Source organism: Saccopteryx bilineata, chromosome 6, assembly GCF_036850765.1.
Source record: "Saccopteryx bilineata isolate mSacBil1 chromosome 6, mSacBil1_pri_phased_curated, whole genome shotgun sequence".
NCBI lineage: Eukaryota > Metazoa > Chordata > Mammalia > Chiroptera > Emballonuridae > Saccopteryx > Saccopteryx bilineata.
In genome coordinates this window covers 137,414,479-137,486,567 of record NC_089495.1, presented here as the reverse complement: position 1 = coordinate 137,486,567, position 72,089 = coordinate 137,414,479, and positions in this window count along the sequence as shown.

Sequence of the window (72,089 nt, the reverse complement as noted above, 5' to 3'; positions counted from 1 at the left end):
CCCTTCTAAGCAAGACTGAAAATTGACATAATCTTACATATTTGTAGACACACACACTTGTGACACTATTTCAGTGAAAGAGGTGAGAGTTAAGGAAGGTGCAAGACGAGTGTATGAAGCCATGTGCTTGAGCTGACTTGTACTAGCCTGTTGCTAAGTCTCCAGGAGTTTTGTAAGTTGGGTGTTAAACATGGTCATTAATAACATATTAAGTGTGCTGCTGCACACATCTGCCCAAACTGGCATTCAGTGACATCGCGTTGGTAGCTTCACATTGGCCATGGTTGAAGCATTTATGCCACAGAAATTGGCAAACACTGCACATCAAATTTAATGTATCACTTTGTTGAATGACTAGGCTTAAGAAAACGATGGAAAAAATGTAATGATGCAGGTTGAGCTTGAGTGTGCTGTGCTCACTACCTTGTGACCAGCACAACAGTTTTGAAGAAATATTCTCCAGTAATTTGTAAGCTGTTATCCAACGAGGGAAAGAATTCACTCAAGTCATGAAACGATGAGTGAAATTCTAATATACATAGTTATGAAATGGAAAAGAGTTTCAGTTTAATAAGTACCATTAGTGGGAGAGCAAAAAATAGTTTGACAATAGATTGTATGCCAGACAATGATAATTTAGTAGGAAAAGAGTATCAGAAAGGAATGCAACTCAACTGTCAAATCATGGTTGAATGGCAAGCATAGATTGATTACAGATACAAGAGTTTGGCAAGAGCTTGTGAGAGCATTCTGTAAGAATCAGTTGTGTAGAGTATACAATAAAAAGCACTGCGCGTTTTATTACTACTTATAAATTATGTGCTACACATCTGTTGTATGAGTGAATTTTTAGTCAAATTGTATCCATGTATATATGTACTACCATTTCTCATGATTATTGTGATTATTTGGTGAGCCTGTGAAACACCTCTCTGATACCACCACATGCAGTCTTCATTGTGAGACATACCCACAGTGAACCCTACCCAGGGAGTGGAGAGCCCTGGTCATACTCCTTACATCTCCTCCGACCCCACCCTCGAGACGCGTCCTCTTCCAGGACCTCAGGAGATATGTGGGCCATAGGTTATTTTTGGGAGCCCCAACCAGAAAGACCTCACCTCTGTTCTGCCTGTAAAATGCCTAAATGTGCTTTCTTATTTTTTTTTCTTTTTTCTTCTAAACATGAAAAGCACATAAATATTCTTTAAAAGGAACTTGGAAGAAAAGACTTGGGTTCCATCACTGTCACTGAGGCATCTTCAGTGTAGCCTCTTACAGGCAGCTCTCCAGGTCAGTACCCATGCCTCCGTTGTCACTCTGATGTTCCTTCCCCAACAGAGACCCCGTAGGGTGGAGCCCACCCTGGACAAGAGATACCTAAGGGAAACATTCACATTTAAAAATCCCAGGGCTGTGACAGAGTCCCTTAGATCTCACACACCCAGCACGTGCCCATGTGCCTGTACCTGTGCAGGCTATTCTGTCCCCTGGGAGATGGTTCTCTTCAGCATGAGCTCTTTGGCCTGTGTTTAGGATATTTCATATCAGTCTCTGGGGGTTAAATCATGGAGAGAGGCAAGCCTGCTGGGAAGACCGCACTGCCCGACCTCACCTTAGACACAACATCCCTGAGACGATGAACGGCCGAGGTCTTATCTGAATTACCTTCAATAAAAAAAAATGCTTGCTTCAGGTCTCCCCACCTTTCCCTACTCTTCTCCTATAAACCTGAAAAACATACCCGTGTTCGACTGTCCGTGGGTGTTCCACAGAGAGTACAGCAATTTGGCTCAATGAATGAAGGATGGCTGTGCAGGCTTATTTGCCAGCATCGAGTATGTTTAAAGACCAGGAAAGATCAAGGAAGTCATATTTGGTTACGATGTCTGTGAGAATTAGATAAGCAGGACTTAATGAAAACCCACAGGGATGAACTGATCAGTTCAGCTTGGCCACTCATGGGTCCGCTCCATCAGGACAAGAATAACTGACACTTGAGGGTATGGGAAGCACGGTAGTCAACCACCAAGGTGCCTTCGGAAGGGGTCCAAATGGCCATGTTTAATGGTCCTCTCTCTGTTGCCACGGCAACCCATGTTGGGTCACTCACATAGCCCCCTCCCCTGCAGTAAGAAAACAAGGGGCAGAGTGTTCTTAGGAAGGTGCAAACCCCCTTCCAGCAGATCTATCAGCATCGCAGATGAACAGAACTTCCAACATGCCGCCATGAATATTCATGAAGCAAGTTGGTTTTTTTGTTGCCTGCCTCGTCAGCAGTCACAAAACACATGGTGCGTGTTGGCAGCCTCTTGCCTAGGTAGAGGGCTATGGACTGAGGCAGTGGCGGGCGCCGGGACCTGCGAGGCTGACTGACATTTCCATCTGCAGCGAAGGCTGGTAATTAACGGGAAGGAGTGGTGCCCGCAGCCCCATGCCATCTGCTAGGGGACAGGCTCTGTAAGAAAGGAGCTGGAGAGCCTCTCGGCGGCGGCACGGTCTGGTTCCGACATGAGGCCGGGCATCTGTTCGCTGGGGAGGGAGACAACTAGAAAACTCGACTGGGAATGAACAAAACACGGAGGGAGCCCTCTGACCCAGCCCATAAAAGCCACGCTGTAGGAATGGTGTCTTTTCCATCTTCCTTTACCCAAGTCTTCTTCAGCAAATGGCTTGCTGGGGGGACCATTACGGCTCTGTTGGAAGGAACACAATGGTGGCAGAAACGCTGTTTCATTCCAACATGAGAGTCTCGAAATCAGGATACAGCTGTCATCTTTTGACAATAGAGCTAATTTCAGAGCGAGGATGTGAGGTTACATTCCTTCCTTTGTGACTGGGGGAGCCATGGAGAGGTGGGTGGGGGTCTGGGAGGAGTTGGAGAACAAAATGATCGTTTAAATGCCATGCTATTCAGAACTGAGGAGGCAAATCCACTCTGGGGTGCCCTGGCAGAGAGTAAGCAGGTCAGAAATCAGCCTCAAATTCTGGTGATGTCTTCATATGTCTGCTTTGCTTTTTTTTTCTCTACACCGTGATCTGTTTCCTGTTACAAATCTTCCTCATTGCAAGAAGACACCACACTTCTGGGCTCTAGGCATAGCCGTAAGGAATGGCCCTGACCTCGGGGTCGGTGAGCACCTTCATGTTCGGGTGCCACATCTAGAAACCGGAGTCTGCGGTAGAGTTAGTGTGGATTTGGGGTGAGATGAGTGGGGGAACTCCATTCTAACCCCCTCACCCCTGTATTCTTAGGAGGTACATAAACCTCCTTCTCAGTAAAACTCATCTTTGAGAGGAAGCCAGCAGACAGAAAGCACACATAGATTTAGTGCCCCCTTTAAAAAAAATAAATGTCTTATTAATCTTTCAACAGCCGGGGGAGACTACGGGCTCAGACGACACCCAGCAGGCTAGAGGCTAGTATCTGTGAACGCGGTTCACGAGTGGAGCGACTGACACATTTGCAAAGTCCGGCAGATGGCAGGTGACTTGAATCTATCTATGTGTGACTGTTACTAAATCAGAGCCATTGGATGATATTTACTGAGGCCTCATGGTGCCATATGGAATCGAAGAATATATAGACCTTGGAAGTTAAATTCATCTGAAGAAGGTGGACAGAGATGTCAGGTTTAGAGCAAGCTTCCTCCTCTCTCTTTTGCGAATACTGATTACTGTACTAACCCGCGGGACTGCTGGTATCTGAAGGGACTGGTACAAAACAAATAAAAGAGCTATCACCCTCCTCACTAGGAGAAAAATAACTTTCCATGTGATAAAACATTTTTATCCAGTTGTGTCCTGCTAGAAGCTTAGTAACTGTCTCTAGGGGTAGAGGAGATAAAATAAAAAATAAAGGCTCAGATTTGTAACTTCTGCCAAATCCCTTGGTGTCAATACTCCCACTGTGACCGATTTCAAACTAGGCACATTGAGATTTGAAAATAGAGGCGCAGGATCAGCCCCCTGACACCAGTGGGGTTTGTTTCTCACATATGCTACTGACTTGATCCCTGTGTGATTAATACACAAGAATTGTTTAACACTAGTTTTGGTTTATGTTGGCAGAAGCGGTCTCTTATATTTAATGCAGTCAGCCACCCTTTCCACATGCCAAGAGTGTTATAACTTATAATTGTAGAGTGTACTATAGCCTACACAATGTTTCCATATTCATTAATCCACTTAGTGTCCTCCATATCCCTGCTGTCTGGGTAGAACTTGAAGTTCAGGGACATGGCCTAGGCCACATAAGTTAGTCAGCGGGGGGACACGCACCAAGTTTCTGAGGAAGGTCTTTTTAACATGGGTCTAACAGATCCTTGTTTATCCTTGGACACTGAGCTGACCAGGGGCTGGACCAATGCATTTCTGCGTTTTTCCATCTCCGTTTTGTGCTCTGCGACTTTGCTGGCATCTTTGTCCCCTGTTATACTCACTGCAATCTGTGAGGTTCTCTGAGGAGACTCATAGCCGTGTCACAGTGGACATTGGCGCTGGTCCTGGCCAGACCGGAGCTGCTCAGAGTGGAGCTCCCACATCCTGTTCTCACGTCTCGTCCACGCGTCCAGCCCACCAAGCTTGGGTTGCATGGACAGTCATCACCAGGAACCCAGACACCAAGTGCCATCCATGAGCTCATCAGTAGTGCTTCGGTCTCGAAGGATGCACCAACAAATCAACTTTTAACATCATTAAAGGGACATCAGGACTCGTGGAAAGCATTGCAGCCTGTAGAAAGCTGGAGAGCATCACCATATTGCAGATTTAAGTGACAAATCCCATGGCTGCACCCTCGCTCAGTTATCTGATCATTCTTCAGAGTGGTCCTACGTGGCAAGCATTTAGCTAGCTACGCACAGGGATTACAGAGATCAAATGAAAGGGTCGGCATCCTCAAGGATGTCACCGTAAATACTGTGCTTCCAGAAGAAACAATTCTGACTGCATTCTGTGAGTTCTCTAAATGGCCATATACTGCTTCAAGTCACATAATAAATCATATTGCTTCTCCAGGAGAGAGTCCCAGACAGGTTACTTGTTGGTAACTGAGTGCCTCGGATTCAATGCAGAGAAGATCGGCCTTGTTTGGATGGTCTGCACCTCAACCCAGCATGTTTGGTGAAACAGAAGACTCGGGATTGGGAAGAGCTTTATCCAGGCCAGGGCTGGGGGACATCTAAAACACATTCTCCCATGTCATACACCCACCCCATGTGACGATGGTAACTCTAATCCAAGAAATATGAATTAAAATGATTTTGATGGTGTACTGAGATGTCTCTAGTTGACCACTCAAAGTCTCCCACATTGTCACAGTCCAATACATGGCCCTCCTGATAAACATCCCCAAATCTGATATGGGGGGTAGGGGTAGTCTTCACTGAGCTGATGATGATGAGAATGAAAGCACCCAAAAGTCAACACACCACGTGTGGAAGCCCTGGGGCTCATGTGCAAAATGCATCTGGACTTGTCTTTTATGCAACTGTGCCCAATAATAATTATATTCACAATAGTTTAGCAAACACCGTGGTCTGAGCTACCTAGTCCACTTCCTATTGAAGCCAAGTGATCCCACTGTCATCAGGGATAAGGTTCCAGCTCTTCATGGTTTTCTTCTCTTCAAGAATCAGCCAATGCCACAGATTCGAACCTAAAAATGACCTTGGGGTTAGGCTGTATCTGTCACTGTAGCTTTGGGGCATCAGAATCATTCATTGATTCACCAAAAGTTGATGTCGGTGTTGTAGATATCTGAGCTACAGCAAACACAAACACAGCCTCCACATACACACACACACACCACCACCACCACCACCATCACCACCACATCAGGTAATGTTAAACATTATGAAGAACAACAAAGTTATGAAGAGTGAGGGGTGTGTGAGGTGGGTCGCAGCTCATTTAGACAGTGACCAGGGTGACCAGGAGGGCCTCTCTGATACGAGATCATTTATCTAAGATCTGTTTGAGAGATGATGGGAGTCAGCAGTGGAACATCAGGAGGAGGAAGAATAGGAATGCTAGCCCAAGTGGAAGAGCCCGCACGCTAAGGCTCCGAAGTAGTGGTCGCGAGGACCTCAATGGATTATTGGAAGGAAGAACTGCCAGACCTGAAACTGTCAATATGCAAATGGCAGCTGGTGAATTTCTGCCTAGGTATATTCTAAAACAATTAAACGCAGGGAAATGGCACAAGGACTCAGGGACATCTCCACAGTGCCATCCTCAGAACACTGCTGCTCTCTGGGAGTTGGGGGTCTTGCCGTTTGCGTCCTGACTCCCTGTTCTGTTACCCAGAAGGAGGCATCCTCGGAGAGCAGATCTCAGATCGCTTCTCCCCCAGGGCTCACCCTTGTTTCCCCGTGCAGAGCCTGGGCAGCGGCAGCTATGTGGCTTTCTTTACTAAATCACATTTAACTTACGCAGGGTTTTTCTTTATTAAAATTTCTTTTGGGCCTGACCTGTGGTGGCGCAGTGGATAAAGCGTCGACCTGGAAATGCTGAGGTCGCCGGTTCAAAACCCTAGGCTTGCCTGGTCAAGGCACATATGGAAGTTGATGCTTCCAGCTCCTCCCCCCTTCTCTCTCTCTCTCTCTCTCTGTCTCTTTCTCTTTCTCTGTCTCTCTCTCTCCCCTCTCTAAAAATGAATAAATAAAATAAAAAAAAATAAAAAAAAAAACCAAAAAACTCAATGCGTTAATTTAAAAAAAAAATTTTCTTTTGTTTCTTTTTTGCATGAGCAATATGTGTTCAGTCTGAAAGAAGGTCAGAAGTTAAGTGAGAATAAATAAGACCATTCAAGAACCTTCTGTCTCACTCAAAAAATTGCTAATAATGCTTTAAATATTTATTGTACTTCCACAATATTTGTGCATGGTATATTTGAACTGCCAAAATGGATTATATAATTTAGAAATTTGTTTTACTTATTTTACCAAATAGTTTAAATGTTTTTGTATGGATACATATTTTTCTGCAACATCATATTTTATGTCGGCAGAGGGTTGTACTATAGAGTTGATCAAAATATATTTAACTTGGTCTTTGTAACTAAACATTCTGGTTAGTTATAAAGCAAGTATTTTTTTGTTATGAAAAATGCTGTCTTGAACATAATTTTTTGAAAGTCTCATGGCCACCTAAACATTTCCTTCTGACATATTCCTGACAGCTGAACAGATAGGGCTGCAGCCACTGACCCAGGAATATCTCTTCAGAAGATCAGTGTACCTCTATGAAGTTGTCGCTCCAGCCAATGGGTATTAGTGATATCATATGGCCCTATGTGTCTATCGTGGATAATGAGGGGCTTTATCATCAAGAGTTATTTGTGTAATTACTCAGCTTTCCCAACAAAGGGCTGCACAACCCCATCGCCCACACTTTTCTAATGAATTGGGCTGCACAAGAACTCTACTAGACATCAGCAAGGTGAAGCATTATACCTATGACTCTTTGTGTTAATTGTGTTGATTACTACTGTACTATAACAATGGCAACGCGCAATGGACCTACCTTTTGCCAGTTGAGACTCATCATGTCTAACCCTCTTTTGTTTGCCTCATCAACAATGTGGGAGATGACATATTTTAAGAATGACTTTAAAATATCCAGTCTTCAAGATCCTTGAATCAAGCAGCAGAATATATGTGAGCTGGCGTGAGGCTTCCTGAATTCTCCCCACACCTCCTGTGGTATAATAGTTTCTATGATCCCTTCCCAGTGGTACCTGCGTGGGACCCATGGGAGAGCCATCATTTTGGTCCGGGGTGTGGTTGACGCCCTGGTCTTCTCTTGCAGCTATGGTCTATGATTCTATGGAAATGAGGTTAGCTGTCAAGTTCACGTCCAGGGTTTCTGGGGACGTGTGCAATTGTGCTGGGTAGGGGTGTGGGTGTGAGTCATCTTAGGTGAAGGGTAGAAAAGAATCCAGAACAATTCTCAGAAGCATTGACATTGTAGGTAGCAATAACCGGTGAGTGACTGAACTTTGAAAAGGGGAATCCTCAGAACAGTCAATCTTTAAACCGTTGACCATACACCTTGTAGAAAGGAAGAGAAAGCTTCTTTTTTTGCTAAGGTCTTTAAGAAAGTTTCCAAATTACATCCCTGAAGGTCAATGGATGACAAAGCCCCAGATCCTGACTCCGAGACTGTAAATACTCTTCCTGCCCCACTGTCTGCCAACCTATCATACAGGCATTTTCAGAAGAGGTACGGACTGTTCTCAGCACCGGTTGGTCCTAACTCAAACCAAGGTGAGATTTCCCTCGCTTCTGAGGGCCAGCTTGCTAACAGACAACACGTACTCTTGCTTCCAATCGCCATTGTCTGCGGGCCGACCAGCAGACCTCTCTCTCCAGCTGGTGAAACGGACAGACCTATTGTTCCCAGTCCCTCTTCTCTTGTCCCCTCTCTCTTCTCCATTTCTATTTTCCTGCCAGTGGGTTTCCTTCAGCATTCAATCAAGGGCAATATGTCCTCAATCAACATTTTTTATTTTTTATGCAACTCTGTTCTTTAAGGCGTATTTTTTTTTCTTTTCTTTTTTTTGCAGCTGTTTGGCAGCTGGTCTGCTGCCAACATCCTGTGACAGCGTCCCCCGTTGCGTGCACATTGGTTGCCTTCTCGGGGCTCTCTGGCTCTGCAGACAGCCTGACTTGGAGCATGTCTGCTCTGCTGTCCAGGCTGTGGCCATGCTCACACCTTCTGGCTTCCCGGAGTCCAGACATCAGGTGGCATGGAGCACAAGTAATCAAAGGCAATTGTGAAATGGGGAGCACTTTGTACAAAAAAAAAAGAGAGAGATAAGTCTAGTATTCCATGTGGGGTCAGTAAGCATGTCATGAGAACCCCAGGGAAGCATTCTGCTGGAGGGGGAGAGCTGGGTGGGGGCCTCGGAGACCTCTGCGCCTCTTTGCGATGTTCTCATTCTTGGCAAATTTAGTTCAAGAGCTTTCGGAAAAGAGAAGCTATTAGACACCCGGTCTCCCCTGGCACTTTCAATCCTAATATTCCAAAAGTGTCTTCCTCTTTCCCTGAGGTTGCAGTGAAGTTATAAAGATTCCAGGAAGCAGCTGCTGTTCAAGGTGAGTAGACAGGGCCCTAAAGAATGAGCTGGTTGACCAGGCGGAGGTGCAGTGGATAAAGCGCTGGACTGGGACACGGAAGATCCAGGTTCAAAACCCCAAGGTCACTGGCTTGAGCATGAGCTCATCTGGTTTGAGCAAGGCTCACCAGCTTGGACCCAAGGTCGCTGGCTTGAGCAAGGGGTCACTCGGTCTGCTGTAGCCCCACAGTCAAGGCACATATGAGAAAGCAATCAATGAACAACTAAGGAGACTAAGGAACTGCAATGAAGACTTGATGCTTCTCATCTTTCTCCCTTCCTGTTTGTCTGACCCTGTCTGTCTCTCTGTCTGTCTGTCTCTCTCTCTCTCTCATACACACACACACACACACACACACACACGCACACACACAGACTGAGCTGTGTAACTTGTGTGCCTGGGAAGAGCTCTTTGGACACTCTCAACGGGAAGCCCTCTTAAAATCCTCTTTTTCTGCTTAGATTTTGAAAGAGCACTCCTCTGGGAAATCAGTGTGGATAGGAGCTGTCCCAGTGCACCTGTGTGTTTATCTGCAGAGTGATTGCTCTGTGGGAGGGTCATGAATCTTCCAATTGGGTGCTTTGTAAGTGACACCTCTGTGCCCGGTGACCACGCTGAACACAGCAGTTCCTCTGTACAACAGGCTCTGTGCCGGGGTGACTGCTTCACTGCCTGGATGTGTGGAGAGGGGGGAGGTGCATCAGGGTGACTCATGACCCTGTGGGTCCTCGGAGACACCCTCAGCTATACACTTACAGGTTTGGTGACCTTGGAAATTTCTACCTCCTCTCCTGGTCTCACTAAATTCCAAGAAAACAGAGATGAAGTGTTTTCTTTTTTGTGACAGAGACAGAGAGAGGGACAGATAGGGATAGACAGACAGAAAGGGAGAGAGATGAGAAGCATCAAGTCTTCATTGTGGCTCCTTAGTCTCCTTAGATGTTGACTGACTGTTTTCTCCTATGTGCCTTGACCGGGGGGCTACAGCAGAGCCAGTGACCCCTTGCTCAAGCCCGCAACCCCACGCTCAAGCTAGTGAGCCCACAATCAGGTGGATGAGCCCGCACTCATGCCAGCTATTTTAGGGTTTGAACCTGGGTCTTCCGCATTATAGTCCAACACTTTACCCACCGTGCCACCCCCTGGTCAGGTGAGATGAAGTGTTTTCTACTTCCAAGACTTGTTACCTGGGTTTCCACAAAGACTTGGCTGTGTCAGAGTGCCAAGGTATTCCATCGCTGATCCACCACATTTTAACAAGTAGAGCTCATCTGTAAAATGAAGATGGTGTGAATGCAGAGCTAGCAAGGCAAGCAAGTTTAGTGCAGGCAAAGCCCTTAACTGCTCAGGAGTGTTAACACTGTTCCCTTCTTTGCTTACACTGGTCATCGACAGTCACAGATTTAAAATTCTGCTCAAGAAGGAGGTCCAAAAACTTGAAGGTGCTGAAAGCAACAGATTGCATCCAAAACCATTGAGAATTCACTAAAAACAATCACATTTAGGGGACCTTTTCTGGCTTCATGCTGGTTGAGTAGGTAAATCACCAGGAAGCAGAAGACATACAACACTCTGTTTAAGAGAACATCATGCCAAGTCTGACGATATATAGGGGGTTTATCGATGTGCATTCCTTGTACACTTGAAATGCATTTTAGATCACTCTCATGTCAGCTTCTATCTTCAGTGTCTTGTACCTTGCTCTGTGGGATGTATAGAAATAACCTAAACTTGGTGTTGATGGAAATAAGGGCCAAATGGTCTAGCTTACTAGCTGTGAGAACTGGGATGTGTTTAGCCCTCTGATGTCCAGGTTCTTCTTCATCCATAAATGGGCCAAGGATACCAGTTGTGCTTTCTGTGCAGATTTTCTTTTTACTGAAGCTCAATTGCACAACAGTTAAAGAGTTTACAAAACTGGTGTATAATCAGAAAACTAAATAATAAGGCTAGCGGTTAGATTTATCTGTTTAAAGTCAGTATAATTAGGGCACTTAGAGAGTTGTCTAAAGAAGAATGTTGGTTCATTGTAAGGAAAAACTAAATACCAAAGTTGACTATAACTGGTTTTTTGTCACTGATGGCATTAAATAAAATTTAGATGTCTATTTTTAACAACAGTTGGATTCATTTTTCCATATATCTTTAAAACAAATAAAGGTATACTACATTATATGTCACCACAACAATGTCTGCACATTACAAAGTTGAGAAGTAAGATATACAGATAAGAACTGTTAATGAAATCTAAGTAAATGGAGATATACACTAGACTTAATATTGGAAAAAATACCATTGTATCCAAATTAAGTGATACAGTGAAATGTCAATCAAAATCCTCACAGCATTTGCAAACATGATTCTGTTTTACATGGAAGAGTGAAGGGTCAAGAGCAACAGGATATTCCCAGATGATTTAAGTGGCATTGGACTCATCCATTTGTCTCTTTGTAAACAACTATAACACTGGACAGCCATATGAAACTAACTACCTAATATTGTTTTCAAGCACTAACTAGTCAATATGTCAGCATGGTGAGCTCCATATTCATTGAACTCTTTTCTGATAAGAAAATCTGGGTGTTTTCTCCTTTGTCACCAGTGTGAGATTTGAACCACTAAAGGCCCTTCCCACACATAGGGACTCTTACTTGACTTCCATGGCTTAACCCTAATTAAAGATCAGGGCAGTTTCCTTTCTGCACTCTCTGTCAAGTCATTTCAGACCAACATTAGAGGTCTTCCCTACAGTCTTCAGAGTCTTCAACTATGTACAAAATAACTCTTTTGGTGTGTGTATGTTTGGAATCATCAGTATCGAGACCCAAATCTAGGTGGCAATAAAAATTACTTTACAAAACAAGATGTAAAGAACAATTACTTTCATGTATGTAGATATAATGCTTCAAGGAAATATTAGCAAATAAAATCTTGCAATATAAACTACAATATTCCATTTCTAAGTGAGGTTTATCCAAAGAATGCAAGGTTGGTTCAATATTTGATAATTAAACAATGCAATTCATCATAATATGAACAGAATAAGAGAATGAAAGCACATGATCAACTCAATAAATGTAAAAGAAAAAATGTATTTGACAAAATCTGACATCGATTTAGTATAAAGACTCTCAGGTGGTTTGAGAATTTGACACCAGTCTCATAACTGTGCTCATCTGTCACGGGGCTAGTAAAACTCTCCTCCAATCCCTGTTTAGTGAGAAGGGGAATTTTGGGTTACCATGGTTTATTCTTCTCCCTTTGTGCCCCAAAATGTTTGATAAGAGTTGAGAAATGAAAATTCACAAGAAAAACCATGCTTTTCATTCTTATGTAATAACATTATTTTTAAAGCTGGTATGTTGCAGTTACGTTTCAAACAACATTTTGAGTACAGTTCATCTATCTGTAGCTAGTATGCTCTGAATTGCAGGTTAATTTTTATTGCCAAAAATAAAAACAACTATTTGGGCACTATGAAAGTTTTTCTTGCCCTGGTCGGTTGGCTCAGTGGTAGAGCGTCGGCCTAGTGTGCAGGAGTCTCGGGTTTGATTCCTGGCCAGGGCACACAGGAGAAGCACCCATCTGCTTCTCCACCCCTCCCCCTCTCCTTCCTCTCTGTCTCTCTCTTCCCCTCCCACAGCAAAGGCTCCATTGGAGCAAAGTTGGCCTGGGCGCTGAGGATGGCTCCATGGCCTCCACCTCAGACATTAGAATGGCTCCGGATGCAATGCAGTAACGCCCCAGCCCCAGATGGGCAGAGCATCGCCCCCTGGTGGGCATGCCTGGTGGATCCCGGTTGGGCACATGCAGGAGTCTGTCTGACTGCCTCCCTGTTTCCAACTTCAGAAAAATACAAAAAAAAAAAAGAAAAGAAAGTTTTTCTTGCATTTAACAGGGCAGAGATCATATTTCTCCTTGTCTTGAAGAAGCAGGTGAAGTGCTATCTTTGTTCTTCAGGGGACCCAAGCAAACTTGGTTTTTTTAAGTAACTATTTATTCACCATCAACATGGGAATGACTTCTGTCTCATTTTGCACCCCTTATTGACCCACTATTTTCCTAATCTTGCCTGCATTCTATTGGTTTCCTTTTAGCAGGAGTTATGCAAATTCTGCTGCTCTGATTGCATTATTCTTTCTTGATAAAATATAATATATATAAATATTAATATCTCCAAGAATCTATCTGCTGACTTAGCTCATAGGTGGAGATTGTTAGATTCACATAAAGCTTTGATTTCCAAGAACTGAGTTCATTGTATAAAACTCTCCTCATCGGGAGTTATAAAGCTTACCGGGGGTGCTGACATATCACCAACAATTTGCCAGAGCCTGCCTGGCTGTTGTTGGAGATGTCTAAAATGTCTGACTAAGAATTAGAAATGCTTCCTGTCCCCCCCCCCCCCGAGAGAACAGAGGGCCATGTCGGAGGGCCGGCTACCCTCACGAAGGGGCCATGCAGCTTACTCAGCCTCGTATGGGTTTTGGATTCATGGGTGAGACACTGTAACCATGAAAGAATGGGGTTCCATCTGTGACCTACACCTCCATGCTTTTGTTTCCTTGGCAAAGGCATCAGTACTTCGCCTAAGTCCCTCCTCAGTATATGTTGCTGTGAGTTGCCATCTGAGGACTGTTACTGAGCGTTGCACTTGAGGTTGCGATTCTAAAAGTCACAAGCTCATTATAGATATATTTATTCTCTACAAGTGGGTTTCAGACCTCAACAGATGGTTTGGACATCACCCAGGCTAGTTTCATCCGATCTTTTTTATATCCCAGACAATATTTTATTATCATGACAAAACTGTAGAACACAACAAATAATGAAATGCTATTTGTTGGCACTTAGAAAATTTCCATCTCAAAAAGTCACCAGAATTAAACCCTTCCAAAGCATGTGACTATCAACTAATTTTTTTATTTGTCTCAGTAAATATAAAAATTAATAACTTGCTGAAATATATCAAAGTAATAGATTAGACCATTTTGTTCACTGATGACATTACTGATATTATTCATTTATTTCTTCAGTCTATAAATAATTACAGGATGTCCATTATATAAAAGGCACTGTTAGAAACACTGAGAGGTACATAAATATAAGTTAATCAGCATTTCTGCCATCCAAGATTACTAAATAGAGTAGAAAAGAGAAGACACAGTCACACATGGCGATCATACCAAGTAGAAAGTACACAGATATCTTCAGAGAACATGAAGAAACTGGTGTCTTATAACAGAAAGTGCCCTTGCCAGTTGGCTCAGCAGTAGTGCATAGGCGGGGCATGTGGAAGTCTTGGGTTTGATTCCTAGTCAGGACACACAAGAGAAGGGACCATCTGCTTATCCACCCCTTCTTCTCTCTTCCTCTCTTCCCCTCCAGTAGCCATGGTTTGAATGGTTCGAGCAAGTTTGCCCCGGGCACTGAGGATGGCTCCATGGTCTTGCCTCAGACACTGAAATATCTGGGTGGCTGAACAACAGAGCAACGGCCCCAGATGGCAGAGCACCACCCTGTAGGGGGCTTGCTGGGTGGATCTCGGTAGGGGCGCATACAGGAATCTGTCTCTCTGCCTCTGTGGTTCCCTGCTTCCCTGCCTCTCACTTAGTAAAACAAACAAACAAACAAACAAAAGAACAAAAAGTAATAAAGTCACTTCCAAGATCTGGATGCTTATTCAGCCATAATGAAAACACCCCTTAATCTCCATAAGCATTTGAAGACTCCTTAGATATCCATTAAATAAATCATACCATTTAAGGTTAATACTAATGAAAAGTTGTGAATAAGAAAATGTAGACAATATAACGGCATCTGTTTAAATACATAGCATTTTTCTCTCATCCAAATGTGACAGATCAACTCACTTCCAAGTCATAGTATCAGGCCATTTCCAAGGTGTATTTGGAAACATCATTTACAACTGAAGACTGTAAGTAAAACAATGATGTTTCATTTCCTCGCCTCAGACTCAAAATGAGGTTTGCAAGAGTGGATTGAATTTTTTTCCAAAGAAAAGGGCCCTGGCGGTAACCATGGTGACATGCCCCACCCCACCGTTGACCATCTGGGATGTCCACGGCTGCATCAAGAGAACTCAGCCCCTTGGGAAATGAGAGTGAACTCTGTACATGCCTCACATAAAGGAAGCCCCATTCCGACATTTTCCTATTCTTTAAAGCTGAACTGTTTCCACTAAGTTGCCTTGTGAATGTCACATGTCACCCTCTTCCCCTGGGGATCTTGTCAGGTTGCCCTCTCATGGCCCGTGTGTCCTGGACGCCTGGCAGTGTTCCCCAGGCTGGACCTCGTTAACCCTCCGTGTCAGTACGACCCTGTGATGAGACTAGCAGCTGCCTCGGTGTGCCGAGACAGTCTGTTTAAACATATGCCATTTCAGTTTCCACTCGGTTCCTGACTGGGTCACTGTCACAAGCTCTTCCCAGACCCAGTTCGAGTAATATTTCTTCCTGATGCATCATTGGGTATGTGCATTACTAGAAAGAGTTCTCTCTCTGACCTTACAAGAGAAAGACCTTCCTGGAAACCAAACAAAATAAAAAATTAATAAAAGCTTAATTTTACTACAGGCTTGCTTCTACTTTCCTGTATGCTGTATTCTCATTTAAAGTATTTGTGAACCTGGCTCGATGCTTATTTTCATAGCAAATACAGCTTGCAGGTAAAAGTAACAAGACAGTGTTTGAGCACTGTAATATTTCTTAGATTATCATACTCATTTGGAATAAAGCACAATTGAAATATTTCCTTTTCTTAGAAACCGTCTTTAAGATTGTTAGGTCTTTCTGGTGCTACATATCACTTTTATCTGGAAAAAAAATCACTATTCTTTCTGAAATGGAAATTCATTCTGAAATGACAACTTTAAAAAGCTAGAATTGAGGTGTCACCAACCCATGAAGGGCCCTACTTTGTGAAGAGAGAAAGGGATGCATGTTTCTATGACACATTTTCCTTTTTTAAACAAAGCACTGAAAAGGGAAAAAAGACTATGCACAAGAACGATGTGATTTTTCATTGATTTTAAGATCCATAGTACCTAAGAGAGAACTCTTCGTTCTGTGAAATTGGCAGCTTTTTGCAGCTGTCAAGAAAAACAAACAAACAAACAAAAAATTAGTAAGAGCATTTCAGTTTCCCAATTTATCTTCTGAACATGTGAACATTAATCTACTCCTGAGCAAATGTCCTTGATGAGATTGTGGTATTTGAAGGGCGCTAACAGTAAGAAAAAAATGATTTGACTTTGTTTCTCACTATGTGCTTTGACCACTACAGCAAGGATGGCCACTTATGCACTGGAGGAAACCCTTAGCATTTTCTTCTAGCTGTTCTATAGAATGCTTTTCTCCTCTCCTCTTAGGAGCACCATTATAAAGTCCTTAGTGTTAGCTGAGATTTGACCCTGCTGTTCACATGGAGGAAGGCAATGGCTGATGTACGTATGTCAGATTATTGCCTTTTTCCAAATAGCACCATGAGTTGCTATTGAACATGCCCAAGACTATCCTCGAATTTTCAGAACTCAAAAAGTATGCTATCCTCATGGTTATGGTTTATTACATTAAAAAAAGATTAAAATTGCCAGGGGAAAAAATAGATGCACATAGTGGAGTCCAGGAAGACCCAGCAGGCACCAGCTTCCAGTTGTCTCATCCCAGGGGCGTGGCATGGGCAGCTCTCATTCTCCCAGCAGCAAAGTGTGGGCACACCTGAGAACTGGTGCCAAAGCCTCAGTGTCCAGGGTTTCTATGGCGGGTGGCACAGGTCAGTCATGTAAGCATGTGATACCAGAGGACTGACCTCAGCAACTCAGACCTCAGCTTCCTCAGAGGGCATGCTGATCTAGCATGACCCTGGACCCCAGGCATAAAGAAACAGACAGCCACCATAAATTCCACTGTTAGAGTAAACCATGTGGCATGGCCCCAAACTGCAGTTATACAGGGCACTTCTCAGGCAGGGTAAGAGAGCTCAGAGGTGTTTCCCAGGAATGAATCAAAGTTCAGTCCTAAAGTTCTTTGAAATGTGCAGCATGAGACAGTTAATTCTTGTTATTTTTTTGTGTGTGTATTTTTTCGAAGTTAGAAGTGGGGAGGCATTCCAACTCCTGAATGCGCCCGACCAGGATCCACCCGGCATGCCCACCAGGGAGCGATGCCCTGCTCATCTGGGGTGTTGCTCCATTTCAACTGGAGCCATTCTAGCACCTGAGGAGGAAGCCATGGAGCCATCCTCAGTGCCCAGGCCAAATTTGCTCCAGTGGAGCCTTGGCTGCTGGAGGGGAAGAGAGAGATAGAGAGAAAGGAGAGGGAGACAGGTGGAGAAGTAGTTGAGTGCTTCTCATATGTGCCCTGGCTGGGAATCAAACCCAGGACCTCCACACGCCGGGCCGATGCTCTACCACTGAGCCAATTGGCCAGGGTGACATAGTTAATTCTTTAAATTCTCTTCTCTAGATACCAATGCTGGCTTTCAAGGGAAAACGATAGACCATAAAAATCAATCTCAAACCACAAGAACCCATAGCTCTTTTAAATCAAAGTTACTGCATAGCTGTATTGCTCTGTTTGGTTTGACCATGAAGGCAAAGGTCAAGGCAAGCTTGGAAGTGATGGGATAATTCAAAAACAAACCACCAAGCAACAATAAACAACTCTCAAGGACATTTCTACCTGAACTCATTGTGGATTTGGGGCAAATACTCAAGTTCTCTGATCTTCTCTCTTCTAATCTTTTATAAGTCCTACACAACTGCTTAGAGAATTAAATAAAATGTTGTAAGAAATAGGACAATTCTTAGTGTTTGAAAAGCTAGGTTCTCCTAAAAGTCTTTATATGAGGAAGGCAATGTTGTTAGAGGGAAGAAAAAGAGATTGAGAAAGAGAAATATTTAGAGCATTTTCAGTGTATTGTAAATATTTTCACATTATAGTACGTGTAGAAGGTGGTCATCTCTTTATCAGAGGAAAACAAGTCTGCTGGTACAATTGGACAGAGGGCCCCAAGTTGAGTCTGTGCCCGGGCCAGGCCCTGCCCTCTCTACCTGGTCTACACCTTATTGGTAATGTTCACAGGGTTGCTGGCCATGTCTGCATCTATTGTTGTGTGGAACCACAGGCCAATCAGAACCCAATGTCTGTTCTGAACCACAGCAGTGCGGATACAGCCTCTGCCACAAGACGCCAAGCAAGTGTGTGAGCAGCTGTCGCTGGGCTTGGATATGGTGACACAGAACCAGTGCATCCATGATTCATAAAAAAGTAAATCTCTATTCCAGGGAGAAGACAAGATGGCGATGGAATAGGAGAATGTACCAACTTCCACCTCCCAGAACCAAAGTGGATTACAAACTAATTTTAAGAACCACCATCCGGAAGAACCAACTTTGGACTAAACTAAGAGGACTCTTCAACCAAGGAACACTGAAGAAGCCACACTGAGACTGGTAGGAAAAGTGGAAATGCGGAGAGGGCTGCCCAGCTCCCTGGAGTGAACGGCAGCCAGGAGAGACTCGCGTGATGGGAAGTGAGTTTAGCAGAGAGGGGAGGGTCTTGAGTCTCAGGAACAAAGCCCCAGCCTGCAGTCCCAGAGCTTAGAAGAGGCATATGGACAGTATTTAGCTGGAAACAAGACAGGATACTGTTTGTGAGAAAGAGACTGATTTCTCAGACCCAGGATTCTTCTTAAAGGGATCGTGCAGAAAATGTTTCTCACAACCACTCACCCAGGGCTCCAGGGGACAGGGAGAGAGGAGAGGATCGAAGTAGCAGGAAGAGAGTGTAATCTAGGATGCACAGGGAGAAACATTTTAAGAGACAGCCACCCTAACCCCTGGAATGAGTCACTCCCCAAATCTGAAGTGAATATTTCCCCTGGAAACAGCAATACCAGCAAAGAGAAGCAGGACACCAGCCAAACAAGCTCTCCCACGGCACTCAGAGCAGAGGCACTTAGAAGGAGGGAGCTTTCGGGACTAAATATTGAGTGTCAGGATCTGAGCTGCAGTGCCCCCACCCACACGGCTAAGGACTTGCCTGCAGGCAGGCGGCGGCAGGATGCAGAAGCACAGTTCTGTTGGCAAGGGCAGAAGATGGCTGGCCACCACTGAGGCCCAGGTGTGAGCTCAGTTTTGCCCAGCTGGAGAGGACGGGACATGCAAAAGTGCTCAAGCCCAGCTGTGGGCCGCCTGCAATCCAGCCTGCAGGGGAAGGGTGGGAGCCCTGGAAGGGGCGGAGACCAACCCTTGAGCAAGGGTGCAGGAGCACAGCCTTGTCCTGCTTGTGGAACTGAGGCTTGTGGCCTGACTTGGGAGCAGGCTTCTCCCACGAGGGTGGAGCCAAAAGCCCAGAACAGGTGGAGTCCCGCTACTGAACGTGGGCATGCATTCCCGCCCAGCCTGTAGAGCCAAGGCTTGCAGCTGTTCCATGAGTAGGCTCCTCCTGCAAGGGCGGGGTGAAATCCCATAATCAGACAGAGACCCACAGCTGAGCAAAGGTGCTTACCCCTGCCCTCAGGGCCAAGCATAACACCACCCGCAGGGGTGGGACGAAGGCCAAGGCCACCAAGGCTTGTACACTGAGCAGGAGATCACAGCCACTCCTGTGAAGGAGAGGCAGAAACCACAGCAACAGCCCCAGTGGGCAGGCACTGGCAATGCCCATACCCGAATGCCCTAGGCAGCAACAGCAGAGGGGGTGGTGGGCCTGCAGACAGACCACACCTAGGGAACACAGAGGCCACACCCAGTGAACTCCATTGGCCAAAACCTTCTTTTACACAGATAAAATGAGAAGGCAGAGAAATGCAATGTAAATGAATTAAGAGAAATCCCCAGAAAAGGACCTGAATGAGTCAGATATAACCAAATTACCAGACACAGAGTTTAAAATAAAGATTGTTAGGATGCTCAAAGATATTAGAACAACAATAGATGGTCATTACAAACACCTAAATAAAGAGATAGCAAATATAAAAAAGAACATTGAAATAATAAAAAAGAATCAGTCAGAAATAACAAATACAATATCAGAAATGAAGAATGCAATGGATGGAATTAAAAGCAGGATGGATGAAGCTGAGAATCAAATCAGCGAGTTAGAGGACAAGATAAATAAAGGCACAGAAGCAGAGCAGAAAAAAGAAAAGAGACTCAAAAGTCTGAGGAAACTATAAGAGGGATCTGTGCCAACATGAAGAGAAATAACATCCTCATCATAAGGGTTCCTGAAGAAGAAGAGAAAGAACAAGGGATAGAGACCTTGTTCAAACATATCATAGCTGAAAACTTCCCTCAATTAAGGCAGGAAAACATCTCACAAGTTCAAGAAGCACAGAGAACTCCATTAAAGAGAAACACAAAGAAATCTACACTAAGACACATCATAATTAAAATACCAAAGCTAAGTGATAAAAAGAAAATATAAAAAGCTGATAGAGAAAAAAAGACTATCACCTACAAAGGAGCCCACATAAGGATGACTTCCAACTTCTCAACAGAAACACTTGAGGCCAGAGGGAATGGCAACAAATATTTAAAGTAATGCAGAACAAGGGCCTACAACCAAGACTACTTTATCCAGCAAAGCTATTGTTTAAAACTGAAGGAGAAATAAAAAGATTTCCAGACAAAAATAAACTCAAGAAATTCACTACAATGAAACCAATGCTGTAAGAAATGCTAAGGGGCCTGTTGTAAACAGATCAAAGGAGAAAGAGAATATATCAAAAGAGGAATACAGTTTTAAAGAATAAAATGGCAATAAACAACTACATATCAGTAATAATCTTAAATTTAAATGGATTAAATGATCTGATCAAAAGACATAGGGTAGCTGTGTGGATAAGAAAATAGGACCCATACATATGCTGTCTACAAGAAACACACCTTAAAAAAAAAGATGCACATAGAATGAAGATAAAAGGATGGAAAAAAAATTTTTCACGCAATTGAAAATTAAAAAAAAAGCTGGGATAGAAATACTTATATCAGACAAAATGGACTTTAAAACAAAGGCTATAGTAAGAGATAAAGAAGGTCACTACATAATGATAAAGGGAGCAATCCAATAGGAAGATATAACCGTTATAAATATCTACGCACCTAATATAGGAGCACCTAAACATATAAAGCAGACTTTGATGGATTTAAAGGGTGAGATCAACAGCAATACTATAATAGTAGGGGATTGAAATACCCCTCTAGCATCACTAGACAGATCCTCAAGAAAGAAAATTAACAAAGAAACAGCAGACTTAAAGGACATACTAGATCAACTCAATTTAATAGCTATCTTCAGAACCTTTCACCCTAAAGCAGCAGAATATACATTTTTTTCAAGTGCTCATGGTACATTCTCTAGAATAGACCACATGTTAGGGCCCAAAAGCAGTCTCAACAAATTTAAGAAGATTGAAATCATATCGAGCACTTTCTCTGATCACAATGGCATGAAACTAGAAATCAACTACAACAGAAAACCTGAAAAATACTCAAACACTTGGAAACTAAATAGCATGTTATAAATAACAATGGGTTAACAATGAGATCAAAGAAGAAATTTAAAAATTCCTAGAAATGAACAATAACAAGCATACATCAACTCAAAATTTATGGGACACAGCAAAAGCAGTCCTAAGAGCAAAGTTCATAGCATTACAGGCATACCTTAAGAAGCTAGAAGAAGCTCAAATAAACAACTTGACCCTACATCTAAAAGAATTAGAAAAAAAATGGCAAGTAAAGCCCAGAACTAGTAGAAGGAAGGAAATAATAAAGATCAGAGCAGAAATAAATGACATAGAAGCTAAAGAAACAATACAGAGGATCAATGAAACCAGGAGCTTGTTCTTTGAAAAAGTAAACAAGATTGATGAATGTTTAACCAGACTCACCAAAAAAAAAGAGAGAGGACTCAAATAAATAAAATAGAAAATGAGAGTGCAGAAATAACAACTGACACAACAGAAATATAAAATATTGTAAGAAAATACTATGAAGAACTGTACGCCAAAAAACTAGACAACCTAGATGAAATAGACAAATTCCTTGAAACATATAATCTTCCAAAAATTAATCTGGAAGAGTCAGAAAACCTAAACAGACCAATTACAACAAATAAGATTGAAACAGTTATCAAAACACTCCCAAAAAAGAAAAGTCCTGGGCCTGATGGCTTCACAAGTGAATTCTACCAAATATTCAAAAAAGAACTAACTCCTATCCTTCTCAAGCTATTTCAAAAATTCAAGAGGAAGAAAGACTTCCAAGCTCACCTCCTTTTATGAGGTGAGTATAATTCTGATTCCAAACCAAGCAAAGACAACACAAAGAAAGAAAATTATAGGCCAATATCCCTGATGGATTTAGATGCTAAAATCCTCAACAAAATATTAGCAAACCGGATCCAGCAATATATGAAAAAAATCATACACCATAATCAAGTGGGATTTATTCTTGGGAGGCAAGGCTGGTACAATTTTTGCAAATCAACCAATTTGATTCATCACATAAACAAAAGGAAGGACAAAAACCACATGATAATTTCAATAGATGTAGAAAAAGCATTTAATAAAATTCAGCACCCATTCATGATCAAAACTCTCAGCAAAGTGGGAATACAGGGAACATACCTCAACATGATAAAGGCCATCTATGACAAACCCACAGCCAGCATCATACTCAATGGGCAAAAATTAAAAGCAATCCTCTTAAGATCAGGAACAAGGCAGGGGTGCCCCCTTTCACCACTCTTATTCAACATAGTTCTGGAAGTCCTAGCCACAGCAATCAGACAAGAAAAAGAAATAAAAGGCATCCAAATTGGAAAAAAGAAGTAAAACTATCATTATTTGCAGATGATACGATATTGTATATAGAAAACCCTAAAGTTCCAGTCAAAAAACTACTGGACCTGACAAATGAATTCAGCAAGGTGGAAGGATATAAAATTAATACTCAGAAATCAGAGGCATTTTTATACACTAATAATGAACTGTCAGAAAGAGAAATTAAGAAGCAATCTCTTTCACCATTGCAAACGAAAAAATAAAATACCTAGGAATAAATTTAATCAAGGAGATTAAAGACTTGTACTTGGAAAATTATAAAACATTGATAAAGGAAATAAGGGAAGATACAAACAAGTGGAAGCATATACCATGCTCATGGTTAGGAAGAATAAACATCATTAAAATGTCTATATTACCCAAAGCAATTTATAAATTCAATGCAATACCAATTAAAATACCAATGACTTATTTTAAAGACATAGTACACATATTCCAAAAATTTATATGGAACCAAAAGAGAACATGAATAGTCTCAGCAATCTTGAAAAGCAAGAGTAAAGTGAGAGGTATCACACTTCTGGATATCAAAAAAGCCTGGTACTGGCATAAGAACAGGCATATAGATCAATGGAACAGAACTGAGAACCCAGAAATAAACCCACACTTTTATGGACAACTGATATTTGACAAAGGAGGTAAGAGCATACATTGGAGTAAAGACAGCCTCTTCAACAAATGGTGTTGGAAAAATTGGACAGCTACCTGCAAAAAAATGATACTAGACCACCAACTTACACCATTCACAAAAATAAACTCAAGATGGATAAAAGACTTAAATGTAAGCCGTAAAACCATAAGCATCTTAGAAGAAAACATAGGCAGTAAGCTCTCTGACATCTCTCGCAGCAATATATTTGCAGATTTATCTCCATGGGTAAGTGAAATAAAAGACAGGATAAACAAATGGGACTATATCAAACTAAAAAGCTTCTGCACAGTTAAAGACGATAAGAACAGAATAAAAAGACAAACAACACAGTGGGAGAATATATTTGACAATACGTCTGATAAGGGGTTAATAACCAAAATTTACAAAGAACTTGTAAAACTCAATACCAGAAAGACAAACAATCTTAACAAAAAATGGATGAAAGAAACGAATAGACACTTCTCCAAAGAGGACATACAGGCATACAGATGTCCAATAGCATATGAAAAAATGCTCAACATCACTATTCATTAGAGAAATGCAAATTAAAACCACAATGAGATATCATTGCACACCAGTCAGAATGGCACTCATTAACAAAACAACACAGAATAAGTGCTGGCGAGGATGTGGAGAAAAGGGAACCCTCCTGCACTGCTGGTGGGAATGCAGACTGGTGCAGCCACTGTGGAAAACAGTATGGAGATTCCTCAAAAAATTAAAAATCGAACTGCCTTTTGACCCAGCTATACCACTGTTAGGAATATACCCCAAAAACACCATAGCACTGTTTGAAAAGAAGAAATGCACCCCCATGTTTATGGCAGCATTGTTCACAATAGCGAAGATCTGGAAACAGCCCAATTGTCCATCAGTTGACGAGTGGATTAAAAAGCTTTGGTACATATATACTATGGAATACTACTCAGCCATAAGAAATGATGACATCGGATCATTTACAACAACATGGATGGACCTTGATAACATTATACTGAGCGAAATAAGTAAATCAGAAAAAACTAATAACCTTATGATTCCATAAATAGGTGGGACATAAAAATGAGACTCAGAGACATGAACAAGAGTGTGGGGGTTACGGGGTGGGGAGGAGGAGAGGGAGGGGGTTTGGGGAGGGGAGGGGCACAAAGAAAACCATTTAGAAGGTGACGGAAGACAATTGGACTTTGGGTGATGGGAATGCAGCATAATCAAATGTCAAAATAACCTATAGATGTTTTCTCTGAACATATGTACCCTGATTTATCAATGTCACCCCATTTAAATTAATTAAAAAATCTCTATTCTAGGCTCCCATTGTCCAATGATCTCTGGGGGCAGTCTGCATTTACACTCTGCATAGCCTCTTATCAGGGAACCCGGGTTCAAGGAGCAGTCACGGGGAGATACGCTGTCCCTTGGCAGAGAGATGGGACAAAGGAACCAAGGGAAATGAAAATCAGGTTCAAACTGCTCTTTGACAGTTGCTTTGGACATATTGGTTCACTTTCCATTTGCCAAAGTAAGTCACATGGCCACATGCCATATTAGAGGAGCAAGGATGTGTCCTCCCCGCACAAGAGGAAGTGCAAGTTGCAAGACCATGACTTACAACCTCCTCACAGGAAAGGCAAGTGACCAGCCAGGAATGATGGCTTAATCTACAATGGAAAGCTATGTAACTTCTGTCCAACTGTGTCCTGTGAATGAAAAATGGATTACAAAACCCATGTTGTAGAGTTGTTGTGATACTTCAATTACACAATGTGTAAGTGGCATCTAGGGGCACTCGGGCTCCAAGAATGACTTTTAGGCTTGAAGAATGATGTCCAAAATATGTTCCTGTAGATGTCGTGGTGTATTTAGTGGCCTGTAAGTTTTAATAATGTTGGAAAACACCTAGGTGGCAGATCAATTCAACTTTGATGACCAAAGTACCAATTACGTAAAAGAGATACAAGTGAATGTGGGGTACAGGATGTGGGGCGTGGTTGTGACACTACCCCAGGAGTTATGATACAAAGCTATCAAAACGTTTAGACTCTTGTGGAACCAGAGGACTGGATTGGAGTTCTACCCCTGGGAGCTTGGACACGTTACTAAGTCTGGTGGAGCCTCCAAGTGTAAAGGGAACAGTCACCCCCACCTGGAAGACTGATAAGGAGCATTAGAGTTCATGTAAATGCATCGTGTGACATATTGTAACATTTGACAAATAATTAGTGCTAAAACCAAGACACAAGTCTGAAAGCAGTTTATAGCACTTTATTCTGTCTCTGTGGTCTTGGACCAAGAATTTCTGCCTAGGATGAGAACTGGGCAAACTTTTAAGGCAACACCATAGATTGTTCTTAGAAATCCTGCCTAGGATACTGGTCCCATAGTTCTCTGAAGGATTCCAGAAACTACATCTTTAACCCATTCATTTTGCAGAATCAGAAAATTTGAGGCTAAGAGAGAGAAGGCAGTTTTCCAAAAAAAATTTCTAATTCAGTGAGACGAGGGAAGGCAGAGAGACAGACTTCCACATGCACCTGCCTGGGATCCACCCAGCAAGCCCACTAGGGGGCAATGCTCTGCCCATCTGGGGTGTTGCTCTGTTCTCAGCAACCAAGCTCTTCTTAGCACCTGAGGTAGAGGCCAACTGGCTCTAATCGAACCTTGGCTGCAGGAGGGGAGGGAAAAAGAGAGAGAGAGAGAAGTGAGAAGGGGAGAGGTGGAGAAACAGAGGGGCAATTCTCCTGTGTGCCCTGATTGGGAATCGAACCCAGGACACCCACATGCCAGGCTGATGTTTTACCACTGAGTCAACCGGTCAGGGCCCAGTTTTCCAAATTTTACGTGGCTAAAGAGTAGTAAAAAAAAAAAAATTGGAAAAACTAGAACACCTGTATTGTTACTGGGTTCTTTCCCACTTTATCGGGGTTCTCCAGAGGACACACGTCCCTCGTCCCACTGTATTGTTACTGGGTTCTTTCCCACTTTATCGGGGTTCTCCAGAGGACACATGTCCCTCGTCCCACTGTATTGTTACTGGGTTCTTTCCCACTTTATCGGGGTTCTCCAGAGGACACATGTCCCTCGTCCCACTGTATTGTTACTGGGTTCTTTCCCACTTTATTGGGGTTCTCCAGAGGACACATGTCCCTCGTCCCACTGTATTGTTACTGGGTTCTTTCCCACTTTATTGGGGTTCTATAGAGGACACACGTCCCTCGTCCCACTGTATTGATACTGGGTTTTCCCACTTTATCGGGGTTCTACAGAGGACACATGTCCCTCGTCCCACTGGTTGAAAGGGCTTGCCTTCCAAAAGGAAGGAGAGAAATCTGTGGCTGATGGTGAGACAGTTAAAGCAATCTTTATCCAGGGCACACCCAGCCATCACAGGCAAGTAAGTGTTTGAAAATAATGATTTTTTACCCTCTGATCAATGTGCCCTATTTGGAGACATAGAACGTAGTAGAGTCCCAGTCATGTCAACTCTGAGTGGCCAAAAGAAGTCAAACCAGCGTCAGAATATGGAGTCTAAAGGGTGCATAGCCACGACTTCCCACGTTTAGGATGCACTCAAGTCAGTATGAATCTCTTCTGTTTTTTTTTTTTTTTTTTTTGCTAGCCTCAGTCCTACCCCTAATTATTTAGTGGTCTTTCAAACCTTTTGTCGTCTGTATTCGAGAAAGCCCTGAAAGATATTAATTCTTAGCCATGTGCCTCATAAATGAAGGCCATTCTGCTATACTTAATGACAAGGCTGAGGCAGCAAGATGTCATTTGCTTTTTTCTCGGTTTTTAAATTGCTTTCTAAATGAACTACAGCTGTGAGGGCCAGGTGCTGTGATCCCTTTAGAAAGATCAGGAAATGATGAAATCCAAAATTTCAAAGTGTGATGGATGTCAGCTCCCGATTTGGTGTGTGTGAGGTCACCCTGCGCACCTGGTGCCATCTCCGCCGCAGAATTACTTTTCTGTGTACGAGAAGAAAAAAGCAGGGGGGGGGGAGGGAGGGAGAGGGAGAGGGAGAGGGAGAGAGATGCACATGTCTAATGTGAGAGCAACAATAAGAGAAACAGTTTATAATTATCTCTTTGTTTGCTCCTCATCGGGATGGAAATGGCGCAATGTGCTGGGTCCCGCCACCCCCCACCCGGCCCCCACCCTTCCCCTCCCACGATAGGTACCGCCACTGTATAAAACATGTGGTTTTGTGAATCGGAGGGCTGACGTGGTGGCAACTCGGAAGCCACTATAAAGCAAGTGACATGGTATCATGGTGGGAGGAGGGGAGAGGAGAGGGGTTGGGGGTAGGGGGGAGTTTGTTAATACTCCTTTGCACTTAGTTCATTAACATCAGTATCTTTTATGTATTAGGAGCACTGTTGGCTCTCAGAGGAATTTGGGGCTCAGTCAGGGGACTGCCTTGGACAGTGGCCAGCTGAGGGCTGACACTGTCCACTCCTGCCCCGAAGGGGAGCACAGACGTTTCAGGTGCTATTCCCACTCACTTATCCTTCTTGACCTGCCTGAGACTGTAGGTGAAATCCATTAATGAGACCTTGTTCTTACAGTCACTCAACAGAGGAAGTGAGAGAGATCATGCTGTTAGCTCCAGTACTGAGCCCCACACCACCCCAGGCTTCCCCCTGCCCGGGATACGGATTGGTCAGAGATGGACGGCTGCCAGGGTCAGCCCCATTTCTCTGGGACATATGCCCAGTCTGCCCTGGAAGGACCGCGGACCTTGGGCTCTAGTTGCCCCTTCTACTGGAAATAACTCACAGGGACATTGAACTTGATGCCCTCATGGCCGGAAGTGCAGGCCCAAGTTTGCGGCAGGACTGCGGTTGAACCCTACACGTACCCTTAGGACAGCCCTCGGCATCTTGAGTCTTAATTCTCCTCATCCGTAAGATACAGATGGAAGTACTCACCGGATGTTGGTGAAGACTGACTGGTATTGCACAGGTGAAGCACCCAGGAGAGTTTGGTGCAAAGATGGTGATGTAGAAACTGGTCTCCCCAACACCATTGCCTCTTCTACTGAGTCCTCTCAGCTGCCACATGGGCAGGGTGCAAGCCAGTGAGACCCAAGAGGACGTGCAACTCCCCAGGCCAGTACTCCCTGGATGCCGGGCTCTACTTGTTACCCCAGCTTCTCGGGGCCTTAATTGCTTCACTTGCGCAATAGGGACACCGAAAAAGTCTACTTCACTTATCCTGGCAATGCCAAAATGAGATGCTAGCGGTCTTTTTCTTTTCCCTGAAACACTTGTTTCAAAAATTCTGATAAAATTGGAAGTACAGCAAACATTAGGTACATATACAAAACATCATCTCTGTATTAGATTGACTAAACTACTAAGGCTCATACACACACGTGATCTTACCTGGAATTTAAAGCAATCCCATAAAAACAAAGAAGGCGCTCCCAATTCACATATGAGAACAAGGAGTCACGCTGGCCAGTGATGGTCAGAATCCAGGCATCAGACTCTCAGGTTTCCCCCCACCCCACTGCATGGCAGAATCCCCCCTTCAGCGAACCCAATTGGTATTAGACCTGTGGTCGACATTTCCAACCCCCAAATCTGGCACCACAAAGTCTGATAATCAACTTGGCAGGTTCTAAGCTGTCTGTCTAAAATACCAGTCCCACCAAAATACCTAGAATCACATGACCTCAGAGTTGGTGGGTCCTGAGGCTTCACCTCCCCCAGCCCCCTCTGCACTCCGGAATCCACACTGCGGCTCCCACGAGGGGCCAGCCCCTCCGTGCTCACCCCGGCTGTGGAGGGAACTGCTATTTGCACAAGGCTGCCCATTTCACTTCTGGAAAGTTGGTGATTCCTCCACAAGACAGTGGAAATTTCTTCTACCTTCTCCTGTAAGGTTCTCAATGATGCCCTGGTACCTGCCCAGGTGAAGTCATCTCCCAATTCAGGTACTTGAAAAGTGGCCTGGGCCACGCTTCCCCAGAGACTGCCCCCCCAAACTGCTTCACCCACCCGCCAAGGGCCCAGTTCTCAAGCCTCCTCTGCCTCCCCCCACCCTCCCACACTGTGCTCTAGTTTTTTAACATCTTAAAACGCGACACCCATCATGAAACAGAATGATCCAGATGTGGTTTGATTGGCACAGAATTATCTCCTCCTTTGTTCTTGGCTGTGTTGCTTCTTAATGTCGTTTACTGCTTTTTCTGACATCGTCCTTTCACTCTGGGGACACTTCTGATCCTGAGATTCCCTGAAGCCAGGGCCCTTTTCTCCTACAAGAGTGGTAGCCCGAGCGTCCCCTCACTGGGACTCTGGGCTGTGGGTTGCTTGGACTTCAATGTAGTATTTCAGATGAGTCCCTGTTAGCTCTGATCTGTAGCTTTGGCTTATAACTCAGCCAATTGAGCTCTCTGATCTCTACATTTGCTGTTTGGTATTTAACTGTCTAGTTAACACATGGTTTTCCTGTGAAATTCTGCAAGAAAGTACGGAGTGATGTTTAGGAACAACTTCAGGCCATGTTGACTTTCTCACTATCCATGCTTTCTCTTTTTAGTACCCATACCCCTCAAGGGACCTTGAGATGAGTCAGCACCATCCACGGCATCTTGGGGTTACAGGAACACGTAGGGAGCATCATTTCTAACTGAGGAAACCATGGAAATGACCAGTTGAGAACTGATGACTAGGTAAGACACCGACTTAAATAGGATAAATGAACCTTACACTTGCTTTGCTCAGACCTGAGTCCCCATAGGTCTGCTGGCCTCGCCCTAGCTGAACAGCATGTGGTTGCCGGTGGTGGTGGGCGGAGTGGTGGGGGTGGGGGGTGTCCCTTCCAAGCACCCTGCCTCCTCCTCTCTCCTTAGAAACACTGGCAGGTGATGTCTTGAGTTCCTCAGTGTAACAGCTAAGGACTGCAGTAACCAACTTGCTGAAAAGGACCAGTGATTTAATTTTATTCATCCTGTATCAAAATTTCTGCATCTCACAGTTTGGGCCCAACAGGAGGTGACACCGTTAACTGTTACTCTTTTCACTTTCTTTTTTTCCCCCTCACTGAACACAAACATATCATTACATAGTTACATGCCTCTATATTTAGAATTGCTTTTTAACTCCCTATTAGTTCAAACAGGGGCTCTGGGTTGTCCTACCTGGAGTTGGGGGACCGGCAGGGAAGATGGACCTGTTCCCAGGGGTGGAGGGGCCTGAGAGCTGCACTGCCAACCCCATAGCCCCCTGGGATGCTTTATCCTGCTATTTTTAGAGGCACAAACTAAGCACTCTGGCTGGGGCAGGGCCAGCATCTTACCCACCCCCCAAAAAAATCCTGTTTTCAATCTTAAAGAGGGTTCAGCTTCACCAAATTGTACAGACAGTGGGGCTTCAGGGTACCTGCAGCCTCTATTCTGAAGAGTGCCTCATCGAGAAACACAAGTCTCAGTAGCCCAGGATGCCAGGGAATTGAGGGGCTCTGCAAAATATAAGTTTCCACTGGTCAACAAGTATGAAAATCAGTGCTTACGATGCCCGCTGCTTGGAGCCTGGCGGTGCATATGGACCTGGGAGGCGGCCAGGAGCTCTGCCCAAGAGGATCCTCCCTGGCATGGTTCGTCCTGGGCTTTCTTAATTCTGTTTACTGGAAAACAAAATCTTCTCTTTTGATAATGCCTATTCATATTGCTAGAACTAGGGACTAGAGAACCACTTGAGAAGATACGCCATGGTTCATACTAGTGGGGCAACTCACAACATGCCCACGGAGTGGGGCATGATTCGTGGCCCTTGTCACTGCAACATGTGGAGAGCTGGGGATGTTTGCTCCAGCTTCCAGTCTGAAAACCTGAGAAATGAGGAGGGCGATTAGCAACAACAGTGACGGTGGAACCTGGAGTCAGAACACTGCGACTGTGAGCCTTTCCACCCAGTCTGCATGCTGCAGACCCGACAGCACAGCATGAGCTCACAGAGAGGTGGAGAGGTGGTGGAGAGGCGAGTGGAGGGGCTCCTGTCGAGAAGGGAGGGGACGAGGGGTTGGAAACGGGTAGCCAGGGAAGTGCTGATAATCGAGAACTCCAGCAGGGGACCAGTCAACTGGGGAAACAAAGCTTGGGAAGACACAGTGTCATACTACCAAGTGACAGGGTGTCACTGTCTACATCTTTAATTCTTAATTCCCTCTAATCAAATCTAATTGCAGTATGATTCACACAAATGCGGCTGGCCATGGGTCAGATTCAGCTCCCTCTTCCTGTGGGCCACACTGTCCCTCATCAATTACCTGCCAGCTGCGTCCTGGGCTATGTGGTTGGTCGCTCACTGTCTGGACCGTTCACTGTTTTCTGACTCGTGGCCTACTGCTCTTTCCATCATCTCACCCATCATACACCTTTCTCTTCTGGTCTGAAAATGAACACTAGATGTTTTAGATAATAAGAAAGCCTTAAGAATAAGAAAATTCCCAAAAAGTGAGTGTTGTATGACCTTAGTTGAAAAGATATGTTTAAGTTTGTACATCAGGCTTTTTATAAAACTTTCTAGTCTAGAATGGAATGATGTCAACCTGGTAAGCTTGATGCAACTAGGTTCCATAGTTTTTCAACCTTCTTATGACAAGAAAATGTTGCACCTGGTGTTCATGGTCTTCAGAGTCGCAGGATCATACTGAGGTTTCTGCAACACATGAAAGTCCTAGTTCTCGGTGGCGCCATGACCAAGCATGGAATGAAGCTGTGTGGTGTGTTTTATTGGGTGATTTGCATGCCTTTCATAATGGCTTTTGAGGACATAATGACTTCATTACTTACTCAACATACAGTGTTGAATATTTATTTTCTGCCAGGTGCTGAGGACTTAGAAATGAACCTCTTCCTTCAAGTTGTTCTCAGTCTATCTCAGGAGCTCAGTCTTGGCTCCTGGCTAAGAATAATGAAAATAATGTGCACTGCAGTCAATAAAATGAAGACAAAATAATGGTCATAGATACGCTAGCTTTAACAAAGTATTGGTAATTAATAAAGCTCACCCTGTGCGTGACATGGCTCTGCTAGCTACTTTGCAGGATCCGTTGAGAGCATAGGCTCCAGTCCAGAGGTTCTTAACTTCCCGTGAGGCAAAGGAGCCATAAACTCATAAAACCAAAACGTAGCACAAACTAAGAGAACAAAAATTATATAAAAAGACAATGGGCATGAAATAGTCATGAACGTTCAAACTTGGCTGCATAGTATTCTAGAAAATAAAACTTCCAAGTTTGCAAGGAAGAGCTTTCTTTGCTTTATTTTGGGTTGCGAAGTTTTCATGCAAGAAGAGGACCCTCAAGGATCAATATTTTGTGAACGGGAAGGGAGAAGAGAGGTTTTCCATTGCTCACAAAGGCAGAGGACTGAAAACCTTCCACGTCGGTAGACGGTGGAAGTAGACCAGGTCGTGCCCATGCGTCCCTGGCGTAGAGGCCCTCCCCCCACTCTAGATCTCATTCAGTACTAATCTTGCCCACCCACTCTGCTCACCTACCCTCTTTCTTACTGTGACACATCAAATTCATTTCTGCTTTTGCACTATTTCTTCTGCCTCAAATACTTTTCCCCTTGATGTTTCCATGAGCAACTCTCTCTCTGGTCCATCACACATCAGCTCATCAGAGGGATCTTCTCTGATCCAAAAACTTGCATCATCTCTCTCTGTCAATGGCTTTCCCATTTCTACCTGCCCTCTATTCTTGATTTAATTCTATTCAGAAGTCTAATAACTTTACCATCTTTATTGTTTGATTGTTTATTTGATGCAACAGCTGTTTCTTCCTTGTAAAACTGCCCAATAAGACATGCGCCAGACCTGGCTTGTTTATAGTTCAGTTTAAATTAATTATGCATGATAACCACATTTCATCTACTCAAGAATCCCATGTGTTTTGTGGTTACGACATTTGAAAATGCAGATGGAAGACACTTCCACATCCTAGAAAGTTCTTCAGGACCACACCGCTACTGTTCTCAAGCGACAGGTCGTGGCGATCTAAGCACCTTGTTCACCACTGTGTCTCCAGGGCCCTAGAGGAAGCTATGGGGTGGGAGTGGGGATTGTGCAGGGATAGAGCAAAAAGGAATAAAAAAAACTCCATGGCCCAGAACAACAGTGTGGCAATTGCCGGGAGTAGGGAGAAAGAGGAGGGCGTAGGCAGGAGAAACGACAATGAACAAGGACTTGACTTGGGGGCAGGCAGTGAACATACAATACGATTTACAGAGATGTGTCATAGCATGGGGCACCTGAAACCTATGCCAGTATATTAACTCGTGTCTTCTTAATAAATTCAATTTAAGAAAAAACTTGATAAAGTAAACTTCATAAAAAATTTTAAAAGTGAAAAAGACCAGGACATAGATGTTTATTGACCAAATGAATAGACCATGGTTTTATAAAAAATGATTTAAATGAGCAGAAAAAAAGGCATAAGGCTGAATTTACCATTCGATCCAGATTTTGAAGTTTAAATAAGGAGTTGACACCTGTAGAAGTCAAATTCCAGTAACTGCAAGGTTTGGAAACAGAGAATGATATGACTGAAGCTCCAAGTCACAGTGATTGTTTCAGCAGGGTCATAAGCAGGTGACTGGACACGGCCGGAGGGAGGGCAAGCAGACCCACTTGGAGAGCAGGACCACTGTACAGACAGGGGATGACAATAGATCAAACCAACTTTAATAAGGAAGAACCTGTGGAGTTTGGCTCTTGGGACAGTCGAAAGAGGTTACATTATTTTGAGGCAGCAAACCACCTCAATGTCTCTGCTTCCGTTTGGTTTCTGTGAGATGTTTCCTGAGGAATCCAGGCTGAGGGAGACCCCCTAGTAGGAGACTATGCCATCTAGAACAGTGACTTCTGTGGTTACTGTGGTGAGGGAGGAGAGGCTGGCAATCACAGGTGGCTCTCCAGTCTTGCACTGCAGGAGCGACACCTGGTATTGCTGTGAAACATCACATGCCGAAGCACATCAGTTGGCTGCGCTAACTGCAGGTACTCAGGAATGGGATGACTAGAGGGACATATTTATGTATTCATCTAGTGAATCAATCTGCCTACAGCGCTGATAATGAGACGTGAGGGAGTGTGGGGAGACAAGCGTCACGCACGTCCGTGAACTTCCCTGTTCATGTGCACGTTCAGTCTGCCCATATGCAACGTCACAGAGACCTTCGTCCAGGGAGGGGTCTAGTCACAATCCTAGGAAGTGGTACTGAGCATAGAGAGCATCCTAGCAGATGACGGATAAGCACATGATGACTGATACGTAGGTAACACTGATGGTGTCAAGTTCTAGAAGGAGCAGGCCAACACTATCTCTGCTCTGACAGCCCTTAGGTCTTAGGATAGAACACGTATAACAGACACCGCACTCAGCGATTTTCAACCTTTATCATCTCACAACACACAGAAACTAATTACTAAAGTTCTGCGGCATGCCGAGAAATACATATTTTGCCAATCTGCCCCCCCCCCCAAAAAAAATACAATGTTGATTCATTCACTCAGGACTGCTTTTGTTATGTTGCCTATTGTCTTTTTTTTTGTTTTTTATTTGACAATTGAAAGGAAAAGAGGTCACTTTTCCTGACCAATTCATCCTCCTCTGGGCAGAGGAATGAAACTAACTGCCTTAAGACCTGACAGCTAAAGTCCTAAAGTCTGGGTTTTGGTTATAAATACAAACTAGCTGCCTCAGAGATGGAGCCCATTTAACAAATAAAGCCTGACTTTGTAAACCATCTAGCCTGGTTTCAAATGAGAGACCAAGTCAGGAATCGTATTGATTGGTGACTAGAAAACCTTGCCACATTTATTACAGGTATGTTTTAAAAATTCTTGTGGTGCACTGATGAAAATTGCTAAACTGATTCTATAATTTGCAATTAGAACTTGATCTGCTAAAAGAGAACATAAAGGAATATACTGTAAGAATAGTTTGCTTCTGTAAGGCTAATTAACAACCATTTATTGACATGTATGCTTTGTTTCTTTTAATATTTTTATTAATTCATACCTTCTCTGAGAACTTAAGCCATTCATCAACTGAAAATCATTTAAAAAGAGAATACGTATGTATGTATACATGATAGGAGTGTTAGTAGGCAACTCAAAGCATCTATTCACTTATCAAAAACTATTTGTTGTTGTGCTACCACTGAGGTTTGCTGAATCACTTAGTTTTTTATGTATTTCAATGTTTAATGAGGATGTAGGAGTCAATACTTGACCTGTCTTTGCATAATGCTTCATGTCACAGTGATATTTCAAAATAGGTTACAAATGGAGGCATAAACGATCATAAAGAGTATGTTAAGAAATATGAAAATTTCATATATCAGCTCACATTTTGCATGTGTACCACCTTCACCCTTCGAGGTGCCCTGTGTCTGATTTCTGAATGAGTGCTGTTGAGCAGAAAAAGTTGTCAGCTCTGTATTTGACTCAAGGAATTAGACACCAGGGTGCCTCAATGATTCTGAAATGAGTTATTTTTCAAGAGCTAGAGTCATTACTATTAAAGTTCCTTGGGGCGTGGTTCACATGAGAGTGACAACATGTTGCCAGGAGAACTAAGGATACTTCATTGGGCAGGTGTCACCGGTTCCAAAAATGTTCCATCCTTCTGTGATCATCCATGTCTTCTCTTTTTCTCTTTTCTTTCCCAAGGTGAAGATCATTTCTGATGGACTCATGTCTGCCAAGTGCCCCTGGATTCCCAAGAAGGACCTTTACATTACTCAGTAGGGACACGCTTAAGAGAGCTGGCGTGCAACTACCCTCCGAGAGAATGTGAACCCAACTGGTATTCCTATCTCTGCAAACATATCCCTACTGAGACACGAGATCCTCCGTGCCCCTCTCTCCAGGCTCAGTGCCCTCCGCAGTCTCTCCTGCCTTGCGCTGGAGCCTTCCTCAGCCTCTTCTGACCCACGTGGCAACAGGAAGGGCACAGCGCGCATGCGTCTCTCCGGTACCTGCGGAGGACTCAGAGCCCCTTGCAGCAAGCCTGACACCCCCGTTTGCCATTCAGCATTGTCTTTCTTCCAGAATGAGCACATTCAGACGCCGTGCCGGGCCCAGTGTTCCAATGATCATGAAAGGCCGCCGTGCAGCCCGCATCTTGCTGAAGCTGCAGCATCCGTGTGATGATGCCTACCGTGGTACCCAGCGGCAGGGCCGTGCTTTGCTTTCAGTCAAGTGTCAGTGACTCTGAGACTGTATTTCTTTTTTTTCTCTCTCTCCCTCTATTTTAAAGACATGAAGTATTGTGGGTCTAACATTTTTCTGGCCATGCTGTGACTGCAGCCTTCCTACCAGCAACGGTCCACATGATCAGGGGAGTCTGTGATACGATCAAGGGCGTGTGGAAATCTATGGCTGATTCAGCCACTAGAGTAGTCTCAGAACCTCCGGGCCGGGGCAGAAGTGGGCACGTCTGTGTGTGAGCCTGGCGGCCTGGAACATGCACATGCGTGTACCTCCTGCAACCACCTAGAGCCGTGTGTGCACTCCAGGAAGGGGGGACAGATGCTAGAAGCCGCAATCTCTCATTTCCAGCATAGTGACTGGGTTGGTGCCTCTTTTACTTATTTTCTTATGGTAATTTGGATCCTGTTCTCTCAAGATCTCACCCCCAAGAACTACTTTCATGTGGCAGAAAGCCACTCTTGGCCCCATTGTGTCAACTCTATTTTGACAAAAGATTGGAAAAAAATCTAATTTTATATATAAAAATATATATTTATATATTAAAATCTAATTTTATATATATTATTTTAAATATTTAAATATATATGTTTATCATAGAGAAATTAAAAAATGGAAAACTTCATACTTTAAAAAAAAGTTGGGGCTTCAAAACCTTAACAGGTACACAATGTAGGCAATAGAGCTTAGCTTCCCAGGGGTGGGGGGCAGACAATGTCATTCTGCTAGGCAACTGGTAGTTTCTGGCATTAAGTTTGCCTATGGGGGTTCTCGGAGTTTGTGTCAATTTTCCTGCGAGGACCGATCAGGAAGAAAAATGGCCATGTAATTGTGAAGCCAAATCAGTTCACTACAGCCACTAAATAGTAAAAAGTCTAAAACCGCCCATTTTCTCCTTGAGACCAGACACCCAAGGTATCGGAAATCCTCAAACAACCTTGCTGATGCTGTTCATCCAACGAGACAGAGAAGGACAGAAGTTCAAGCAGGTGAGACTCTGAGGGGTCCCAGACAGCAGCTCCTATTTGGACGTCCTGTTAGATAGCTCTCTGTGGTCCCTGCTCCTTCATTTGCTCTTCGATGACATAGATGTCACTACTATATCCACCTGCAACAGCGGAGGAGACAGACATGCCCTCCTTTCAAAAAATATAGGATTTCAGGCAAAAGCCAACAAGTAGTTACCATGAAGTGTGATAAATGGCGTGTTTGGGGAAGCAGGTGGCAATGTGTGACTCCGTGACCAGCACAGTTCACACCATCCAAGCGGCAGAGCTGACACCTGAGGACAGGTAAAGACTCAGATGAAGAGTCCTCTTATCAAGGGGGGCTCAATGAGATGGGGATCCCTGTCCCCACACTGGCATGGCTTCCTCGGTGTCAGGCAGAGTGGACATCACACGAGAGGCCAGTGCCCTCCCTAAAGACTCCTTTACTGTGCCTCCCTCTCTCTGTCCCTCTGTCTCCAAGGGCAGACCACAGAGGGAAGGAACAACTAACTGTCACAGAAGGGGATTCTGGGCTGCACCCCAATCATGGAAGAAGGAAGGAAGTTCTCCCCTCGGGTGAGCAAGTCTTCCAGGCTGCTCTGTGCTCCAGTTGAAACCTCATGGTGGGGGTCCCTGTGTTCCCTTGTCCATTTAGTCATGGGTCATTCTAAAGGAGACCACTGGGCCCAGCAGTTGCCCGCAGCCTAGGTGGGCATCCGCTCTCTACTCCCCCTCTTGCCTTGAAGAATGGCGTGCCACTCATTTTGGGGAGGGGTGTTAGGCCCCAATCTTTTTTTTTTTTTTTTTTTTTTTACAGGGACAGAGAGAGAGTCAGAGAGAGGGATAGAGAGGGACAGACAGACAGGAACGAAGAGAGATGAGAAGCATCAATTATCAGTTTTTCGTTGCGACACCTTAGTTGTTCATTGATTGCTTTCTCATATGTGCCTTGACTGCGGGCCTTCAGCAGACCGAGTAACCCCTTGCTCGAGCCAGTGACCTTGGGTCCAAGCTGGTGATATTTGCTCAAACCAGGTGAGCCCGCACTCAAGCTGACGACCTTGGGGTCTCAAACCTGGGTCCTCTGCATCCAGTCCGACACTCTACCCACTGCACCACCACCTGGTCAGGCATTAGGCGACTCAATCTTGACAGGTGACTCACTTGTAAATTTGAGGGGATTCTCCTCCAAGCCCACTGTTCACATCTAATTTAACCATTTTAACCGACATTGTAACATTCACTTAGGCATTTTATTGACATGAATATATGCTAAGTGTACACAGACCATATGTTGATTCGAAGTCTTCCCTCAGGTGCTCCACTCCAGAGGTGACAGGGTGGGAAAGTGTGACACATCGGGTTCCCCGTTTCCAGGCCACGGTGAGCATCTGTCAGCCTCGCACCCATGGAGCCGAACTGACTGTTTCAGTCCAAATTCATCAACCTCCAACAGCCTGCTGAAAAGGTGCTTTGTACAGGGCACCGATCCTCAGCTCTTTATAACAGTAACACCCCATAATAAAAGGATACCGACCTTTTTGGGGGGAGGGGAGATAGTGCTAGCATTTTTTCTTTTCTTTTTTTTATTTGAGTGATAAACAGCTTAGACACTTTTTAACCTTTTCCTACACAGATTAAATACATCTTTTTTTCCTGTTTTAAGATAATTATCACCTCATAACTTGATCTTTTTCTCTTTCTGGAGTTCGCTCATAAAAAAAAGTAACTTAATGTAAAGAGTTAATAGACATTCCTTTTTGGAGTCACTTTATTTTGTCGAGGAAAAAAATCGGTTAAATTTAAAATTCTATAGAGAAAATTCACTTATTATAGAAAAGAGAAATCTGCTGAACTGCCCCCAAAATAGCTCGGGATTGAGCATGCCCAGCTTGCCTGCACTATTGATACATTCGCTTACTACTCAGTCCCATCTGCCAGAAGTACCTGCCTCAGATGGGCTGGGACATGCGAGCTGCATTAATGAAGAATATAAGATCTTTAGAGAGAGAGAGAGAGAAAAAAAAAGATCTTCTTCGATACATTAAAAAACAAAAAACGGGGTTATCCTGTGTATTAGTGTGTCTTTTGTGTTGCTTTCAATGATAACACAGAGACTATAACATGCCCGTCCACAAGGAACCCTTAGATGGCGCAAAGCAATCCCACCCTGCCTGACATGAGATGGTGAGGTGAAGTGTGAATGTGTGAAGGTGATTTTTTTTGTGACCAGGAGGACAGAAATGATGGCAAACAAAGAAATAGGGACCCGTGATTTGTTGTTTGATTGCCCATGGTGAACATTCTTGAGATGTCTTTGAGATCACAGATCTCGCCCACCTCTACACTTAGTGCTGCATGAGGGGGATAACCCTTCTGCATGGTTAAGACTGTTTCTCAGGAATGATCACATGTTTAACTGGTTTACTGTACAACCCGCTAAAGGAATGCATTTGATTAATGTCTCTATCTATTATAGGCTTGAAAAGAGCCTTTGTGCTCAAAGGAGTCTTGAGGTTATATAATGGGACAGGTAAAGAAACTGAGGTTCAGAGAGGAGAACCTCAAAGAAGCACACACAAAAGTTTTGGCAGTAGGTTTTCTGACACCTTGCCCAGCGTTCACCTCCCTGAACTGATCAGCGTGTGCATCTGAGATTTAATGTCCTCCTCCTCCTCTCTCCAGAGCAGCTGTCCTCCTACGGGAACTGTTACTGACACCTGCGTTGTCGATGGAGATTGTAGAGAGTGGGGGCTGGGATCGAGGTGGGTGAGGGGACTGCTCCCCCCAAGGCATCTATACCAGGGTGACCCACAGGAGCAGAGGGCAGGTTGACTATGGACCACCGATGAAGATAAGTGCATTTCTGTTCCTTTCATTTTGTATAATTAGGAAAAGGACCTTGAGCGTGATCAAACGTGTTTATTTGCAACATGGTTTACTTTCAGAGAAACAATATAGAAAGCTGTTAGGCAAGAACTCAGCAAAGGACACCAAGAGCAAACCAGCGCCCCAGACTGAGAGCCGCGGGAAAGCTGTGTGTGCGTGCAAGTGGCCAAGGGATGCTGTAGGGACAGGAAGTCACCGTGAGGAAGAGGGAGAAGAAACATATTTGGCACAAAAACGGAAACAGTTCAAGGCACTGGCAGGGGTGGCATGGGCAGAGCATCGTTCTCGGCCCCTGTTATTTGGGGTCTGCCCTGTAAGAGGAAATTCATTCCTGCCCATCACAAAGGGAAGGATCTAGAATGCCACCCCACTGACCTGGGTTGGAAGGTGGGGGAAGGAGTGTGCCCCTGCTCTCATCTCTCTGCCCTGAGCACGGCAGGTGCTGTTCCTCCATCTGAGAGGTAGAGATGGGAACATGACCGTGAGCAGAGCCACAGCTCACCCGGAGTTGATACGTAAGCCTTGATCGGTAAATGACACAGAGGCTTGGATGGGGCGGGGGTTGCTTGTTACTGGAACATCACTTAGCAGAAACTGGCCAAACCACAGAGCAGTAAGATCTCCCAGATGCTTTCATTAATATTTTCCAATAACACGGTCAAATAAAAGTGAAAGCCCACGAAGAACAGCCAGCGGTAATGACCCAGTGTAGCACAGGGGTCACACTCCCCAGGTGACCATGTCACCCCCGGAGTCCTTGCCCTGAGACCTAAGAGATGAGCTGGGATTGCAGAGCCAGAGCCCACATCCCGATGGGCATCTGTTCCTTTTATCTTTCTGTCTCTGCCATGTTTCTCCCCCCTTCCTTCCTTCTCCCCATCTGTCCCCAAATATAAACTGGAGTGAGAGCCCTGAACCAGCGATGCGGGGAAGACACACCTGTCCTGCAAGTCTGAGGAGCCACTCAGGAGAAAGTCTGCACAAATACTGGTTCTGATTATAACCCTAATATGGCTGGGATCACCAAGGCACAGACAACCGACATATGGTAGAAGTTGCAGGCCCCAGAATTGCAAACGAGAGATGCTTTCTGACAGAGCCAGCAGGTTGCCCAGGGAAACCAGGCCACCCGGCAGGGCCCGCATCCGCATCCCCCAGCTCCCTGAGCGAGGTCAGTGACACTGGTCCCCTCTGGGGAGAGCCATCTGGGCGGGACGTTCACCCATTCTACGGACCCCGTGCGCCGGACCGCGTGCTGGGTCGCGTGGAAATGAAGAAGACGTGGGTCCCCCTCCAGGCAGGTAGGGACACTTGAAAGAGAAGGGTTCCTGAGCCAAAAGTCACAGCGCAATGAGATGGGTGGGAACAGTCACAGCTGTGATGGGGAGCACGGGGGGGGGGCCAACTCAGGAAGGGGAGCACAGAGGGGACATCTGAAGGCCCCGGTGACAAGCTCCGGGCTACGCAGAGCTCCTCAAGTCCTCTCAGGTTTGCTCCAGATTAGGGTCCAGCGGAAGTGGCTCTGCTGTGAGGTGAGGGACGGTGCCAGGCAGAAAGTCCGAGCCCCCGGCATTGTGTTGTTCTCTGCCCGGAAAGAGTGTCACTTTCCCAGTCTCTTTCCCAGTCTTCTGGGATAGGCATCTCCTGAGCTCCACCTGTCCTGTTGTAGCAGTTCAGGCCTCCCGGGCCCTCTCGAGAGCCACGCATCTTCGCCTACGCAGGGCTCTGCAAAACCTTAGGAGGCTTCTTCCTGGAGAAGCAGGCAGGCTAGGGGAGCCCTGCACTCCTGCAGAAGACCATGGAGGGGTGTGATGGGGGTGCAGGCATGGGTGGGGGTCAGGGGCATGAGCGGTGAGGTTGATGGTTTTTTCCAAAGAGATTTTTCTTCACCATGATCCTGGTCCATTATCCCAGCTAAAGATCTGAGCATCAAGATAAAGATCTTCTTTTATGCAATTACTGTAAATACCACTTGGGTCTTTCAAGTAGACTCTGAGAAAGAAGATATGTAGCAAAAAGGGGTCCTGGTGGCTTGACTGGGCTTAAATTCATAAAAGCATAAAAGCAAGCAAGCAAACAAATAAACCACCAGAACCTAGAAACCATTTCCACCCAGGGGCCTCTCACACACACTGCACCGCAGGGAGAAGTGGGCCCAGAACTGCCCATGTGCACTGTGTCCAGCCCTCTGAGCCAGCCTTTATATAGCAGTTCCTGGAATCCTTTTTCAATCAATAGGATGGAGGCTTTCCACATCAAATGGAAGCTTGTGCATCTAAACCCTCATCAACATCTTCACTGAACAATCACAGCAGATCCATTCTGACCAATCAGGAAAGTGCCTTTTGGACCAATCAAACTGTGCGGATTTGGAGTCCTCATTTGCATGAGCACAGACCAATTGGGAACCAGGCATGGGGACTTCTGTCTATATAAGCTCCTCTCTGGCTCTTAGCATTGAAGATAGTGTTTCCTTGGTTGCAGCGGAATCACGGAAGATGTCTTGCTGGAGCAGAGTAGAGCAAATCAGCTAAAAGCAGAACGAAGCTGTTTATCTAAAGAGGGGCCTCACCCCGGGGCTGCCTGGCTCCAGGACCGCCTCACAGCCCTACTGTTCTCCTAGCCCTGCTGAATTACAGTTGAGCTGTTGACACTGAACAAAGTTTCCTTCTTCTCTCCACTCCAAGTTGAGGATCCCTGTTGGCTTGGAATGGATGGCAGTGACCTTCAGTTGACACAGATAGAAAATAGTTTTTTATTTTATTTTGCTTTTCAAGTTAGGAAAAGTGGGATGAAATTAGCACTTTCATATATTTCTGAAGGAGAAATTGATGTGTCATCCAGCAAGCAGGTGGAGTGTGTGTGGTGTGTAAGTGTGCATTTGCGTGTTTTGAGAACTTACATATTCAACCATGTAATCCACTTCTGGTAATCAGGAACAATAATATGCCAATGCTGGCAAATAATGTGCCCTAAAATTGTGTGCACTAGGATGCACAGATAGCCCCTGAGTGGGGTGCACAGTGGAAACACGGAGCCCGCCCACACTCAGCGACAGAGGAAGGGTTACACAAATCATAGCGCATTTGTAACAAAACAGATTGCTTAGACTTGATTGTTCAGTAAGTGTGGAGATTCAGGACGCAGCTGAAATGTCACGTGGATGGATGTCTTTGAGACTGTGTACCTGGGAGTGGTGCGACACCATGTCCATAAACACGTCTCAGGGCTGTAGACCGGATGCGATTTCTTTCTCTTCTTTGTATTTTTCTCAATTTTCCAGTTTCTCATGATGAGCCTGTGCTGTTAACAAGTCATTTTAAAAGAGCGTGATGAAGAATGGACCCAAAACTCTCCAAAGTTTGCCGGGTGGGTCTTGGAGAAGATGGATGGTGGGGATCCAGGGAAGGTAGGGGTGAGCCTGGGCAGGGCCAGACCCCCGTCTTCACTGTCTTCAGATCTCTCCCCTCATGCTCCCCACCCCCACCCCGAGGCCCCGGGCAGTGGCAGTGAGCAGGCAGTGCTGTGTGGCTTTTCATTAGGCATTTATAGAGAACCAGGATGTGTCTAGTAATCTATTGTTCCTGCTCAGAATTGTTTCCCAGAATAAGACTCACTAATAGGGGACTGTGTTGCACCTCCTTGATCTCTGGGACCGGGAAGTAACGTTATGTCTCTGTTTATTCACTTTGCTATGTTCTGGAAAGCCAGAGCCACTCTGGGAGAGCTGCTCACACTACCTGCACTGTTAGAAGTCCCACTGCCTGCTGGCCCATCTGTCTGTCCAGCCTCCCGCTCCCCCTACACACACACACGCACACGCACATGCACACACACATATACACACACACACGCACACACACAGCTCAGGCGTCCGGAACTGAAAGGCTCTGGCTAAGCTCCCTCAGCCATCAGCTGTTGTTTATTTCTTCGCCTCCTCATTTGGCTCCTGGAAGGATGTTTCAGCAGACTTTTTAGAGAAAGAGGAAAAAAATACAATAGCTCATTAAGCTAATGACCCTTCGCTGGGCTGGCAGCGGAGCGCACAGAGGCAGGGACAATGTGCACTTCCCACTGCACAGCTTCGTACACGAAGGGTTCTCTTCTCCCCCTCTCCTTTTATCTCCCTGACTAAGGAATATGCCAGAGGCCGCTGCTACCTGCGTGTTGGGGAGAAGTCAGGCTCCACTTGTTCAGATGAGAGGGGACCATCCCCTGAAAACACCAGAAGAGAAGACGTTGGTCATGGTAATGACACCTCACGGGTGTGAATGCTTCTGAGCTTAAAAGTCATAAGCACACCCTGGACTTACTAGTCCTCAGTCCCTCTTAAACGGTTGGCACCGGTGTTATTTCTACAAACTGGGGATTTGGAAAAGTCAAGCGATTAAATGACCTCCGAGTTCTAGTAAAGACTCAATACCAAGGGCTAGATTATAATTGGGTGGTGGGTATGACACTCTGTCTCCTCAAAGTTGTATTGTATCATTGTCAACTTACTGCCAAGCATTACATTAAAGAAATGTTACTTGGACAGTACAAGAGGCAAAATGATTTCTTTGCAGAAAACTTATCCAGAAAACAAGACTAGAGAATAATAACTTTAAAAAAAAAGCCTTTTAAGTTTGTAAAATTATCAAATTCAATGGAAAAATGCCTATAACAATGCAGTGGCTTTCTTCCAAAGTGCCAGGAAAATACAATTCGACATTGCAAAGACCTTTCAGAAGAGCAGCCCAGTTTCACAGTATTTGGGGATACGCCATGTAGATTATAGACACGAGGTCTTCGTGCCTGTTTGTGTGGATTTCTATAAATATGTGCTAGATCAAAAGGCTAAATAAAATAATAAATACACGAGTCTAATATTAAAAATTCAATTTAACCCCCATAGGAAATTTATAAACATGTTTAATGTCTACAAACACAATTGTTGAGCACGCCAACTTGGATAGGTCTGCTATTTCCGTTGTAAGTATTATCTGGTCACATTGCCATGTGCACCGATGTGCGCCCAGGTGGTATTCGGTGTTCCCTTGGCTGTCGCTAGCTTTGATTCATGGCTCAGGAAGGAGGTGGCTGTGGAGGGCTCTTGACACAAGTTTCATGCTGCTCCTGTCTCAGTGTCTTCACAGAGCGCACCGACCCTATCTTGTCTCACTATTGTCATCCAAGGCTGTTGTGACTAGGGTCATCGCAAAATATCTGGAAATAGAGGCAGTAAGCAACAGATTGGGCCAAAATGGCCTCAGTCCCTTTCTCTGGATCATTCTAAGCACATGTTAGGCCTCACAACCGGTGGAAACCCAAGAGCCCATAACCTGGAGGTGCAGAGTCTGAGCAGCTCCGTCAGAAACGTGCACATGGGTCCTCGTGGACTCGACGCCTGCTGCCGTGAGCGTCTATTAGACACAACACTCATTATTCCTCTGGGGGGGTGGTGAATGCAAATATAAACCCCACCTTGCCTTTTTTATTGATTTGATCTGATCAAAAACAGGCTCACGAGTACATTGTCGTTACCCATCTCAATCATCTTCTGTTCTGGAAAATTGCAGTCACTATGGAGCATGAGAGAATGCCAAGGGCCCACCCAAGGTCCATGAGACCAGAATTGGAGGAGCCAAGGCCTGGAGGGCGGGGATTCTTCAATCCCCCAGGTGATTCGAGTCGGCAGCCAGGGTTAGGAGTGCCCACTCCCCAGCACAGGCGGTGAGCAGAGCACCAGGTGCTTCCAGTCACCGGGAGCTTTGCCAAGGAAGGTACGTGCACCCCTGGCTGGTGTAGGCTGCCGCGGACAGCTGTGAGCTGGTTGTGTGACTTGACTTAGATCTTGGAAGACTGGATCTGGGAGGGATGTTCTACACAACAGGCGAGAAGAGCGGCAGGAAGGAAAGTAGGTCAGAGAGATGCAAGCAGATGTTGCTCCGGGCAGGAGGGCTGGAAAAGGGATGACTTCAAACCAAGCACGTGGAGGAAAAAAAATGAGAGAAGTCAGTATGGGCACAACGTCATGGAAACAGAGGAGTTTTCAATCTGGTGGCCCATGGCCCTCATCAGACCCATAACCATGTTTGTTTAGCATGCAGGATCATTTTTCATTCAAGGCAACATTCAAAAACCAAGAGTGTTCACATAAAAAGTTAGACCTGCTAGCCCCAGGCTGTGTTTCTACACGGCAGTGGTTGGCTAGGGCTCTTCTTTGGGAGGAAGGGACAAGCGCTCTCTCCCCTGGTCAGTCCTGACGTGCTCCCTGAACTATGTCACCTCCTTGCTTCTGGGGACAGCGGAGTGCCCTCACTTGTCTGGTTGGCACTGGCTGTGTTGGAAGAGGTGGCATCATGAAGAACAGGAGTACTAGATGGTGGAGCAACTGTGATTTTTGTGGTTTCCCATCTCAGGGACCTTGGACAAGTTCCCTCGCCTTCCAGTCTCCAATGTGGCCACTCGAACAAAGAGGAGGTGGAGGGGCATGGTCTGTACGGCCCTTTAAACACGAGATTGCTCGGTCCTAATGGCCGGTGGTTCCATCCCATCGGCCCCTTGCATTTGTATGGTAGGTAGGGCCAGCCCCACTTGGCACAGGGACCAAGGGAGAGAAGGGAGGCCCTTAGACTCTGGTCTTTCTCTCTAGAAAATGGGGTGGTCAGTGTTCAGCCACATGAATTTCCCCTTTAGTCTCTTCCACAGCAGAAAGAGCTACTGACCTCTCTCATCTACACCATGCGGAGAAACCCACCATCTGCTAAGAATCCCAAAGTCGACTAAAGGGATGGGACCATGCAGAATTGAACGACCCCGTGGATTCTGAAACAAACCCTCATGCCGTGTCTGCCTGGGCACCAATCGCTATGGATGACCCTCTCCCCTACCCTCATTGGACTGGAAGTCGGGCTGTCAAGAGCTCAGCTGAACAACTAAGGGGGTTGTCACCTTCCTGGCAGGAGCCCATAGAATTGCAACGGTGTGTGATTTTGTAAATGAACAAGGCAGACAAGTAATTAGTGAGATGAACTCTCCAAAGTTCCCTAAACATACATGTGGTCACTGATGGGCACCTACTGAAGTTCCTCAGGAAAGCCCAAGAGAGACTGGCTGGCCCAGCCCTGGGTCTTATCAGGAAGAAAGGTCAAGGTGGAGACGTCCTGACCCCTGAAGGGAGGTTCCATGATCATTGCGTCATGCTGTGTGATTCTCGAATGTTGGAGCGTCGGAAACACCTGGAGGGCTTGCTGAACCCCCAGATGCTTTGGCCCCCTGACCTCACGTTTCTGATTCAGAACAACTAAGGTGGGGCCCAAGAATTTGCACATCGACAAAATCCCTAGGTGATGCTGATTCCACTTGTGCTGGAATCACACTCTGAAGAACACGGCTTTAGATAATGCTTCATTCGCAATGAAGCAGAACCTGGCAGAGCAAGGAGCCTGGAGGATCTCAGGCTACAGCGAACCTCTAATTGTGCAACACCCCCCACACTTTCCAGTATCTTTGGTCTTTCCGCCATCAGCTATTAAGTCACATAGATACATGGTTGTCATAAGGAATCTGGACATGCAGGAAAGAGATACAGCAGATATGAACCTTGGCTCATAACGCTCTCTTCACCTACGGGTCCAATCCTACCTGTCACATGCATCTCAGCTAGAATGGCTTTTCACAAGGGCGGGTTTGCCAGACCCCCGGCAGCAAGGAGCTTCCCCTCCATGAACCGCGGTACGTGCGTTCCTCACGGTGTCCATCTCTTTCTGTCTCAGACTATTGGCCTCTCCCTGCATACGTCAAATCCATTATTTCTCCCACTTTCCATACCCTGTATGGTGCTGAGTAAGCTCGTCTGGGGTGGTAACTCAGCACACGTCTTTTACAAAAGCGCTCCCCCCCAAAAAAAACCCTGTGTTTTATGTGCTTGAGTAAAGAAACAGCTCATTGAACTGTGACAAGACACTAACGTCACGGATTTGAAAACACACACCACCACCGACACACATACATCCATCTCAGTGACTAAATACACCTTTCCACAGGACCACATCCCTAACGCAATCCGACAAAAATGTAGACAAAGGTTCCAACTCTCAAGCTCTTGTTGGAGGAATGTGGACCTTAAAATGGAAGAAATCTGACTTCCTTCTGTTTAATGCTCCCTCTGGCTCCTACATACCTTTTTGTATTTATATAAACCTTGAGGGTGTGTGTGTGTGTGTGTGTGTGTGTGTGTGTGTGTGTGTGTGTGCCTGCGAACCCTGTTTCTGTTTTTGGCTGCAAGTTCTGTTTTGTATGATGTTTATTTGCCTTGAGCCTGTTCGGTGTGATTCTTACAGATGGCGTCAAAGGATATCATTGAAATGACGTGTCTAGTAGTATGGACACCTTCCAGCACATCGGATCACAGGACCAAATTATTTTATCTGATTAAGTTGGAAGATAACATTGCTGATTGATAGTCAGGATAGAAAGATCTCTGGATTAGGGATCCAAAAATGGCACGTGCTTTAAGGAATCTCACTTACCTCCTGCCGTTTCCAGAACATACCGTACATTCATTCTGCTGATACATTTCCTGATACGAACTTGAATTATCTACAGCAGCAATCTAATTGGAAAATTTGATTCACCACTCTTCACTACGCTTATGATAAACTTAAACCTGGGTAACCGCTGACTGCTTGTTCTCTTTGCCTGCCAGTATGTGTATAAACAATTTGTAAACACGGGAGACAGAAATGAACGAGGAAACATTTTCATCAGCAGTTCTAATTTCACATTCTATTAGCACTTTAATTAAGGAACAGGAAACCGTGCAGCATGTTTAATAAACGATAACTGATGATGGGGATCACCTGCCACCTTTCCCATGGGCAATCCATCACTCCCCTCTCTCTTGCAATCTGAGACTGTCGGGCACAGGGGAGGTAGGTAGAGATGGATGGGGACCCACTGGGCTAATTTCCAGACAAAGTGCTTGATGCTTATACGGAATTGAGTCCCGTCCGTCACAGTCCGTCCCAGCACCCTGAGAGCACTGAGAAAAGCCCTCTACGAAGGCTCTTTCCTCCCTGCTAGCTGAGGCTCCCCTCCTGGGTAGAATAATCCCTCTTCTTGTTGTACCCCGTGCACGTGATAGGCCCTTAGTGTGTGAGTGTCGGATGAAGTGAGAACCCAGACTGTACCTACCTACACATCTGATTAGCCGTCTATGAAAATAAAAATGTTGTGGCGTGAACTGTTATGTAATCACATGGTATTTGAACTCTGACAACATGTTTGTTTATTTGTTTAATTAGTTAGCCAGTTGGTTGGTTGGTTAGTTTTGTGGGTCCTCAAAATCTTTTAATAAGGACAAGTCCAAACAGGTCTGTTACTAGAGGAAAAAGAACATTTTTTTCCCACCAAACCATGGAAATCTTAACATCATTTTCAATTATCCAAATAGTGCTGCATTTGCTACATTCAGAAGGGATTCTCTAGGAAGACAAGGAATCTCTCTACTCGAAATGTGTTGTCAAAGCTCAGTTATGTCACAGAGTGAGTTCCATCCTCACAACATAGAGAACAGGGCTTTGTAGGCAAATGGTCCCGCTCAGCACCGAAGTCAGCCCATCCGTTTCATTATCTAGTATTTTCTGAGCAGTTGTCTTTTGATATGACCCTAAATTATTTTCAAAGCTGAAGTAATGGTTGGCTGCCTCAGCCATTTTAATTTCTTTATACAGTTATTCATCCAATGGTTGTAAAGCCAGAAAATCTGAATAAAAATGAGCAAAAAAAAAAGTTATTAAAAGTTATGCTTTTCTCTCGTTTCAGTTGTCCACATGCAGTCATATTAATTAGAATTATCAGCTGGACGTAGGAGCCCAATGAAATGTTGAAATGTTTCATTGGAGCTTTGTTTATCTTCCAACTTCAACTCCAGTTTTTTATTTTTATTTTTTCAAAGCAATTAATTTTACAACGAACGCTCTGTGACGAATGTCATTCAAACTGCAGAGGCTTATGGGGTAAAACGATAAAATCAAGTAGTTGTTCTACTAATCCCTTTACAGGGAAACAGCTTTCTGCATCAAAAGTGGAACTTATGTGGCCATTAGCAGATGCTACATTAAGCGACCAAAAATATACACATTTAAATTCTTAAGCACAATCTATGAACACTACACAGATGGTTTCCAAGAAACTGTACCTAAATTGATTACGATAAAAATGATCTGCAGCAATTGTTTCTGTCAAAAGGGAGAGCAGAGTCTGTCCCAATGTGTGGCTCTGCCCACTCATGCAGAGTACCCAGCTGCTGGGACAGATGTTGCTCTAAGCACTTTATTTTAGGGTCATTAAAATGGTTACAGGGGTTAGTCATTCAGTGTTTTATAAATTGTGCTTACTCGCTGAGCTCAACAGATGTTGAAAAACTTCTTTGTAGTTGATCAGACACAAAGTTGCTCATCAGATCCCCTCCATCTTGGGTTTCAAGGAGGGTATTAGGAACAAAAGGGAAAGAGCTGTTGGACAAAGAGGCGCATGCCAGTCATGGTGTCCTGGATCTGGGAAGAGCTCCTCACACAGCTCCATGGGTGATGCCCATACTCGCTTCTTCTGTGAACAATGGGAAGCTATCTTGAAGGCTTATGTGTGTTCATTTGATTGAAGAGCTGTGGGGTCTTAGATTAATATTGTATGGTTACCATTTTATTTTCTTTTTAAATGACCCAGGACTGTGCCATTGTCCTCAACAAGTTGTCCAACAGAAAATATCAGATAATTCAGATCTTCTTATGGCTAGAGAATGCTCTTTCTTTAGAAGATTGTTTTCGGGTCTCTCCAATCGAAGACTATGGTATTCCCATCAAGCTTTGATTTTATATCATGATGTATTAAGGTGACAACCAATACATCAACAAAAACCTAAGGAAGTGAACAGAAAGCACACAAAACAATGGCAGACATATGATTCCGGAGGGCAGCTGTTGGTGTAAACTATGTGTAATTTACCTTGACGGTGGTTTAAACAATCTCTATTTCTGCCCCTTGGGAAGTGAGGTTGCAGAACTGGTCATCAAATGATCGGAAGGTAACTGCCGCTAAAGGACCCTAGCCGGCACTTGTCACATGGGGAAGTCAGAAATACTGAGGAGGCGACTCGCTCAACCCAAAAGGTGATAAAAGGAGATGAGAGTAGGAAGGGGAGACCACAGGGCCATGTGAAATGCTCTGGGGTTAGGGAGGGGTTTTCAACTTAGATGGAGCTGGATTTGTTGTGGAATTAATCTAATCTACAAGGAGGGACAGGCAGGCAGAAACATTGACTAATTAAAAAGACTCAAAGCTCAGCCTGACCAGGTGTTGGCGCAGTGGATAGAGCGTCTGGCTGGGATGTGGAGGACCCAGGTTCGAGACCCCGAGGTTGTCAGCTTGAGCACAGGCTCATCTGGTTTGAACAAAACTCACTAGCTTGGACCCAAGGTCGCTGGCTTGAGCAAGGGGATACTAGCTCTGCTGAAGGCCCACGGTCAAGGCATATATGAGAAAGCAATCAATGAACAACTAAGGCGTCACAACGAAAAACTGATGATTGATGCATCTCATCTCTCTCCATTCCTGTCTGTCTGTCCCTATCTATCCCTCTCTCTGACTCTTCCTGTCTCTGTAAAAAAAGACTCAAAACTCGGCAGAGAACTAAAATCTTTTTTAATTTTTTTTATTTTTCTTAAATGAGAAGCAGGGAGGTTGAGAGACGGACTCCTGTATGTGTCCTGACCAGGATCCACCTGGAAAGCCCACTAGGGGGTGATGCTCTGCCCATCTGGGGCCATTGCTCTGTTGTTCAGCAACCAAGCTATGTTAGTGCCTAAGGTGAGGTCACGGAGCCATCCTCAGCCCCCCGGGGCCAACTCGCCCCAACTGAGCCATGGTGCAGGAGAGGGAGAGAGAGAGAGAGAGACGGGGAAGGTGTGAAGAAGCAGATGGATACTTCTCCTGTGTGCCCTGACTGGGAATCAAACCTAGTACATCTACACACTGGACCAACGCTCTACTCCTGAGTCAACTGGCTAGCCCTGAGAGTTAAAATTTTAACCCAGTAATTATGCCAAAGAAATCACTTTACACCTAAATTTAAAGATTTCAGTTGATCTGGCTTTCTGTGGAAAAGTGATTAGAACCGGTCAAAATGGGTTCCCTCAGACCACCCAGGAAGCTGTTGTAGGCAGAAGATGTCGGCTGTGTGTACCAGGCTTGTGGGAGTGGGTGTTGGAGGAACATGTAGGTTGAGTTAACAGAAACTGATGATGGAATGGCTATCCTGCGAGGAGGAAGGTGACAATGACACCTTGTCCTGAGGAATGAACTGCACATAGGGAGTACAGAGAGGAGGGTGTGAGGAGCAGGGGCAAATACTCCCTTCTGTGCATGTTAATTTTGGAATTTATTACAGATCTGCCCAGGTAGCTATATTGGTGAAGAAGCTGTCGTCCTGGAGATGAGAAGAAAACCCTGAGCTGGAGATTTACATTTGGAAAGCCTCAGCCTCTAAATGTTTCTGAATTTAGTGGATGACAAAACTTGGAAAATAAAAATATGTAATAAAAATCACAGAAATAACAGGTGACCTAGCAAAACAAGAAAAGAAAATGAAAGAACAGAAGGCAGAGCAATGCATTTTTAAATAAAGGTCGAAGGAAATAAGCTGTTGAAAGAAAAGAAACTTGACATTGGGTCAAAAAAGAAAAAGATAAAACCCTGAATTAGAAGGTTTTCTATGAAACAACACAACATAGAGGATCTGAAGGTGAAGGATGAGCCCAGGCCAAGAAGGAGAATTGGACATAGAAGGAGCCAGGGCGCAGCTAAGATCACCGAGCTCCAGCCTCCAGGAGCCTCCAGCAGCAAGCCTCCCAACCCTCATGGACGGGGAAGGCTGGGTATATGGGACAACTGTTGCCAAGGTGTAGCTTCATGGACACTGGGGATGCCTGTCCTGGGCTCTCTGTGTGCCCCAGAGTTTGCAATGGGGAAGTGATGGAACGATGGCAGGCAGTGTGTCCCTCTGTTAAAGGGGGGGATCAAACCTAAGTGTCATCTTTTAACTCCTCCCGGCAGTCAGCACCCAGCAGTCAGGATGAGCTTTTTAAAAATGATGAACTCCAATGATCTCGTTGCCCCGTGCTGTTGGCATTCCAACCCTCAATGGCTAACATCCTATGAGCTCCGTTGACGTTTCCACCTCACTTTTTCAAGTCCTCGTATTCTCTCCTCTCTCACTGAAGAAGTCTTTTGTTTCCTATAAGGATCTTTGTTGTTGTTGTGCTATTACATAGGCTTCCCCTCTTTCTGGAAGATTCCACCTCCCTTCCTGTTTGACACATGCAGGATGTGAGATCTTGACTCTCTCCAGCCAAAGCTCTGCTCGCTGCTCGTTTCTTCCCTTCAGCCGGGTCAGCATCACAGTTACGTGTTTGGAATGCTGTCGTATTGCAGAATGATCACTGCAATTGAGCCATGATCTTCACAAAGCTGTGTGGCTCATTGGAAGGGGGTGGGGGTCTTGTCCATTTCACTCGACTTTTATTCTGTGTTTGGCTTGGAGTCAGGCACAGGCGCAACACCGCTTTCTCCGCACATCTTCGGTGGTTGTGACAACGATGTATGCTGTAAGGGACACGGGGACGGAGAGCTGATTGATGGATATGTGTGGCACGGGTCGGTTTACCCTGGGACTCGCTTTCTTGACTGTCTGAGCATTGCCAGGAAGAGGTCAGAGAGAAACGAGGGAGAAGGACAGGAGCCATTCATGCTCCCTCTGACTTACTTCTTTGGGATGGGTTCTAGGCACTAGTTTCTGCGCTTAGGCGGTAAGGGCAAAGACCAGACCAGAGCTCTCCTCCTTTGCTCCAAACCCACGCACCTGGTTCATTTCTTCCTCCAAGGAAGCAGGTAAAGGAACACAAGCACTGACTCCTAAGGGCAATAAAATCGGTTTAGCCTCTTCCCTCCCATCTCCTTAAAAGGAAGTCCCTGTAAACACCAGTGATGTTCCCGTAAAATTCTAGGCATGTCGTGGGGCCACCATCCCCAAAGTTCGTCACTGAGACCACTGTTGTCATTCCAGGGGCTACACCACATGCTCCTCCCCTCTCTCCCCCAGGAAGCCTTCCCAGATAGCCCCACTGGTCTGCTGGCAGTGGACTTGCTGTCCCTCAGCTCGTTAAGATGATGGAAAGAGGTTTCTGGTTTTCTCTAGTGACAGAGATAAAGGTCTTTAGGGCCAAAAAATGATTTTTAACTGACACGTGGGTAGGTTGTGAATTAATCAATGCTTGCAACTTCATTATTGAGTAACCAAGCAGCTTCTTTCTTTGTTGTTTTTTCCTCTTTCCCTCCCTTCTTCTCTTCCTTTCTACCCTCTTTTCCTTAGGAGACAAAAGAAAAAAAATTTAAAAACTCCACAGGGTCAAGTAACATGTTCCCTAACATCGGAGACAGACCTGGAAATAAGATTTATCTCTCAATCCAGTCGGGTCACTTATGATGTGTTATAAGCTGTGATATTTCTCATCAAGTTAATTATGCCTTTCTTGGAGAAGATAAAACATGCATTTTTTGTATAGGGCAGATCATAGAATGGTTGCCAAAGTTATTTTAAAATGGAATATTATAACAAAACTCATGTCTTTAGTGTCTAAAATCACATGTTTCTGTGTTGGTCACAGCCCTGTGGCACAGAACTGAGGAGAAAACGATCCCCTTCGTGCTGTTCTTTTGTGCATGGTTATAAAATATTACGAAATATTGGTTGGCAAACAGCCTTCTCTTTTATGGCATATTTACTTAGGTCTTTTAATGCAATGAGACAGACATATAGAAATGTCCTCAACAATGTTCTAGATTTCAAAATTCACATGGATCGGTGCTATTGAGTTCCTCAGAGTCTAGTCACATTTTTTTGTGTGTGATTTTATTTTGAAATAAAATCAGGAAGAAATTTTTTTTAAAGTTTGAATAAAGTAATAAACAAATACACCTATAATAATAAAATAAATAGAAAGAATAGAAGCAGTACCATATTCATAGCTTCAATCAGATTTTAATTATTTTTTTCTAATAGTTAATAAGACTTTTATATAAACTTTAAAAGCTACAGAAAGTAACTTGGAAAATACAGTTTCCCAAGGCTGGTCACCAAAGGTTCTCTACTGTTACCATGACACTATTTCTCCAGTCCTACAAACAATATGTCAGGAAGGCACATGATTTGCGTGAGACTCAGAACCAAACATCCATTTCTCTGGTCCCTGGGGAGCCCAGGGCTTGACAAGGAGGGACAGATGGCTGGCGTGAAGGCTCTGGCGTGGGGCCAGAGCCTCTGTGGTAGAGAGCTCCCCTTGCCAGGACTTCGTCTGCTCAGCCCCATCCTGCACCTCAAGAACCCTCCACTGGAGGTCTGGCCGTATGGACCCAGGGTGATGGGTGGAGGACAGAGGGGAGCCTGGAGTCATGACCTTGAGGTGAGCCCCAGGGGCAGACTTGGACAGAGCACTGGGCTTGGGTGGACGGTGCTGGCAGAGCCTGGGAGGCAAGCCAGGGAGGGCAGAGCAGCCCCCACGTCCTTGGCACCGACACTCGCACACTGCTCCTGTCCTCTGCCTCAGCAGTTCCCTTTCCATCCATCACCAAAGACCAGGAGAGTCTCGTGTACTCTCTTATGTCCTATTAATTCCACAGCTGGCCACGTGAGGAGGGCACCGGACCAGGAACTACAGACACAGCTAACAGGGGAGTCAGAAGTATGATCACATTACAGTACCATGGGATTCTTCGTATCATGTGCAAAGAAAGCTTCTGACATCTTTCGAAGAAAATGCAACAGAGAACATTTAGGAGTTGGCCTGAGTGCCCAGACTTTGTTATGAAATGCCTGGTGCGGGCAGATGCTGAAGCCACAACCTAGAAATAGATGCGTTTTCTGCATCTAAAGGAGGCGCTGTGTATGCATCGCGCACACCCGTGTTCGGCCGCGGAAGCCATTCAGCTGGCGGAAGGAGCGCACACACTTCAGTCCAGAGACGCACTGGGCACGGCGTGCCTCTGCCCCTCGGCACTGGGCTCTGCTCTGCTCCGAACACCTCTCTCTCTCTCCCCTCACCCAGTTGGGTAATGTCTACGTTTGTTCTGAATCACTCCCAGAAGTCACCTCTGGCTTCTTCTCCACACCCATCCTCAGTGCACCCAGACCTCCCCAGCTGTGCACCGTTCTTGATTCTAGTCATCAAAACCTTGTGGCCCATCGGATGTTCTCTTGTTTTCATTCCACCACACTATAATTAGTCTATTTATTTTGAAATAATGATTTAAGTAGTTTAATAGCATTTACCTGGAATTTGGCATCAAAAGAAGCAAGATAGACCAATGCAACCCTTGACTACATTGTCCAGTCTAAATGAATTTTCCTCTGTGATTCAGGAAGGGATGAAGTTTCTTCTTCTTTTTCTTTTTTTTCTTATCAATACCTAAGAATTCCAGCACTATTTGTTAAGACCTATTTATTATAAAAATAATATATTCAGCCCTGGCCGGTTGGCTCAGTAGTGGGGTATTGGCAGGCAGGTGGATATTCCAGGTGTGATTCCCGGTCAGGGCACACAGGAGAAGTGCCCATCTGTTTCTTCCCCCTCTTACTTCTCTCTCTCTCTCTCTCTCTCTCTCTCTCTCTCCTCCCCTCCTGCAGCCATAGCTTGATTGGAGTGATTTGGCCCTGGGCGCTGAGGATGGCTCCATGCCAAGCGACGAAGCAACACCCCAGATGGGCAGATCACTGTCCCCTAGTGGACTTGCCTGGTGGACCCTGGTCAAGGTGCATGCGGGAGTCTGTCTACCTCCCCTGTTCACCTAATTTAAAAATAACTAAATAAATAATACATTCATTTCAGAAAAACATGAAAGTAAAGGGTGGGTCTCGATGTGAGGAAACTCATCAATATATAGCCCTTAGGTCTGCCTTGGGTTTGTTTTGTGTGCAGGATACAACTGCCTTTCTTGTTTTCATCTCTCTTTTCTCTTTCATAATAATATTTCTTTGATTAAAAAATGTAAAACATTAACATTTTATATTTACGAGATTGAAATCCATATTACAATTATTTATAGAGAACAAGTCAGAGCTCTTCACAGGCCACAAGAAATAGGTCATGACCTGTCCGGCTGGACCACCATGGGCTTCAGGACGTGGACAGCTTTGTACAATATTTCCCTTTCCCCTACGTTGAACTATCCTCACTGGACGTGTCAAAAATAGTGCATATTGAAGTCAGCGTGCACCTTTATTTGTGTAAAAAAAATTTTTTTAAGCCTTAAAACTCTTGTTTTCAGCAGTGGAAAAGCACGTGATACTGGTTTTATATTTCCACAGAAAACAAAAGAAACAACATAGACGGAATATGTCTTTCAGCTGTCAGCCCACGGACAAAGCACAAGTGAACTTCTTGAAGGAGAAGGACAAATGGCTGCGCCCTGTCCTGAGCTTGGTTTTCTCTCCAGCAGCATTTTGTGAACCTTGCTGCCGGGAAGGAGAAGCCACGCTGAGAAAGGCAGACTGTTGAGTGGAGGAGGCAGAGATGCTGGTTTCGGGAAGCTCAGGTGAATACATTTGAGAGGCAATGTAGCAGAGAGAATAGAGCTTTTCCAGTAAGAGTTCCAATAATACAGAGAGTGGGGGGGGCCTTGGAATTTGTTGTTGAGGTCTGAGTTCTGTGTGCATGAAGTAAAATTTCATGAGTTTAGACCAAGAAGAGAAAAAGGAGCCATAAGCTGATTTCTTTCCAGAGCGCAGGTGTGGGTGGAGGGCCCGTCAGCCCCAGAGAAAGATCTTTCTGACTGCCTCAAGCCTCTGCAGAGACTCTGGGAGTTCACCTCATACAGGTCGAGTTAGACCAGCCCGTGAATACAGGCTTTTCCAGACCTGCCCGACAAAACTTTAAAGCTTAAACTAATTATAAAAAATCACAAATGACTTACACCTTTGCCAAAAAAAAGTAAAAGTCTTTAAAAATAAAAAAACATCCCATCCAATATTCAATAGCACAATGTCACAGTGTTTGCCTTCCAATAAGACCAGACAGAAATATGAGTCAATATAAATTAATCCAGTAGTAACTGAAATTATGGCATTAGCTGACCCAAACTGCAAACCTACTGGTATAAACATGCTTGAAGATTTAAAGGAGAATGTGAACCTACATCACAGTGTAAGAAATTCAAGATTTATAAAATGATTAAATGGAATTTCTACAGCAGACCTAATTTCTAATGACCTGAAATTAAAAAAGAATTCACTGAATGATCTCAATTGCGAATTGAATACTACTGAAGGAAGGATGAAAGAATTCAAAGACAAATGTTTAACTCCGTAGGAATTTTTGTTTTTCTTTTATAAAGTATTTATTTCATGTTACGGCATTTACTCCTCATTGTAATAAAATGTAAGGTGCTGACCGTTTACACTTTTCCAATATGCAGTTTCCAAAGTGTGACTATCCTGATAAAATTGTCAGTCACTCAAGTGTCCCAGAGCAGTGTTTCTCCAAGTGTGGCCTTCAGACACTTGTATACCTGAAGCAGGGGTTGCTCTGGTGAAGGGTCAGGTCCTCATGCCCTGCCCCATCCATCTTGACTCAGAATTCCTGGGCTAGGCCCTTGGTATTTAAATTTTACCATGCACTCCCTTATGATTCCAGTGCACATTAAGAAGCCATTTAAACATGCAAGTGCACACAGAAAATATAAAACAAAAATCCACCAAAGGGACCTCTTCAAGGATTTCTGCAGCCTGAGTTGGGTCTACCACTTGACCTCTGTATGTCCCCAATTTTACATGGAAACCAGATTCCAGTCATCGCTGCATAAACATGCTGTCTGCAGGGCTGTCCCTAACCCGGCCATGCCTCCTCCCACCTGCAAAGTGCGAGGCCCTTCTCCAGGGCCAGTCCATGGTGATCGTCCGGGTAAGGATTGCATGTGCCCTTTTCCAGCCCCCTGGCAGACAGGAGCCAGGCCTGGGCACGGAGTTGTTTGTGTTGGCTTCCTGGCCCCTGACCATTCTGGAGGCTCCCACAGCACAGGAAGTGCTGGCACTGTGTGGGCGCATGCCTCCGTGTTCAACATCAGCACTTGGAAACCGCTTCTTGATGGTGGCAGACAGCAGACCACCGGTGGAAGCTGTGAGCTGTTCTGTGCGCAGAGTCACGGCCAGGGGCAGTGCCATCTACCAAGGCTCAACCCAGATGTCTCTCCCTCCGACCCAAGCCACGCAGCTTTTTAATTCTTGATTATGTTGCAAATCTATCCTCAGCCCGCTGTCTCCAAGGCTTCTTCTGTTCAGCCCTCCTTCTCTTCTTCTCGTTGGGGTTGTTCATTTCTACCTCTTCCCCTCCTCGGGGCCCTGCCTGCTCCCCCCTGCTTCTCTCCCAGTCATTCATGACTTCACAAGAGCTGTACAAGATATACTTTGAAAATATCCACAAGGGCAAGCCAGTCCTGGTTAAAGGGATAGAAGTATTCCCTGTGTCTGGACATTGTGGACGGACAGCCGCTGCCTAGTGTGGACCTTCTTTGTCACGACTCCACAGCTCTAGGGCGTGGTGTGTCTCTCTGGGCAACATGGCATTAAGAGTTCAACTGTCTGGAATGGAAAAGAAATGTGAGTTGGAATCTTACTACCATGCTTTGAATGAGTTATTTCATGTGAAAACCTCAGTTTCATAATGCACAGTACAGGGATAACAGCAGCATTGGTCTCGCGAGGTTGTCACAGTGCATCGTTCACCTCGAGCGTGCAGAGGGCTTTGACTGGTGTGTAGCTGGTACTACATCACTGCTGGTGATTCCCACTTCTATGTGCCTTGGTGTTTCAGTGAAATTGCTTCTGACTTGCCTGGCCTTTCTGTGCCTGTTCACCTAGCAAGAAACTACTCTCGTTTCTGTTCAACTACTACCCGCCCCATTCCTGCTTTCCCTGAGAAATGTATTGATCATTCAGTCTTGGTTGTCTAATCACCTCTGGATGTTTCATCTTCAATGTCCTTGATCATCTCACGCATACAGTATAAGAATATTGAAATGTATTTTTCTCTAATGACCATGGGGGGGCGGTTGGACTCACTTCTGTACCCCCAGAAGCTGCAACAACAGCATTACTAATGACCCATCCGTTGGTTAAAAAAATGAAGGGGTAGCCTTGCAGTTTCTCTGTCTCACTACTGGGGATACATCCCGCCCCTTTCACTACATTTAACGTAGCATGGGAGCACAGGGGATTTCCAGAGCAGGAGAAAAATAATCATTTATTTTCCTCAAATACAACTTCACTGGAGGGATGGGTGCGTGGAGAAAGAAGAATCAGAGTGGATTTCCACATGTTCCCAAATCCATGTACATCCCCATCCCCTCCCCTGGGGGCCCATACAGTCACGTGCTGTGTTCCCGTGGATGCTGAGGCGATGATGGTTGTGCCTGACACTACATGCGGCAGGGAGGGCCACATCCCAGCACCACATAGGGGAGGCTGCTGCTGAGCCTGGGACAGGGGCAGGGGCCCTTCGGCGGCTTCTCTGCGGAGACCACAGCACGGGGGACAGGGCTCAGCTCTCTTGCTGTAGGATTCTCACTGGGCTGGGACCACGGCAGTTTTTGGAACAGTGTTTACCACCCCATTGGGGGCAGTGTGTGGGGCTCAAAGACCTATTGTTTTTTGTGACTGGGAAGCGTGGGTTTCCCAGGCCTCTGCAGGCAGCTTTTGTCTTGTGCCATGCTGCAATCAACTGCCTCACTGTTGAAATTCAGTTTGAGGGAGAAGAAATAAAAACACAAATGGAAAGGAAAGAAAAGAAGAAAAGAAAAGGAATTTTTATCTGCAGCTGCACATCCAAGCCTTATGGGGTTCAAGACCCATCAGATCTGCTGAGGCTGCTGGAAGAATCCTCCCCCGTCGTGACCAGACGGCCCGCCTCCGGCCTCTTCTCTAGTCTCCTCACATCCAGCAAGGACGGTGCTTTCGGGTGTTTCAAAGAAACTGCGGCACAAGTTTGTCCCTTTACTCTACTGCTGGCTCCCTTATAAAGAGTTTCACATTTTAGCCAGCAACTGGATTCGATATGAATGTTTTTGAAAGCAGAGAGCTGATACCTCTGTGGGATGAACATGAGCCCAACTGTTGTAATTGCAGACAGGACCCCCCCCCAGTGTTAGGGTACCGTACACCTCCCTCCTTGACACTCCGGGGTGGACGTCTGCCCGGGAGTCTCTCCTGGCTCAGGGCACCTGGTTTCCCAGCTGTCCCACTGCTGGTCAGAGGTGACAGGCTGCAAACACACTTCTCCCTGGGACACGCCACTCCCGTGCAGAGTGGCTTAAGTCTGGAGCTGCTGGCGAGATGTTAGGGGACCGTGCCCAGATGCAAGGTGATTGTTCTAATGCTACCACCTGCGAGCTATGCCAACCCGCCGGCAAATCTGTCCACAATAACTTCTAAACATCAAGTGCTTTGTGTTGTGGAACATGCCTATTGAGTTCAAGAAAAATTGAGAGTGTTGGTTAAAGGATGTGTGAAAGCCCATGGGGTCCTGGCGTGGCCCCCCTTACTGTTCAGTTTGCCAGGTTGGCTGCAGATCTTGGAACGTCCTAGGAAGATAGCCAATAAAAAGGAATATGTTTTTAAACTAAAATACTGACTTTGTTGAGCTAAGACATGGTTTCGGAGTCAGATGAAACTGTGCTTATTTTCCGTGACTCTCTTGGAGTGACGCTGGACAGGTGACTGGCTCTCCTTTCCCCTCATTCCTCCTGCCAGCAGAGCGGGATCATGCATCCTCCTCATGCGTCCGGAGGAGCTGGGATGGGGAGACGTGTCTTTCTCGTGTCTGAGGCACCGTGGCTCTCAGGGAACCTGCTCTCCCTGGTCATCTGCACAGACTTGGTCCAGAATGCCTCTCCGGGGCCTCGGGAAGCCCCGTGACCCTGTGTGTGAGGAGCACAGGTACGGCTGGGGTGACCCTGCTCCCCACAGCCCAGCTTCCACCTGCCCACACTGAGGGGGAGGTGTACCTCCAGAGGTCGTTCTGAAGATGGAGGCGATGCAGGTGAGGGTGCTAACATCACCTGCACTCGCGAGTGGGTATCAGGGACCAGGCACCCCCTCATTGGAATCCCACCAGCCGGGTGTGAAGAGCACAGCCTGGAATCAGGGCTTTACGCCTGGTACAGACATACAGATGTTCTTCGCCTTTAGGAAACTATGGCAGGAGAGAAATGGTATGAGCTCAGACTTAGGGACCTGGGTTCCAATTCTGGCTTCAACACATACGACAAGTCCAAGTCTCCTAGCTGTGGCTTCTTTAATTGTTAAATGAATGTAATGAGACCTTCTGAGAGTCCACGAGGCTTAGATAAGACACAACGAGCACCCATGTGGGTCACTGCACGGGGAGAGCTGAGACTTGACATTAGAGAAGTGTCATAGCGTCTTTTTCTGTCACGGCAGATCGGCGAACAGACACTCATCAGCTCTGTTGAACTGCATGGCACTGAGCCAGGAGTGACGATAGTTCAAGGGCCAACAGTATAGATAGGTGCCCTCCCCATTTTTAATTGTCACCTGTACACGAAGGGCTATTTTAACTTGACCCACTTCCATTTAATCTTTAAAGTAAATTTAAAAGTGTAAAGCATTATCTTAACTCTTAGGTGATAAGGAGACCGAAACCTGAAAACATTAAGCCAGACCCAAACTACAAGGCGGGCATTCGGAATCCCCAGGGTGCCGCAATGAAACAGGTGCCACCACGTGCAGGCAGAGTTCTGAGACGAGGAAGGAAGCTGCTTGGAGATGGGGTCTCCCAATGACAAGCTATTAAGAGTTCCCTCAAACCTGATACTGGCCACCCACTGTCCATCCCAGCCCTCCTTTAGTTCTTGGACATGAGATGCAGTAAGCAGGACTTGCAGGAGAGGATGCTGGAACAGCCCGAAGTCACGGACACCTTGCCCATCCTCGGGCAAAGAGCTGCGAGCATTTGCTCCAATAGGCTGAGGTGATAGATGGCTTCCCAAACCTACTTTCTCTCGGCACCCCACCTCGTTGGGATTCTTGGCTGGCTAAGTCAGGAGGGGAGCCTTTGGCAGATGTGAGGGGGCACCAGTATGCTTCATTTTGGGGCCAGTGTTCTGGGGTGAAGGTAGGGTGGGAAACTTCTAGGGTGGGAAGAAAATTGCATTTGCAAATGCCCTCTGGACGTCCCCGGAGCCAACAGCTGAGGGGCTCTGTCTGTGTGAAGAGGCAGGGCTGCCGTCCCAGGCCAGGCGCAGGCTCGGAGGAGCAGCGCCCTGCACCCTCTCGGATGCCCCGCCGCTGCACCTGGGGTTGTGTAGGTGTATTTTTCTCCTCTTGTTGATTCGGTTACCGAAAAGCGCTTTTGATGGAGACCACATCCTTTTACTGAGCATGAGGAAAGTTTATTAAACATGGCTCAGAGAACACAGTGAAACCCCAGCTCTCCGATTCAACCCCTGTGCCTCACTCTCCTCTCTGTGTCCCCACCCCCGGGACATAAACAGGCCTTCTGCAAGCAGCTATACTTTCCAGCCCAAAAAGACGATGTTTACAGAGAGGGAGAGAGAAACAGGCACTGGCGGGCAATCCATCAGAACACATGCAGGGCTGTCTCAGCGGCAGGCTGAACTCGCGCTCACAATCCACCAAAGTGAGCATTGCTGGGTTCCAGGTACAGACACGCTGTCACCCAGTCTGTGCTGACTCCCAGGGAGGGACACACTGTCTGAGCAGCTGTCAGACGCCTTCCCTGCAGTTCGGTGTTCATTACTCACAGCGTGCACCGGGGCTGGAAGAGAGATGGTCCTCACCTCCTCCCTGAGGTATCATTTGGGGTGTCATTTTCCCCAAATGATCCCCTGTCCCACGTACAGCCTCCTATCTGTAGTGTCCAGTGAGGTCACTGCTGAGGGCAGAGACATCAATTCTTATTCTCAGCACATCACCAGCCACAGGCACCCTCATGGCCCGTGGCGGGCTCTCAGTCAGTGTTGGTTTGCTGAACAGTGTGTAGACGAGTCTGGGAAAGAAGAGCTCCTGGTGTCAGAAGACAGGCTAGGGGTGAGGACGGACAGAACAGAGATGGATGTCAAAATGACGATTCTAATATGTGACCAGAGAGGGGACCCAGAACGCCCGGGCTCATGGGGTGCGGGGTAGCTGGCAGTGTAGCTGGTGCTTCCCAGGGGGAGAAGGGCAGGGTCCGGGCTGGGGTGGGTGTGCGGGCAAGGCTGGACGGGAAAGGGGGTAGGAAGGTGAGGGTGGCAAGCGGGTAGAAGACTATGCTACGAGGGAACAGTGCGTGCACAGGCACGGAGTCCACTGAGGGAATTCTGTAGCCACAGGGCTGTATGGGTCCATGTCCCTCTTATATGAATATTTATGTAGCACAGATTAAAAGGTCAAGTGTCAGAAAGCTGGAAAGCTCCCAAGATCACTGTCAAGGGGAAGAGGCAGGGCAGGAACCCACAGCCCTGGCTCCTACTAGCTCAGAGACCGAGCAAGTTACACACCCCTGTTTGCTTGTCTTGAGAAAGGGCGTGGTGGGGCCTACTTCATAGGACTTCCCGTCACGATCATATCAGGAGAGAAGTGTTAAGTCCTAGCAACACGTGGTAGATGCTCAGACATGTTTCTTTTTTCTCCCCACCTTTTCCCCCCTTCCTTTATGATTTCCAGTCATGTCCCTTCCATTCACTCCTCCAGGGCTGTTTCTTCCTTTGGGCTTCGCCGTAGGGGCAACACTGAGTCAGACTCCTCTGTGCCTCTGTGTCTGACGTCCCTCTCCCAGGTGACCCGGGCATCTCCCTCCGCCACCTGTTCCTGAGCCGCTCTGCGCCGGAGGCTGCCCACCGCCCACACTGCCCAGTCTCTGAATGATACGTGTGTCTTTGCTGTTCCTGACCCTGGAGCTCTATAGACCAGCTGCTGATGACAGAGTCTCTTTCCAGCCAGGATTACAGTGTCAGGGTGAAGGCTGGCCGCCGTCCTGAGATGTGGCCCACAGAGCCACCAGGATGCTCTCAACATCCACAGGGAAGGGAGGTCCCAGCAGCTCGAACACATCTGCTTTTTACAAACTCTTTGTTAAGGGAAAAGACTTTGGGAAGGCATCATTCACTGGGATGAGCTAGGACATGGAGTACGTACCACTGAGTCATTTTAAATGAATAAAGAGCAGACATGGGCAGGGGCACCGGCGTTTATCAATAAACATTGTACATCGAGTTGGGCGCATTGCTTCTCATTTATTATCCTTCTATTGTCTCATTTAATCCAGATTCATCAGCTGTTCTAAGGAAAAGGTGTACATCATGAATCCAATGACAGTCCATCCTGAGTAAAAGCCACTGCTACCCAATCACTTTTCTACAAGGAACAATATAACCTACAAAGGGAAAATCAGTTCATGGCACTAAGGAGATTTTGTTTTATAATGTTAGAATAAATAACCCTCAAATCTCCAGGATTTACGCCACAAAGGTTTCTTTTTCTCCTGCATGATATACACTGGCTGAGGTCATCTGCCCACCACTTCTTGGACTTCTTATTCCAATAGAGGGCCCATGCCAAGGCCACACCGTGCCTGGCTCTCCCAGCCCCTGCCCACACATGGCTGTGGGTAGCTCAGGTAAGACGGAAGCTCTGCCCTCAAGAGGTGAATAATTTCATTCAGAAGGCAAAGCACACACAACAAAAGATCTGCATGTGTTGTAGAACTAGGTAAGCCCCACAAGATGTTTGCAGGATGTTACATTTGTGTGTTCATTCCCCAAAGATTTTGGGAAACTACTAGGTCCCAGCACTGTGCTCTATATTTGGGGTTCAGCAGAAACAAGGAAAGTCCCTGACCTCGCATGGAGGCATGTGATTGTGGTTCAGCAAGGTGGTTGTGAGCACAGAGGCATGAATAAAATAATCATTATGCATATGGTATATGTTTCGCTTTTGGAATGAACAGGATTTTGTGTCTACTTCAAGAATTCTTGTTGTGAGAGCCATAAACTTACATTTATTGGGATTTTTTGTTTGTTTATAAAATTAAGACTGTTTTAGTACCTCAGGGAGCTAGTATAACCCTATATGATTGCAGATGTGAGGCTCACACATGAGTCCATGCAACTAGGAGAAACTGCATATGGCTGCCATAGTAATATCGTCACGGGAACCAGAGAAGAGGGCGCAATCTACCTTCTTGGTGAGAAGAGGCAAAGCCTCATGAAGAAAGCAGCATCACAAAGAGAGTGAGATTGGAGTGGGATTTCTCCCCTTCAACTTCTTCCTCAAGTCCAATTTCATTCTTTAAAACTCATGTGATGTGTTGTTTTCCTTAGGAAAATATTCTCCTAAGGATAGCAATCATCCTTGGTCCCTCTACTGCAGGGGTCAGGAAACTTTTTGGCTGAGAGAGCCATGAATGCCACATATTTTAAAATGTAATTCCATGAGAGCCATACAACGACCCGTGTATGTTACTCATTATCCAATAAAAATTTGGTGTTGTCCCAGAGGACAGCTGTGATTGGCTCCAGCCACCTGCAACTTTGACCATGAGCAGTAGAAAATGAATGAATTGTAATACATGAGAATGTTTTCTATTTTTAACGTTATTATTATTTTTATTAAAGATTTGTTTGCAAGCCAGATGCAGCCATCAAGAGTCACATCTGGCTCATGAGCCATAGGTTCCCGACCCCTGCTCTACTACATATAAGTGTATTACAACATTTATCCCACCCCATTGTCAGGTGGTGAAGCATGTTCCTCTCCCAGTAGCCTAAAATATTTTCAAGTGAAATAACCCTTGCATCTGCCACCTTTATGTCTCTCCCTTCTGGCTCTACTCGCTCTATTTCATGTGATAGTAGAGTCAGTAATTAAGGAGCGAGGCTATCATTGACCTTTGGGGGACTGAGGAAGGATTGGCTCACAGGAGGACTGAGCATGGATGACATTGCTCTCTGTGCTCCTTGAGCTGTGTTATGCTGGCACTGAAGGGTACAGGCACACTCTCTGTCCATGATAATCTCCTCCTCCCCAAAAAATATACTGAATCAAGTATTGCTTAATGAATTCTTACCGTTGTCAACATGTTACTCTTTACAAACCCAGATTTGATCAGGCCACTGTTCTAGAAATTGTTTATTTAGGATCAAACATAAATCATTTTTTCTGAAGTTTTTTCAAAACTCAGCCTGATTCATTTTATCGTCATCACCGAAAGCTCTTCCCATGAGTTCCCTGACCCTTAAATCTTCCCCATGGTTCCTAAAATGTCTTTGTCTTATTTATTTATTTATTTATTTATTTACTTACTTACTTACTTTTTTGTATTTTTCCAAAGTGAGAGGTTGGGGGGCGGCAGACAGACAGACCTCCGCATGAGCCTGACAGGGATCCACCTGGCATGCCCAACAGGGGGCAGTGCTCTGTCTATCTGGAGCATTGCTCTATTGCAACCAGAGCCATTCTAGCGCCTAAGGCAGAGGCTATGGAGCCGTTCTCAGCGCCTGGGCCAACTTTGCTCTAATGGAGCCTTGGCTGTGGGAGGGGAAGAGAGAGATAGAGAGGAAGGAGAGGGTGAAGGGTGGAGAAGCAGATGGGCACTTCTGTGTGCCCTGGCCAGGAATCGAACCCGGGACCTCCACATGCCAGGCCAACACTCTACCACTGAGCCAACTGGCCAGGGCTGTCTTTGTCTTTTCAGGTGCAAAAGTATGTCGTAGGCATGAGAAGGTTATTGCCCATCCTCTGCCTGATGTATTATCATTTGGTCTTCAAAATCCACTTCAAACACAAGGTCCAAAAAAATTTTTCCCATTGAATCAGCCACTCCCTCCCTTCAGAGGCTGATGTATGTTGCTCATCGTGTAAGACACAGCTGCTTTCGAGGTTTGTTCCGCCAACTGTGTCATCCATTCCTCGAGGCACAACATGGTGTTTTGGTTTTAATTTTCCCCTGTGCTGGGGAAACACATGGCTCATATTAGATGCTCAAAAATGTCAGAGGAAAGTTGAAATGGAAACACCACAGGATGAAAGAAAGGAAGAAAGAGTAGAGCAAAAGAGCAAAACACAGGACGCGAAGAAGAGAGGAAGGCCCAGTTGGGGGCACCTGCCATGAGTCTGCTAACAGGAATAGCACTGGGGTCACTCCATTGTTCTAACCACCCCATGCACAGTCCCTGCTGTGCGCCAGGCAGGGCGGCAGGGAGTGAGGGGCAAAGCTCCTTGTGTCCGCACAGGTCCTGTCACGTGACAGATCTGTAATTGGGAATTTACAGCTCATACACTTCCCGTGAAAATTAAGGACTGCATCTAACTCAACTGGCAGAATTCTGAAGATTGAATAATAAATAAATTGGTTACTCTGTGTCTTATCATTTCAATTGACTTCTCTATGGGTCTCTTACATTTAGCTATATCAGTGTTAAATCCATTTGGGATAAATCCCAATGTCAGGGACACTATACTGAGTCTCTGAAAGATGTACAGAAATGGTCAGCTTTTTTGCTTTTCTTTTTTTTTTTTAGGACTCTATTCCAGATGCCCAGTGGTCCCCATGGTGTTAGCATAATTCCCAGCCTGCTGCTGTATGGACACATTTTTGCCTACTCAGCCAGTTACTCCTTTGGGGCACATTTATGGAGGTGAGGTTGCTGTTTAAACGACATGAACATTTTATATGGCTTTCATGCATATCAGCTCCAATAGAAGTTTTACCCACAGTGAGTATACAAGTTTCTGCACACTCATAAACCCTCAGCACCTTCAGAATTTGACTACAAGTTTTGTAGCAAACAGGCTTATAGGGTATTTTCAGAAAGTTCAATTCTCAGGATCAATTTTTTAATAACTGATTTATTTATATTAGGTTAAAAATTATTCTTTCCCAATCAGAGATAATGATCATACTTCATACATTTTGCACTTTGTATACCTGTTGATAACTTGCATTCCCTATTATTCATTATTTTTATATGCTTTGTCAATGCATATAATATCACATTTCTGTTTTCTAATATATATTATAGGTTTCCTGATGTATATTTTGCAGTTTTTCTTATAGCTGGTTATTTATTTTCACTTATGGTATTTTTGGCAGATAGACGGCTTTATAAAAACACAATCTGATCTATCACTCCATTTGGTGCTCAGGTTATAAATGGTAAATCAATGTAATTTTAAATCCAATGATAGGAAAATCTACACCAAGAAGAATTATAAAATATTTCATTTTTGAGAGAAAGTCTTTTAGCTATTTCACAGGCCATATTGTGACAAGGTGTGCTGATCGAAAGGTGCCCATTAGGAGGTAAAATCATGTTGAAAACCCTGCACTGTCTACCCAGGCTACACTCAAACACCAGACGGGGCATGAGCAAAGCCACTGACTCAGAATTCTGCCAACACTGAACTCTGCTGGCACCTTGCCTTTTGTCTGGGAGAGCATCAGGTGGGAGCACATTAAATCGCCATTTCCGAAGAATGCAACGTAGATAAAACGTTTTTAGCTGAAAACATCAAGAAGAGAGAGAGTATGGACCTAGAATTTTGAAACTTGGTGGTAGTTTTTATTTTTGCTTGACTTCGGACCTTAGATTGTTTTATTTTTCAACACAGAGTAAAACCTAACCATCACTGGGGTCTTAATCAGTAAATTTTCCAAAATATACATTTGGTACAATCTTAAATACACACATGGTACAATTACACCTTTTTTTGTGTGATCTCAGAGAATGAAGAAAATCGGCATGGGGTCCCCTCTGCATGTGTCACCTCTCCTGAAAGGCGGAGCCAGAGCCCTTTGACACCTAATTCTGCTTCTTGACACTTTGGGACCTTGCCTAAACCTTTCTTTCATCTGAGGCAAGGATATCGTCATCGATCATGTTAAATACGAAAAATAATGTCAAATGTAAAACAAAAAATTTGACTACTCTATGTACTTCATATAAATAAAAACATACAGGTTTTGTCTTTTTGTAACTAGCTTATTTTAGTGGGCAGAGCATCCTCAAGAAATAGCTTCATTTTCCAGGTTGAATTCACATGTACACAGAATCCCATTTTGTTCATCCATCAAGGGACACTCGGGCTGCTCCTGTTTTCGGTTGCCGTGAACACGGCTGCTCTGGATGCCTTTTGGATCCTCTGCTTTCAGCTCATTGAGGTGTGTGTGTATCTGTCAGTGGAATTGCTGGGTCATGTGGCAAAGTTCTTTTTGATTTGGGTGGTGGGAACCGTACTACCGTTTCCCGGAGTGCCTGTAGCATTTTACATCCCCATCCATTTCTCCGCGTAGTCACCAGTAGGAAATAACCTTTAAAAAAAGAAGAGATGTATTAAATGAAAGCCCTTTTCTGTTTGAAAAACTGCTTAAAAATTCTCTCCTATGCCAATTACCAGGTGCACGTGAATATGGAGCTCCCTGCCATCATCTGGCCTTCGCTTAGGTATTCGACCTCGTTTCCGGCGTTCTCACTTCGGTTGTCATGGTGCTCCAGCCCCTCTGGTCCAGGATGCAACCTGCGAGCACTTCTAGCTCCAGGCTCCCTCTGGCTCTCGCCCTGTGCTGGGTCCTCTGGAGGCTGCGATCCCCCTGACGTCTTCCTGCTTGGGTTTTCCCGCGGATGGTTGGCTTCTATCTCAAAGACCGGACGTTACCTTCGCCACACTCTACCATTTTTCCTAATTACTAATACCTGAAACGACTTACGCAATGGAAAATTTGGTGTTGTCTGTCTTCCTCATTAGAAGAAAAGCTTCAGGAAAGTAGAAATATTTTCTGTTTTCTGGGGGTTTCTTTGTTTTGTTTTGTTTTTAATATTTTCAACCATAGTTTGCATTCAGTATCAGTTTGCATTGGTGTCAGGTGGGCAGCCTAGGGGAGATTTTCCATTTCATGCATCCGTGTAATTTCTCATCTGGAACAAGTGTCAGGCCTGGAGTAAACATTTGATTAATACATGTGGTATGTTGGAACAATACACGCAAACAGCGTGTGGTAGGCATGGTAATAAGAAGAAACGGATGCTGACGATGGTGTTGGTGGTGATGGGAATGGTTGGAGTTATTCACACTCTGTGATTTCTGTGGTCCTCTGAGACAGGTGTGGTCGTGGAGGGAAGATCACCATGTCTGCCTCTTTCCTGACTTCACGGGGAGGCAAAGCCAAGGGAGAGGCCAGTCTGGACAGAGTCCCCCGAGATTCTGCAACTCCTGTCAGAGCAAGCTATC